We start from the raw sequence: 72089 nt of genomic DNA, 5'->3' as shown, positions 1-72089 counted from the left end.
ATATGTGCAGTATCCAGTTACACTTTTCTCTTTTATCTCTTCTATACTGCAATTCACCTGTTTCTCAAAATGCAAACTGCGTAAATAAGAAAGAGAGTCTTTTATAATTTTCTACAAAAGAGAGAAAGTTAGATTCAGTGGATCAAAAAGAACATGGGGGTAGTGTAAAATTTCACTTGTGACACTTCAGAAAAAGTAAAATGGTGGTTGGGTAAAATTACAGTACAACAAAGTGTGGGTGTCCCTGTTTTCTCAGGTCATTGATTGCTATGCGGATAAGAAGTGTAACAATGAGCCTGCTGGTCATTAGATTCCCTCACCCTTTTATCAACCAAAGACTTCACCTGTCAGAGCCCTGGTGCAGTGCACACATGCATGTGATATACTATAAAGGACCATAGTCCTCCTGTGAGAATTCAGGTTTAAGTTTGGAGTAGTGTTGAACGAGGACACGCACACTTTGTTTTTCTGTAATTTTACCCAACCACCATTTGCATTTATCTGAAGTGTCATAAGTGAAGTTTTACACCACCTTCAAGTCCTTTTTGATCCGCTGCATTTTACTCTCTTTTGGTTTCATGCAAGACCATCTCTTGATTGTCTTGGCTATCTTTGGTCTTGTCTTGGTCTCAGACTTAGTGGTCAGGTACTTATTTTAAGACAGTTCATTTTATTTTTAGACAATTGCGGGAATTAAACTTAAATGCTGGTGCATTGTTTGATTTATGTGTTAACATCATTAAATTAATTAGATAAAAAAACTTCTGGCTTTAAAAGCAATCATTGACTTATTTCTTATTTTAATTTATTTTGTTACTTTTGTCCCAGTAGATGAATGGGGGGTTGTCCAAAAAGCAAATCTGTCAACAAAATAAATACAAAGGCACACAATTCCATCCATCCATCCATCCATCCTGTTTTTTTTTGTTTGTCTTTTTTTGTTTTTTGATGGCCTTGTACATAGGTCTTGTCTTGGTATTGGCCCCTCTATGTCTTGGTCTTGTCTTGGCCTCGACACCCTCTGGTCTTGGTTGATCTAAAAATTACCCCTGTTTGTGCAAGATGTACGGTTACGTTTCAAGGATTAGCCAGCTGCTTAATACAACCTGTGGTTATGTTTTAAGGTTGTTTGTCTTATGTGTCACATTATAATAGACGCATTTAATTTTCTGCATTTGCAAAATCAGAAATGGTTTCATAAACATTTATGCTTTTAAAGATATTTTGGAGCATCTAACCTCCTCCCTAGCCTAAACCCAATCACTTTTAAACTATATAAAACACAACACACAGGTATTTGTTGCATAAATTAAGCCAATAAAAACAGTATAAAAATATTTTAAACAACTTGCATTGCAAACCTTGCTAAATGAGGCCATGAGATTATTTATATGAAGAACTTGTCATATTTGGGGGAATGGACAAACAACCTAAATAGTCATATGGGTTGGATAAGCTGGATCATTGTTCATTCTTACTATAATGTAAACACAGACAATGTTTGATTTTAAATACTAGTAAATGTTTCCATGTACTAAGATTTATTTTTGGTTCAGGCTAACTACTGTAGTTAATGTTAACAAATACAACATTATTGTAAAGCAGGGCCGGGGTCTCCAACCTTATTGTGAGCAAGGGCTAGCACAATGGATAAAATAAAGTGGAGGGCTACTTTTTGATATAGTCTACAAAAAAAAAACTATTTTACTGGTTGATATTGTTTAAAATGTTAACATACATAAACCAAGCTAATATAAAAAATATGTAATCAATAAATAATAAAATTGACACTATTAATAGAATGTGCTGTGGTTCCAATAAATATACATAACTTAAATATATGTGTACAAGTAAATGTGTACTGGCCTTTATTGCCAAATTTTTAGGAAAAGCCGACATGAAACTATCAGGAGAAAAGAAGTGAAGAACACTTTACAACAGGGGTCTCCAACGTGTTGCCCAGTATAGTGTTAGGTTGTGGGTTTGATTCCCAGGTAGCACATGTACCACATGTAAAAATGTATACGTTGAATTCACTGTTTAATCTCTGCCAAATAAATATAAATGTTGTCTGGTGTCTGTTTCAGAATGTTCTGTAGCATCCAGACAAAAACACATGCTGGCCATATTTAAGTATTTATTTGCAAATTCATAAAAATAAATATCGGTAAAATAATAATAAGAATAATGCAAACCCACAGCATTAACGTAAAGTAAAACGAGAACATTAATGTAACAATAAAAAAAATCCTTTTTTTTACTACAGCACATGTACAAGCTTTAATTCCTTGTGGAAAACTTGAGTGCACCTGTCACTTGCACCTGAGCACCAAACAGACACAAAAACATGTAATGCTGCTCCAATTGTCATCCTGCGTGAGAGGTAGCATCATTTCTGGATGTTCACTGTGCATGAAGCTTTTGAGAGCCACATTGGTGTCCATAAAACACCTGCACACTTCTCAGTACCGTTCTCAGGGGATGCTGGGAATGATAGTAGTGGAAGATGGGTGTGACGGGAATCCCACAACTCTATTCATTCTGCCGGGTGCACTGAAGTGCCTCAGGCATCTACCACATTATACAGCCTCACATTCTTCTTAATATCATGAAGAAAGAGTGGCCTATCCCTATTGTCTCTTTAAATCTGATTGTTTAGGACATGAAGTAATGGGAAGTAAATGGTCAGCCGGCATAATATACAGTAGAGACTCCAAAACAAAAGATGGCACGATCTAAGAACAATAACCTAATGGGTGCTATCTTCTATACTACCTAATTAGATACTAATGCACATCAGCTAATAAAAAAACGTTTGTACTGAGTGACCAATGAGCACTGAAGGTCCACTAGTTATTTTTTTAAGGCAATACATATGTCGGAAAACCCCCATATACTATATAGTAGGAGAAAATCAGTATGCAAAGTGAGTAGTATAAAAACTATTCAGAAACATACCCGGATGACCTGCTACTTTTGGCTAGATTTTTGATTGTGCATGGATCATTAGTAATCCTATACTATAGCCCTGTTCAATTCTATGCTTGATGATCTTTAGGCTTCACAAAACCAACTTAAGCAACAAAAGGTCACAGAACACTAATGAACTCCATTACAAAGGCAAAGGGGTGACACAATACTTTGAAACTGAGTACCTTATGTGTGTATCTTCACTTCCTTCTCATACAGAGTTTAAGAGACGCTGCAAAGAGTTAATAATTTTGAGACACAAATTATCTAAAATACATTAGTTTGAGAAGCATTAGTTGTCTCACTTTCACGGCTTCCAATTAAATTTGTAAACCAATTTCCAACTTGCATCTTAGTGAAATTTCAGGTTTGGTCATATGCTCTTGTTTCAGCCAGAGAACAGACAGAGGTTGTGGATGATGCTTACACTGGTCTGATAATCTGAATAGTATATGTACTATATAGGTATGTGCACATGTATGGTACTGTATACATACTTGGATGTTTAGGGGCACACTAAAATTATTGATGGCAGCATAATATATATTAGGTCATATGACTTAACCACAAGTATCAATCAAGCACTACTGTTATTTTTGCTATATATCCTACAGAAATGTGTCTTCCTGTTGAAAAATATGGGGAAACATCACAGTCTTTAAGTTTAATCAATAATCTAGGTAATCTAAATTATATACATATCTATATTTAGCAATATGTAATATTAGGGCTGCAATCCAGGTCCAAAAGAAGGTTAAATTGACTTGCACAATTACGTTGTTTAAACTACTAATGTTGCAATTTTTTACAGTGACAGGCAAATTTTAATATTACATGCTGGCTACTAAAATCAAATCAAACCTGGTCATATTTTGATATTTTTTCAAAGATGAATATATTTTAAAGAGCAACTATCATCTGTTTCACGATTTTACATTTCCTTTAGTGTGTATCAGTACATGTTAACGATATGCAAAAGGTACAAACTGCAAAGTAAACGATGACGCAAGTTATCATCTCCAACGTAAATCTCTTTTCTTGGACTGCAACAAACACATGAATTTTAGGCAACAGTTTACTTGACGTAGACAAGACATTATCATAAATTCTCCCACTTGGACTTCAGGACAGCCTGTAAGTTAACTCATGTCAGCATTGCATTGTGATCGAATCATTCAAACATGATAAGGAGCGTCACATTTCCGGCTGACGTCAGAGGTATTTAGGCCAATCACAACGTACAGATTGGCTGGCCAATCAGGGACACAGAGCTTTTCAAATCAATGAGTTTTGTACAAAATCAATGTGTTTGAGGAAGGCACGGATATGTGAAGCTACAAAAATGTACGGTATGTGAAAAATGAATGTGAATTTTTTTACCATAAACCACGTGAACACATACAAATACACAAAATAACTTTGTTTTTTAGCAATGAAATATGGCCCTTTAAAGTTGTTTTTTGAAACGTCGCAGGCAGATGGCGCTGTTGCTGAACAAATGAAATGCTATCATTAGGCTTAATACTTTAACTTTCACTTCTGCAGAAGGACCAGTGTTCACTTGTGTATAAATGTGTATAATACATTATCTGTACCTTTCAGTAACAAGATGACCTTAAGGTGACATGTTATAAAACATGTTATTAGTTTAAGGTTATCTTTGCAGATGTTCCAATACAAAGATTGTATATCATTTGTTGTTATCTGCATCATAAAACTGACAAGAGGTGTTGTGTCCTATAGCAAGATTTATAGGAAACAGAAAAAGTCAAGCTCATAAATATTGTTTATATAGTCAGTAATTGGTCCCAGCTACAAATATACATCAATGTAAATCTATATCAATTTGTTCTTATGGTTTAATCTGGCCCCCAGATTTTAAATAATACAAAGCTTTATTTATGCTCATACAGTTCTGTTGAAACTAAAATAACCATGAGGTCATATCAGAGATTAAAATGAAAGTGAACTCAATGAGTGAAATCATAATTTCATCCTCTTAATCTCATTATTAGATTATGATACATGCAACCTTTAAAGTGTTAAGTAAACATATGATAGATCCATAAAAATACAGGATGCTTGTGACTTTTATGAAGAACCCATCAGCAGCAGGCCTGTTCATTTTCACCCCCTTTTATCACCTTTATGCATCGGCGTGATTGACGTACAGGATTGTTAATGATTATTCAGTGTTTCCATTTATGTTCCTTTGTCAGGTAACAACACTTACAATTCCTGGAACGTGCCACAGTGGCCTATATACTGTAGGCCTGTGTGCGTCCTCAAGCTAATCCCTTCTGAAAAGAGTTCCGCTCTAAAGCAAACTGTTCGCCTGGCGCCCTCCTTCCTTCTCTCACGCGTCAGGAACAACATGAGGGAACACATCCCATTAGCCGCCCACGCTCTCTTCCCTCTGTCATGGATAAACCAGCTGTGCACCCCCAAACAATGCCCGCTTAGACGGCACATTCTCCTCTATTCGTGTATTCTGTAGCCTCATAACCAACTGTACATCATGTCTCCATTATCTACGTTATCAATCGTTAATTATCTGGGAGGCTTCCCATTCCTGGTTTCTGGATAGTTGGGATTCATCTGGATTGCTCGGGCAAACTCTGAACAAGTCCTGTCATATGATGGCTTAGGCTTATCATACACCTTCCCTCAGAATGTCATGCTTGGTGGGGCTGAGAGTTGAGCCACACACACACAAACCGTTGCCGGTAAAGCCAAGAGATCCCGGAGAAAGTAGAAGGACATTATAAATGAGCTGCAATATGATCTGTTCTGTAACGCTATCTCTCTGCAGCGATATAAGAGATTGTTGTCATCGGGGAGGCAATTAAACATAAAGAGAGAAGAAGAAAAGAAAGGAGGAGAGAAAGGGGTGAAATGAAGTACAGTATATACGCAACTTTAATGTCAGTCGTCTGAAATCGGCCGAATCAAAGCTCCCCTGGGAGGAAGCTGACTCCGCTTCAAATGCTGGTGTCGGCTGGTACTGTATATGGGACTGGCATTAGGTTCCTCTTAAAGAGAGCTGTGAGTACTATTTAAACAATAGATTCAATAGGCAATGGTAAGTGACCTTTGAAGAACAAACCTAGTCTTTGAGGTAGGCACCATGTTGATGTGGAACGTTGTGTTCTTACAGTACGTGAGCTATTACTTCAAATTAACGGGATGCAAGCTTTCACGTACTGTGGGCGCACACGTGAAACAAGTCCACATGCTCCATAGAAACCAAATGCAGGAGTCTGTTATTCAGGCCGATCCCTCCTTTGCAAAGCAATTTTCTTCGGGATTACCAAAGCCGTGGCCCGATTGAGAGAAGAATGTTGGCATGTATGGGCAGGTAGTCTGACCCCTCACTGATTTCTGGGCATACACAGGTGTGGCGATACAGGAAACTTAACTGAGGGCAAACAAAAGATCCAGATTCAACCGCAAGACTCAAATAAATAAGCATGCAAAGCTTTAAATGCGATTTTGTTTAGTGCACCGTCTGTGGTTGACGAATTATATTTCATAACTTCTTCATTAGTTGGCTATTCCCAAGTGGCCTTTCAATCCAGCAACATCACAAACAATGCAACAATGAACGGCACGTACAATTCGAACAGGATGATGACGGCACCCATAATATAAAGTAGCCTACAATTACGATTATCGTGATGGGAAACAATCAAACTTGTCGAGAGCTTGTTCTTTGTGGACGCTTCCTGCTGGTCCCCGTAAGGAGCTTGTTTGCTTAGAGCGCCACCCTTATCGGGCCCTATCTGCGAGAACTGGCCGAGCCTGGTTAGTGACAGCAGGAGCACGTACAGTTGGGGGTAGATAAAAGCAGTGCTGTTTAAATAAAGAACGGCGGCAGTAAAGTGGGCTCGGAGGAAGGCCGCATTCTACCTCCAGCACAATGGAATCATTCTTCAGACCCGGGGACAGAATAATATTGCCCTTCTGAAGCGGGTGGCACAGGAAAAGAGAGGGCCTCGAGGGAGTTACCCAAAACTCTCTGGGTTTATTTACAGCCGTCCGACCGCTGACGTACTGCTGGCACCCATGGGAGGGATGCAGAATCAAAAGCCACACATGCCAAAACAACCTGGCTTCGGAAAATCGGCCTTGACTTTGAAAAATCTTTTCTCAAGGCCTTGAAAGTGGTGTGAGCAACAATAGAATAGGTTTACTCTTTTGAAATGTTTGATGGATTTATGGTTAAACAGGAAATGTATTTGTTTAAATGGCTGATTTGAGTGCTATTGAGGTGTACAGATACAAAACAGTGAGTCTTGGTCTGTACGCATATTGCTTATGGGTGATTCTGTAATTGAAGTTAAAATTGGTCTCCGAAGTCATTATTGTTTTCTGCTTTTTCAAATGGTTAATTTTTTTATTATTTTAATTATTTAGTACTCATAGAGTGCTGCAGAGTATTTTTGTAGGCTAAACCGGAAGTTAGCGGGATGGTTCCCTTGCAAAAAGCCCATTAATTTTTCCCATAGACTTTTGAATAATCACAAAAAATAAGCTCTTACATTTTGTCCAACAAGTCTTCATTGATGAACACAACTTTTATACATTTTGAAGTCAAAATTCTTCTATTAATATTTCTAGTAAATGCATTTATTTACACTTCCAAATTCATACATTTTGTATTGATCTATAAAAAGAACTAGTTGGACAATTGTCTCTTTAAGTGTCTTTAACTTTTGTTAAACAGTTTTTGATTGATTTTTAGCAATAATCCAAAAGTCGATGGGAAAAATGAATGGACTTTTTTGCGAGGGAACCAGCATTCCAGGTTGGCCCAAAAAAATATGTCATCCTTGCTGCACTCTATAGTCAAGGATCATAAGATGTTAATACAGACCATAACAATATAATATTTTCTTTAAAAAGTGTCTTATATATTAAAGAATCATGACTTTCAGATATATAAAACATCTTTACTGAAAGTATTGTTATGGCTTGTAACATCTTGTGATCTAAAACAAATAAAATTTCAAAAAGCAATGACTTTGGATACAAAATGTACCTGAAATTATATCATCAGCCATATACTTACAGGATGTATTTATATGGCAGTTTAATACTCTGACCAATTGGTGGCGCTTATCCCTCATAAAGTACAGTAGCAGGCGCAGTACATCTCTTCAATAAAGAAGTCATATACTATATGCAATAAACTTATAGTATGCTTACTGTGTATTTTGATGTACGCCAGAATCAGGGCGTAGGCATCACATGTGTTTGTGTGTATGAGTGGTTGCGTCTGAATAACAGTTTACAGTAAGACCATCTGTGACTAATCAATTTACACAAAATGTTGACACTCATTAAACAGGAAGAAGTGTGCAACAAATAAACATAAACCATAACCACCATTGTGTAAAACTGAATTATAAAATATCATTCTAGACCAAAATGGTCTTCAACCTTTTTCAGGATAGGGACCCTTTAAATGGTAAAAAGGAGGTGCAGGGACCCCCAGTACATCAAGTCCGAGTTCTTAAAGGCGGGGTCCAAGTCGAGTCCGCCCGAGTCCAGAAAGTAATTCAATTGAAAAAAGATACAACATTTGTATTGTAAATGGTTACTTTCTATTAATACTTTAACCTTTCAACCCATTTAACCAATGGCAATATAAAAATGTAATAAAAATCCCTCTATTGCATCTTGTCATTGCCATTGAACATTTTTATTCTATGTCAACTAGTTTCCTATCAAAACTGATTTCAAAGAAAAGAAAGGGATATAAAGGTATCTTCTTTTTACCAGATGTCTTGCAAATAAATTCTCTATGATTTTCGTAAGCAAAACAAATTATTGCTGACTTTGAGGACATCGTGCTAGCCACGCATTGATGTGTGTGATTTGTCTGCAAGTATGATGCGACTGGCTGCTGCCTGCCAGTGTGTTGCAGTAAAATAACAGGAGGGGAGACGGTCCCGTACACACTGCATATTAATTCGGTTGTCACTTCACCTTTTATTGCTTAATCCTGTTCTGTACACACACACTTCAGTAATTTACGCTATTTACGTACAAAAAAGCCGAGGACCTGGCAACACTGCAAGACCGCGCGCTGTGAAGCAGCCTCACAAAAGAAGTGTACAATACACAACGCCCGGACAGAGGTTCATTGCAAAACACAATGCTGTTAGATTATTTTGGTCAAAGCTGTGAGTGATAAGCACGCGAGACGGCAGAACGTTGCTTTGGTTATCTCTGTGTCAATCATCACATTTTCCGGAGTGAGTCTTGTTCCATACAGACATGAAACGAACATTTAGGGGATTCACGCCCGCATTTAAATGCGGTGTCACTCTTGTGTGTACGAGAGACATTAATTAATTTCTCATCTCAAGTTCATGCTGTTTTTAATGTTGCACGTTAATGTTGACGTGGACTCGACTGTACTCGGGATATTTTCCGAGTCCAAAATGTCCAAGTCCGTGTCAAGTCCGAGTACAAATTCACCCGAGTGCGTGACAAGTCCGAGTTCATTCAAAATTGGACTCGAGTCCGGACTCGAGTCCAAGTTCGAGTACCCCAACTCTATTATTTTGCATTCAAACAATATTTGGAGGACCCCTAATCCCACCATTTACCCAAAGGGTCCCCGGACCCCCTGTTTTAGACCCATGTTCTATACTGTGTGTATTTTTTTGTGTTCCTTTAGCTCAGTTGGTATTGAAGCATTGATTAAAGATCATGGGTTCAATCCCCAGGGAACACACATAGTGATCAAATGTATATCTTGAATGCACTGTAAAACCTCATTTACATTAGCAGCGACTAGCAGTAGCAGAGCGATACGATCTCATTGATTTCAATGGAGGCTTGGCGACTTCTGGCGACACGAGCGACAGTGACCGATGGCAATCGGATGGGACGTGTCCACTCGCGCGACAAAGGCCTTGTCCCAAACGGCACACTCCGGACTCGTCCTCCTCAGAGTCCACACTTTGATGACATCATGTAGTGCAGACTTTAGGGACCCTTGATGCGAGTCCACATGAAGTGTGCCATTTGGGACAGGGCACAAGTTGAGAAAAGCTTAACTTTATGCAAACAATGAGCGACATTCTGGAGCGACTGCCAATGAGAGCGAAGCAGTGGAGTGTGCGTCATCTGTCTTTCGTCAGTTACTGAAGTAGACAGTATTCATTTGTTTATGACAACCAGATTTAGAAACGCCTCCTTACGACCTCTTTGAAAGAGACAAGCGACACACACACAGCGACAAAGACCCTTTTAATGTGAATGCGGCTTAAGTCACTTTGGATTAAAGCATGTGCCAAAATGCATAAAAGTATATTTTATAGTCATTTTTTTAGTTTCAGGCATTCGCATCATTCTTTTACAGTATATGACCTGACCACCCTTAATGTACAAGAAATACTGTACGTTCACTTTCTGTCTTTCTCTTTCCTTACATGTCACTTTTAAGAATAGGGTAATTTTTTGCCACTGCAGGTGTCTTGCTCTCTCCGAGCCAGAGGTGAAAATGAACGCTGATAGTTCAATGGGGGTGTGAAACTGTTTCTTCACACTGATAATGAATTCTGCCCCACAGTGATTAACAGAGCCTATGAATACCCAGATGATCTCAGCATGTGTTTTACACTTAGTTTCGATAATGATTGTGATAATCTAAATTTGCTTATTTCTCCCGGAATAAGAGTCATTAGATCCAAATGCAGAAGGAGGAGGGCTACTGTGTTATCTTTACATTTTGCATCAGCATTATACCAGATTCTGATTCAACCTGTTTTACACAATATGCAACTACTACACCACTGAGTCTTCATTTGTTGTAAATTGATGATTCCTTCTCTGAAGATCTGCATGAGTCATGTTTCATGCCATTTTAAAATGACTATAAAATTGCTATAAACACATACCTGTGACCCACTGCGTTGCCTGGCAACTGTAAATAGCCTACAGTTAGGAAAGTACATGACTTGGTGGAACTGTATATGCAAATGAATAATAAATCTAACTGTTTGTTGAACATTGGTGTCTTTTATAACATTGCATTTGCTGCTGTTTTTAAATCATTAGTATGCATGTGACTTAATGTGATATGCCCATTAAAGTGATTTTACCACAGGTAAGTTAAAGGTGCTCTAAGCGAATTGAAGCGTTTTAGACCATAAAACATTTTTTGTTACATACCGGAAACATCTCCTCACTATCTGCTTGCTGCCTGTCCGCTGATCAAACTGTAAAAAAACGCGATCTCTGTAGACAGCCCAGGCTTCACAAACAGCAATATCAACAAATGGCCAAACCTAGCAGCACAAAACAAAACAAAGTATTCCAGCCAATAAACGACAAGAAGGATTTGGGGGTGGGGGTTGGGCGCGTTCATGAAAGCACGGAAGGGAGGGGGAGGAGTTAGCTACGCTCTGTCTGTTTGAAAACAGTTCAAACATCAACAGGAAGTGACGTCGCACATTATTCGCTTAGAGCGCCTTTAAGTTCCTTTGAACAAAGTGAAATACACATTACTTTAATTCAATCCCTTAAGAAAATGAACCATAGTTTTATTAAAATAATAGAGCAGTAACTACTGTACACTGTAAAAAATACTTTGCCGCCTTAAAAATTTTTGTTGAATCAACTCGGATTTACAAGTCATTTCAACTTACTATTATTTAACTTGACTAGAGATGAGTTGTTATAACTAGAGATGAGTTGTTATAACTTATAAAATTAAGTTGACTTTTCTCAACTATATTTTATAAGTTGTGACAACTCATCTCTGTTGACATGACTTGTAAATCTTTGTTGATTTAACAAAAACATTTAAGGCAGCAAAGTGTTTTTACAGTGTATGTTTTTAAAAATGTAATTAACTTTTTTTTGTGTATTGGTTACTATTTATAAACCATGTAAAACACAATGTCAGAAAAAAGGTTCTAATAAGGCTGTCACTAGGGCCCTTTAAAGGTGCATTGTGTAACTTTTCGAAGGATCTCTTGACAGAATTGCAATATAATATACATAACTGTATTATCAGTTGTGTATAAAGACATTATGTAATGAACTGTATTGTTTTATTACCTTAGAGTGAGACGTTTTATTTACATATACGCGGGTCCCCTTACATTGTTCCTACAGTAGCCCTAAATGGACAAACTGTTCTACTCTATACGTTCTCTTTGCGTTTCAAAATTGAGGTTGGTTGCAGTTCACTATCTCACCACTAGAGTACAGGTACTTACTGGTACCTTTCAGATTCTAATTGGCACTCTTTATGTATTAATGTGTACTTTTTGAAAGGGCACCGCTCCAGTAACAGCTTTTGTTAACTTATTTCTACGAGTAGGGGAAAACCGGGGCAAAAGTAGCGCTAGACAAAAGTAACAAAGCGATTTTCTCAGAGCCCTGACTACATTTGCATCCCAAACTATGACAGCATCTTTAGCACACAACCCTTAACAGAGCTGACAAATATTGTATAATATCATCATCGTTTCGCGCGTGTAGGTCCAGAAAGCTGTTTTTGACCATGAAAAGTACATTCTTAAAGCAGTAATTTTTTTTCTCATTTCATGTGTTACAGTACTGATCCGTATACAGGTTATTTAGTGCTGTGACACTTCCTGAAATACCTTATCAGAGTTTTTCAAAATAAAAGTAAATTGGGTTTAAATGTCCTCTCGGGACGAAAGTTACACTTGTTCATTTGTTCATGTTGAAAATTTATATTATTCTAATTTGATTTAATTTTTTTAGTATTCATACTGTTTGGAAAAAATTATTATCAACAATTCAAGTTTGTATACTGTCAAGTTGCTAGAAACATTTGATGAAACTAACATTTAAAACGAAAATGTAATTTAATTATTATTTGAAAAAATAAACAACAAAACATGTTTGCAGTTACATATTAAGAAGATCATAGTCATGTTTATTTATTAAAAACAAGTGTAACACAAACATCTATTTATTTATGTTGTGTTACTTTAGACCCAGCTAACAGGGTCAAAATTATACTGAAGTCATTTTACATTTGTTCAAAATTTCACCTGGTATTTAAAGACCACTTGTGAGTTATTAGCCAGTGCAAAAGTATATCTCTGTCTAAAACATCTTTTAAAATTAAGTTTTTCTGGAAAATGGTACGTTCGCCCCTGCTCTCCTCTGTAGCAAAACCTAAATGGTTAATACCTATACTAACAATGTTTTTTTTTTTGTTTTATTTATATAAAACCATGGCCAATCTTCATAAAATATATTATTGTAAAGCTACACAACAGAAGCATGTTAGCAGGGTGTGATGTGGAAAAGGGGTAAACTATTCCCGGTAGTAACCAGGCGCTTTTGTTTAGGAGCTTTAAATCACCTCTGTCTTGTGTTTTTTAACCTAGCTCAAGTACATTAGATGCAACATCACGTATTGTTGATCTCAGCACTGCTGCTGCAGTCCCTCTCTATGCATGGAGTTTTACAAGTAGTATTATCATAGAGCATGCCATTACAGCACCACAGCCATGACAAATACAGTAATTATTATTCTTAGGCTGCGGTTAATGAACACAGCTGCAACTGGACTATTTACCATGGTGTCTAACCCTCCCATCCACCACAACTATAGTGGTACCTTTCTTCCACCCTCCCACCTATTCAATAGCCTGTGGAATTAGAGACGTAACTGACATGCCTCTGCGTTTGCACAGTTGGTTTACTGTGTCGCACACGTTGCTCTCTGTTTCTTTCTGGTCACCTTTTCCACCATATCCCCCATCACCACCATCCATAACCCCTCGCTCTGTATAAGCGGGCTGCACCTTCTGCGTCTCAGGTTTTTGAGATCGGGTTACGTGTCATTAACAGTGTCTCTGTAGGCCAATTCAAGCAAGTAATTAGCAGGGGAACGTGCATTCCCATGGTGATGCGAGTCACAAGCCATATCACAAACACACAGAGCAGAACCCTTCACCTCAGACCGAACTGCCCCACTGCATTGAGGGTGTAAAGCCTCATAAAAAACAATAGGATTTAAGTTTCGAGCCATTTAAAATAGGACCATTGCATGGGAGAGGGGGTGGTCAGCTGTCCCTTAGTAAATTGAGAGAGATCAAGGTTCAGCTGGCTTGTCAGGCCTGTGGCCCTGTAATCCCCAAAGACGGCTGCCACTTTTGTCTACTGCCATTTTACTCTACTTCTAAAAATATCTAATCGGTCCCCCACACCTCTCTATATCACTTTGCTACCACCGATCCCAAGAACATCATTCTCCCAAACTTATTGTCTATAATATAAATTGGATGTCAAATTTACTCTAAATATGGTAGCCACAAAACGCGGGAACTCTGCCTCCGTCTGGGTAACGCAACCGAGAACAATAATAGCACTGCCTGAAAATACAACAGTGGTGGATTCCATTACAAAGGCCTTGGATGGAAGAGAGGCCTACTGCTTTGAAGGACTATTCACAAGAGGCGAGTTCCACACAGATCAGGTTGCCTTAATTCAGGCCCTACCTGGAAAGGGTGGAGGGCCAAAGTCTCGTTTGATGTGACAGGCAATGGCCATTCTTATCCCACCCACAGCCACATATCTTACACCTGCCCACATGGCATAATGCACGTAACCCCTTTTATTCCAGCACATTCTTCTAACCTAATGATCCCATACATTCATTGCAATTGCTTAACTTAGCAACATACAAATGACAGAGATCTGTTTCTGTACCATCATTTAACACAGCATCACTTGACCTTTTCTATTATTCAATTCAAATTTATTTCGGATTTCTATTTTCTCAATTCACAGTATTACAGAAATGTGAAGCATGCAGGCAAATAATAGCTATATTAACTGCAAAAAAGAGCATTATATTCATCAAACACCAACATTTTTAGAATTGTTGTATTCAATGGACAATATACTGTACAACTTTTGAGAAATTGCATGTTTCAAACAAAGACGAAGCTTAATGAAGCTATGAAGGAGAGTGGAACGAAGGGAGATGTTGTTTTCACTAGCCAGAGATGTATGGAATTCACAAGCGGAATACGGATATAACGTCAATGATAGGCAACAATGACAAGGGATGCGGTATTATTTACAATTGGAATTTACACGTCCTTGGGAACTTTTGGGATAATGTAAGTACACTGTATGAAATATATCACACCGTGCAAGTGTTTTTCAAATAGTTTATCACAAAAAACAAATGCATTGTTTGTTCAAAGAACATAATGTGAGAAGAATACACATAATGCAGTAAGACTACATGATACTGAAAATATAGTGAAATGCAATAACTTGCTAAGCAATGTGATGATATGTGATTTGTTAAAGGGACACACCACTTTTTGAAAATATGCTAATTTTCCAGATCCTCTAGAGTTAAACATTTGATTTTCACAGGTTTGTAATCCATTCAGCTGATATCCGGGTCTGGCAGTAACATTTTTAGAATAGCTTAGCATAATCCATTGAATCTGATTAGACCATTAGCATCACACACAAAATAACCAAAGATTTTCGATATTTTTTCTATTTAAAACCTGACTCTTGTGTAGTTACATCGTGTACTAAGACTGACGGAAAATTAAAAGTTGTGAATTTCTAGGCAGATATGGCTAGGAACTATACTTTCAAACTGGCGTAATAATCGAGGACTTTGCTGATGTAACATGGCTGCAGGAGGCGCAATGATATTACGTAGTGCCCGAAAATTATCCTCTGCTATTGAAAGCTACTAAGGGGATTATTTTCGGCTGCTGCGTAAAATCATTGTGCCTGCTGCAGCCATGGTACGACAGCAAAGTCCTTGATTATTATGCCAGAATGAGAGTATAGTTCCTAGCCATATCTGCCTAGAAAATCGCAAATTTTCCGTCGGTCTTAGTACACTATGTACTAAAATAGGAAAAATATCGAAACTCTTCAGTTATTTTTGAGTACGATGCTAATGGTCTAATCAGATTCTATGGATTATGCTAAGCTATGCTAAAAGTGGAAGCCCCAGACCTGGAGATCAGGGTCCCTTTAAAAGTACACAATAGGAATGTACCCAGTACAGCATTGTATTATGTTTAGTATATAACAGAACCGTAGGGTACCACCCCACCTCTACCTTTTTTTGACAGTGTATAATAGAGCAGTGTTTACCAATCCAGTCCTACGTGGTACCCCTCCCAGGATGTTTAAGATCTCTCCTTATATGCAACGCCTGATTTAGCTTATCAGCTTTCTCCTACAACGTTGATCTTCCTAATTAATACACTTACAAGCTGATAAATAAAATTAGGCCTTTTATATAGGGAGACATTTAAAACATCCTGGGAGGGGTGTCACGTAAGACTGTCATTGGAAATACTGTCATAGAGGAACTGACCTTCAAGACCACAATCCGTTAGCGATGTTGGTATGGCCCAACAACTAGCACACGTGAACAGAAAGGAAGCAGCCACCTTAGCTAAGTGCATTCCCAAAGGCCTGACCTTTCTCATCAGCAGCAACAACAAATCCCTGCTTAACCTTTTCTGATAAACTTACTTCAGCTAGACTACAAGAGGAGACAGAGAGAAAGACAGTTACTAGAAAAGAAGAGTGAGACCTCCATGACCCTACCATGCTATTGAGCCATCAGTGGCCTGGCTTGTGTTGTAGCAACAGAGATTGTAATTCAGAGTGAAGGGATGGACCAAACCACAGTGACGCCTTGAGGTACACACAGGGGTGCAGGATTAGCACTCTGTTGGGACTCCCGAGCCAAAAAGATGGTCAGATAAGATACAGGGGGTCTAACGGGGGCCTCAAGTTGACTGAAGGAAGAACGGGTGATCCGGTATCCATTTTCCATTCTCCGTTAAGAGATAATGAGCCATGTCTCATCTTGAGTTATCTTGTGTTCTCAGACCCACACACGCTTATTTGGAAACATACTGTATGCAGTTCAAAACAAGGACAGTTGACACATAGTGTACAGTAGTCACCAAACTCAAGGCTCTATTTACAGTGCATTTAGCAAATGGGTACAATTGATTGTATCTTCTAAAAATATTTTAATATATATTTAAGATTAAACTTCAGTAGTGATGCATACTGTTACACCGGTTGGGTCTCCCAACAATAGGATCTTTAAACTCTCTTTGAACCTCTCTTGTCAGCTCTGAAAGTCACACTATATACCTTCAAGGCTAATGGTCCCCTCCTATGCTTATCAAGAAACACAGCCTTGTTCGATCAAACCATATCAATTGGCTGGGTGGAAAAAGGGCTGCGTTTCCACTCCAGTCGCACATTGTTTTGTCTGGCAATGTTTATTTAGATGTAAATCAGCCAGCAAAAGTGTTATATCCTGCCACTGTATGGAGGGTGGGACTCCTGGCCCTCTTAGGAGGAAACTGGCTTCAAGAGATTGGGACCCACAGAATGTCTAAGATGGAGTGCCATACTGTGGTTTTGGGATATTGCATCACCCTCTCTCCACCAGTTTAACATCAAAGTTGGGCATCCTGGGAGTTACACGCCTTTCAGTCCTTCAACACCACTTGGCTTGGGCCCGCATGGTACCTTTGTGATTGCATAGATTATTGTATTATTCTAGGCAACCGCAAACACTGTGCTGCATGCACAGTTTTAACATCTACAGTGGTTTGAAAAGGTGCACTCCCAGCGTCCATAATGAACCTGGTGAATTTCCTTACTACCTTATCAACGAACTTCCACACAGCCTTGATTAAAAGATCCAATTTAGATCAAATTAAAACTTTTATTTTTCCAGAGAAAGTTACTAAAGATTGGAAGGGTGGGAACCAAGGAGGAACCAAGGGGCGGAAACTGTTTTGTGGGAGAGTTCTGAGAACTGTGATTAGAGGTATGAGAAATATGAGTTAGCTATGATTGAAAGAACAGGGTGTGGAGAATATTGTGCATTGAATTGCACTGCACATTAATCACTGTAGTCATGTAGCGTAACTTTAACCACACGGGAATACATCATTTTAACCAGAATGATGTTAGGTTTTTTAAGTAACAAACTAAGTGGATGCTTTCTTAGTAAGATGTGTGATCACACAAGCAGATAAATTCTCACCCTGCATAGAGGTGACAATTTTTGGTCTGTCTGTGATTGTAAGTTATAAATGACATCACAAGGCAGGCTTTTAAATGTTTCATTCATTAGATTTTTAACTCTACATTGAAGTTAAAAGGCATGAACTGGACTGCTTTAAGCCTGTTTTCAGATGTTTGTCAGAGTCATTTCTTCTTTAATGCCCATTAAATTGTAGGAAGCTGCACCAAAACAAATCAATCTGTATGTCTGCAACATTCAACAGCTGTTGGACAGTCACCTTTACTATCACTAAGATCCAGCCATTAAAGGAAAATAATTGTAAGTTAAGATACTTTAAGGAAGAGCGAATGAGCTTCTTCAGCTGTTTTTGATGAGACGGTACTATAGGCCTACTGTAGTAACGCATATGGTCAGATAAGAAACCTGTACCCATCACAGCTTTGCAATTCTGAAGACATCCAGATCAAACGCTACATTCTGTTTCTTTTAAACTTTATTTAAACCACATGCTTTGACTTCAACTAACAGATCATCAATGCTGTTAAGCTATCTGATAACCAGAAATATTTACTTTGCAGTAGTGAGATCCTTTTTAGTGAAGTCATTATGATTAAATTCATATGCCGTATGATGGCACAGAGTAGGAAACAAGAACGCAAGCTTGTGCAAAGATGTTTCACTGCTTACCAAAGTTCAAGTCTGGTGAACTCTGACCTGTTAATTCGTATCATGTGAAGAAATAAGACAAACTGTATGCAGTGGTGTGACCTTTCTCTACTGAAAAAGCAAAGATGGTCGAAGCCAAATAACTTTTTGACAAAGCGTTCCATGCCCATATTCGCAGTAATGACGGAAAAAATGTGCATACTCAAAGTCTAGTGACTGCTCCTTTAGACGGTTTAAGCAGCAACATAACGCACGTGCATTAGATGAAACCGTCTATAATGTATAGTACAGAAGGTGCACATTATATAGAACTGAGGTATATTCTGTATATGTCTGGTAATCATAACAGTAGGTAAAACTAAATTTTATTTGGTCATTAAAGCTCACATAACACACGCTGTTTCTGCTTATTTTGTGTTAATCTTGAGTACCTATAGATTATAGTTTTATCAGATTTATAAAAGAAAGATCAGCTGTATCGATTCTTTCCGAATAAACCAAGCTTTTGGAGGCGTACCTCGGGCAGAGCGAGTCACCAGCAAGCAACACACACAAAACATTATCCCACTATCTCTGGATAACCTATGATTCACTACATGTTCATGTCATTTACATAAAATGCACTTATGCGCCGATTGCCAACAAAACACAAACATTTGATGCAGTTTTACTTATTGCGTGCGACTCATGACCCGGTTGAGACTGCCCCATTTCAACGAAATCCAGTGTTAAACACACATGCACCACATAAACAAACTATATCCATTATTTTCATAAGGCTGGGACTTTTTTTGAAGCTGAACAAGCTTAAAATTCCCTCAAAAAAAAAAAACAACAACAACAAACTTACGTGTCAGCTTTTGCACTCACGAAAATTAACCATGGTTTTATTGTGGTAAAAGTGTAGTAACCATGTTTTTTTTGTGTATTAATTACTATCAGCAAAGCCATGATTTTACTACACCAACCATGGTTTAACTAGGTTTTGGAAACCTAGAGTTTCTTTGATTTTAACTGTAGTAATGCCATGGTTCATTTTCGTAAGGGTTGGTTGTTGTTTGCGCTATTCCAGTTAAAGTGCCCATAAGGACTTCAACTCTACTTCCTGAACTGAAATTGCTCATAAAAGAAATATAAATCTTTCAGGTTCGTAAATTTTTCTTAGGAAACTTGTACGAACCTTGGCAAAAAAATACTCCATATGTTCAACTGCTTTTGGATACTTTGCCTATGTTAAGCAAGAAGAGTCCAACTCTTAAACAGTAATAAGTCAGAATGCATGAAATAGCTTTAGACCCCCCCCAATGTTGGTACAGTAAGTTTAAGAAATTATTGGACCACAAGACAAGTAATAAGTCGCATAAGTATGTAGCAATAGCCGTCAAAAAATATGGGTCAAAATTATAGATTTTTTAAAGATCATGTTCCATTAAGATATTTTGTAAAATTCATACAGAATAATTGATCAAAAATGTATTTATCATTAGTAATATGTGTTGCAAAAAAATTTAAAGGAGATTTTTTTTAGAGAGATTCCAGATTTTTTTATTGTTATCTTGGCCACAACCTAACAAATCATACATCAATGAAAATCTTTATTCAGATTTCAGATGATGTATAAATCACAGTTGACCCTTTTTGCTGGTTTTGTGGTCCAGAGATCATAAAATCCTCGTTTGGCGGTTTATTTAACGACTGATGCGCTGCTCACACAGGTCATGAAGGTGGCGGTTATCTGATTCTGAGGTAATGCCTGCAAGAGCACGTGCATTCCCGCGTCAAGCGCGCGCGCGGTAAAGCTAGTGAGAACAGGGGTGTGTATGAGGCGGTACACTTCGTAGTTAACCTAAAGTAAATAAGTGACTGACATAAGCTACCCACTACTACCGCTGACTAGCCTTTTCGTCTTTCACATAATCCTTTGTGTTGCTCTATGAAGCTACACATGCACACACACAAAAAAACGCCAAAGCTAAAAACGAATTAATTGTGCCCTTCATAGGCTTCCGTAGATGTTTCCCCTCACTCTCCTGTAGTCTGCGGCTGTTCCATCTGTGCTGAGAAGTACCCGTGGGCAGCTATATCAAAGCCATGGACCAGATCAATAATATTCAGGTCGTTCCCTGCACCAATTCTCATTATCTGAGACCGTTTAGGGTGCATTATAACCAGGTGAGTCGCTAGTTTACTCGTTATTGTCTGTCAGTGATGCGGTCACACCTCATCATTTTGCTGTCAGCATCAGCCCAACCCCCATACTGTCATTGCTTTTATCGACAAACATCGCGTCTCATGTTTCCAAATGAGCCTAATATGCACAGCGTCATTTATGGTGTATTTCAAATACAATTCTGATGAAATCGCGTATTTTGATCTGAGCTATAAAATGTTAACTTAAGCTACATACCGGGAAGCAGACACTTTCCTTAAGCATACGCTTTATAAGCACCACAACTGGATCAGAGGAGAATTAACAACATGATGCCCTCAATATTTTATTGAGGAATGAAACGCGTTTTTGTTCACGTGGAAAGGGACTGTGGCTATGTGTTGTCACTCTATGTATGTGTAATTCAGATTGCCTACGGGTATGATTTCACATTTGAACCTGTTGTTTAATTGTTGTGGCATTCCCCTTTTCATGTTATTGCTGTGTGTGGTGGCAATATGTCATCAACACATCCATATTCTTCCTGAGTTTACATCATTTTTCCTTCTGTTGTACTGGCATGATTGAAATCCTTTTGTTTTCTTGCAGAGCACCTGTGGGTGTTTCCTCTTTGATTGTTCTCCTCAAGCTGTGCACTGCACTTATTGCATTTTTAAGAATGGACTAATACTTCCTCTTGGTGTAGTTTGACAAGCTCCCCTAGTCTACCTCACTGTTGCCTATGATGTGTCTTAGTCATTCACATCCGTTTCTGTGTGCTGGCATGGATGGAATGCACAGTGCATTATATCCATATGCTCATGGAACTCTCATGGGATAAGTAACTTATCATAGTGGTGAGGGTTTTCCATGGTGTGCCATATGTCACAACACAAAACAACATTTATAAAACACCACTTAAATCTTACCGCATGGATTTTCAGTACAGTTGATGTTTAATCATAGCCTGGCTCCGCCCTCCTACGTGCTTCCGCTTAATTTTCATGTAGCTTCAGTACTGTCTGGGACTGCTGTAGAGTTTCGTTTTCTCCTGCAAAAATCTGCAGGTCCAATCAGCGAACAGAGGGGTGTGGCTAAGAACGATGACGTTGAGGTCGTGCGTCAGTTTGAGTTGAAGTTCAGTAATGGCAGCGGAGAAAGACGTGAGAAAAGCTATTTGGTTCGTTGTTGCAAAACTGCCGAATATACAGAAGTTAAAGCCGGAGCAAGAACCAGGTTTGCTAAGTTTTGTCGGTCTGATTATTCGGACTTGTTGTTTCCGGCCGGTTTCGGCGCATGATATACGTCACTACCATACGTGAGCAATCGCCTATGGCAGATCCTGAGTGACTCTGGGCAGATCCAATAGTTTTAAACTTCAGAGGACCCTCCTTAACGGAAGTAACGCTTTGCAATGGAGCGTGGCCAGACTCTCTGTACAAATGAAATGAATGTACGAGAGTCTGGTTGGACCAGGCTAGTTTAATCACGCCTCTGTCATAAAAATACTGTTATGTTATTTAAACATTATGTCTAAGGTGGCATAACTTCATTTTTTTGTACACATAAGGTGTGTCATGCTTAGAAAGATTTTTGGGTTAGCAGGGTTGAATTTTTATTGCCTTCGCATTTTTGAGCTCACTAACAGTATTATTTGACAATTTTAAGTGACAATTTTACTTACGATTAATTGGACCATTACGGTTAACTGGCCCATTAAAGGGACACTTCACCCATTTGCATTAAGCTTTGTATAGTTAGAACCCCAGTCATGTTTTTGAATGGTCATGCATCATTTCCTCAGTTGCCGCTAAGACAGGAGAAATACAAATTTCAGTGTTGCACTTCCTTCTTTCAATGATGTAAAAATCATCATTTTGCATCATTGAAAGAAGGAAGTGCAATGTCTTTGTTGAGGGAGTGAGACTACAAACACCCCTTTTCTCTGTCAAATAGGCACCAAATTCTAAATGTATGGTACATTTCGACTACAAATATGACACACTTTCAATAAAGATTAATGTTTCTACGGGTGAAATGCTCTTTTAAAGTAATAAAATGTGTTTAGACTAGTTTGTTGAAGGATAAAAGTCACGACAATAATTACAAATTGTTGTTTGTACGAAAAATGTTCAAAGTTCAAGGTAGTATAAAAAATTATTAGGCACTACTTTTTCATTATAAATTATAACAGAAGATAAGTTGTCCTAATGGCTTAAAAATGCAGCATTGAAGTGCAGGTCAGAAAACAGCAGACACTTTTTCAGGTGAATAGAACATAAGTTAAATCTTTGAACCCACACCTCCATACTTTGCCTTCCTAAAATTAATCAGATTTTTTTCAACCACAGCCGCATCACTGAGTCACAGCAGTTTGCCACCCACACTGTCCTGCTGGGACTGTGTAGCTGTAGATGGCTGCTGCCAATCCATTCTGCCACCACCTGTAACTTTTTTTAAGCATCAGCATCCTGTCTGATCACACAAATATGCTGCCACTTTATTTATTGTAGATCATTGCAGTAAGAAGCCATTATGTGACCATTTTTTTCTTTCCTGTTAAAGAGCCCCAGTATGAAGAACGTTGTTTTGTTTATTTGGTGTAATGCAGTGGTTTTCAAACTGGGGGCCGCGAGATGGTGCCAGGGGGGCCCCAGTTTTATGACATTTTATGAAATACATTAATTTATCATGAATTCTTTGTAATTAAACCTAAAACAAATAAGGCTACTAACACAATGTTTTTTTTTTATTAAAATGTTGAGTTTTAGAACAGTTTTTTGTCACAAATTTTCTTTGGGGGGCCACGAAGGAATGCACCGTACACAAGGGGGGCCACAAGCTGAAAACGTTTGGGAACCACTGGTGTAATGCAATGTGTGCATTAGGGGTGGCACGGTTCACAAAACCCTCGGTTCGGTTCGTATTACGGTTCTATGGTCACGGTTCACGGTTCAGTACGGTTCTTGTTGTTATTTTTTCTTTAAATTTTTAACACTCCAGAAATGTATTATCTTATTAATGTATTAATTATCCATAATTTAGGATACAGTATTAAAAAAAAGTTATATCATGTAATCATGCACAAACTGAATTTGACTTTAAGCACATTATTGGGACCATCTCTGAGGAAAGCCAGATGAGATTTTGATAGAGCAAGAGGGAAGACATTGATGATTTCAACATGCTTTTCATTTATTTGGCAAAAAAGAGAATGTGTATTGCCATCTACATAAACTTTATGTGCATTTTTAGCACACAAAGATAACTTGCATTTATTAAAATGCCAACTTCAGTGTAGCTCTTAGATTTATCACTGAGAGGCTGCTTTAATACTGAGAGTATATGTGGACGAGAGAGAAACATAACGTTTATACCTGTAATATTTAAATCTCTTTAAGTCTCTTTTGTCCACTTTTGACCACTTCTGTCCTGATTACTTTGAGGGGCAATTTCTGAAATAAGATCGCGCAACTTTCACACGCTAGCAAAATGAAACTACGTGGAAATCAGCCGCTTTAATTTTATCAATGAAAGGCTAAAAATAGCGCTGAATACGAAAAGACGTAAAACAATGTTGTCAGTACCTCAGATTAGATAAATGGTCGGAGAGAAGGCTGTTCGAGCACATTCAACCCATAGACTGCAGTTCTATCTATTGTTTTATTTCCGCTGTCATCATAAGTAACATGAAATAAAAATATGTTTCCACACACCAAACTTATACGACGCTGGCGCATCCTCCAACTGCGGGCAGACTTCCTTTTCTCTCCCACTTGCCATTTCTACACGTAACATAACCTGCAGTACTCCAAACCAGTCACCTCTTCTTTCGCGCGAAAGGGAAACACGCTATCTGAGGTCACATACAGGGCATGAGACTACATTGCGCATGCCATGAACCGTTGAACCGTGCGGTACACACGCACTCCGAACCGAGACAAGCGAACCGAACGGTTCGGATTTTTTTCATGGACCGTGCCACCCCTAGTGTGCATGATTTATGGTTAAATAAACACATTTTCCAGATACCGTGCATACATTATTGTTGCTCCTCTATGCCCTGCCTCTCTGATACATGTCAATTTTGTACAAACCTCATCGTTCTGAAAGGCGCGGTGTGCTCTGATTGGCCAGCTATCCAGTGCGTTGTGATAGGACTAAATACATCTAGCGTCAGCCTGAAATATGACACTCCTTACCATATTTGGGTCCCAATAGATTTTTTATCAGCCTGTGTGCTTACTTGGTTCGAACTATAGACTGTAAAAAAAGATGGACGATGCCGTACGGGCTCTTCCATTGGTGAAAAGTGAAGCCCCCAGTGTCCCGATACGGGGCTGACATCTTGGGTCTTGAGTCTGCTTAGAAGCGATTTCGGGACCAGTCCTGCGCAGTAGTGAGCAGGAAGTAAAGCCACGAAATCAAGGCCCCGCTCTCGCAGGATGCGCATATCACAGCTGTCAATCATGACGTCACCGTTTTTATAGCATTAAATAACTAACTAAAAACAAACTTATTTTAAAAACAAACACTTGAATTTACATCAGCGTGATACAGTAAATGACAGAATCCAGCTTTGGAAAAAGATTACTGACTGTAATTAAATTGTTTAGTTGGTCTCAAGTCCTATTGAATAACACAGGGGAGGGGGGGTTTATGACCTATACTAGGACCAGTCACTGGGGGGCGATCAAGACGTTTTGGCTTCACTTTTCAGTAAGGCTGCAGGTATCGATTCTTTTTGTAATCGATTAATCTAACACTGAATTGACCAAGTTATCGATTAATCGGATAAAAAAAATTGTGTGTGTTTTTAAACAACCAAAACAAATAATGCATACCAAAAATAACGTGGCTGACTGGCTGTAAAATGTTTAAGCATTTGGCTTTTATTTCTAAAAAAAAAACAGAGGTATTGACATTTGGCTCCAAAAAATAAGCCTATTTATTTAAATTTTTACCCATTTAGTGTTTTTAAGTGCCAGTGCCAACATTTAATATGAACAACACGTTTCATGCTGTAATCTAGCCCTAACATCAAAGTAAATATCTGGTTTATGTACATTTCTACACCTGCAGCATTTACCATTAGGTTACTAACAAATAATATATAATTTCTGGGGTGAGCCTATGGTAACAACCTGGGTGTGTGTGCGCACGTGCACCTGTGTTTGTGTGTGTGTGCACATGTGCTCTGCGTGATGATGAGTGACTCCCCAGTCAGACGTTCAGTTGCTTCATTGCAGACTGGTACGGCAGAAATACATACATTAATTTTCAATAGATCACTGGATTTGGTTTGCATCACTTGCATTGCGGTGCATATTAGGTGAAGAATCCGTTAGAAAAATCACAATATCACATCCCGCTGTATACAGTGAATGCATGCAGCTGAAAGTATTGTTGCGTGGCTACATAAACGTTTAAGCATATGTGATGCATTGCGTGATTGGTCTGACTTGTGTGAAAGAGACGAGGGTGCATGCATGTGTGTGAAGGGGTTCTTTTTTAAGCAGTACTCTCTTGCAATTGAACGTGAATACATTTACTACTTAAAAACATCAAAGCTAAACATCATATCTAGTCAAACCGTATAACGACATCGCTACAAATACAGTATGGGATTAAACGTTACCTTGTTTCAGCGATGCTTGGTGAAAAAGCAGTCGATGTTGTCGGTTCAGATGCTGAATGTAATGTAATGATAAGAATGCAATGTGCTTCCTGAACATTGAACAACGGTCCGTGTGAATCAGATCTCGGCGCGTGTAGTGTGCATCATAGGAATTTAACGAGGCTTCGAGGCAGATTTTTTGCCTCGAGGAATTTTTTGAATCGAGTTTATCGAGTAACTCGATGAATCGTTTCAGCCCTACTTTTCAGGTCTTGTGCAGCACGCTTGGTTCGAACCCATGACCTTTGTGCTGCTAACACTCTACCACTGAGCTATACAGGACAAGTTTTCCCTTTCTTTTGTAATAAATTGTATTATTATAAACAAATGCAAAGTTAAGGGAAACTAAGACGATGTTTTAACATTTCTTCCTTTGCGTTTTTCATGTACAGTCTATACCATAGTTAAAACAATCCTGTTCACCCAGGTCCACAAATTTTTTTTTACAAAAAATGCTGTATTATGCAATAGTTGGGGAAGTCACACGATCTCTGAACACGCATTAGGCATGTGCATGATTTTGCAGTTTTTAATGAATTTGCATTTTTGTAGTTTACCCAGAGACAATAAAGGTATAGCTTTTAAGCACTTTTAAACCTGAAGTGTGCATTATCAGGCCCCTAAACATTGTTGTCATTTAAATTAAAAGTGTGTTAATGGCCCCTTAAATGTGTTTAAAGTAATATTTACAGTGCATTTATAATCTGTTATGGTCTCATGTCTCAGGTACAGTCATCATCAAATCATCTCCAATTGGGGGCTTTCAGTAGATTAAGCTGTAATTAATTAGTAGAGTGGTTGAATAATAAAATTTAGCCTGAGCAGGCTCCCAGTGATGTTGTGCAGAGCTACAAGTCAGTCAGGTCCCGTGAACCAGCAGCTGAGCCAACACGGTCAACTGCTCCAGCTGCCAAGCTACTGCTTTAGCAGCAGGGGTCTTGGCTATGGAAAGGGGGTATCAAAGGAGAGTGTATTGGGGAGAGGAGGGGTGTTGGATTAAAGCAGGGTTGGTGGGCAGACAACAGTGTGCACTGGGTGGGGAAGAACAGATGAGGAACAATAGGGGCAGGAACGCTGGAGTGAGCAGAAGGTTGACGAGGCCATGGGAAACGTGTGGCGGCCATCGCCCCAGCACCAGGCCACTGGGCGCGCTCAATAGACACAGGAAATGGGATTTACGTGAGGCAGATGTGCAAGTGAGAGAGAGAGTGAAGAGAGGTAATGAATGCATTAGAGTCCAATGAGCAAGATAAAGGTAAGAGCCACCAATGTGCGCTTCCCATGAAAGTTGTTAACCCTACCCTCTGTGTAGACCATCTCTTTTTAGAAAGCTTTACAGAGACTCTCTAAAACAGTAAGAGCACATGGAGATGAGACAGAAAGACTCTTCAGCTCAGAGTACTCTTTGTCATCCAAGCCTGGCCTGTCATCTTACATTGCGTGGGTAAGTGTGCCACAGTGTAGCCTTTTACTTATCAAACTGTTTCCAAACCCACAAAATAAGTGATGAAAAGAGTGCTGTCACTTTCGCAAGATTGTGTGGCCACTGACATCCCCTCTTGCAGATGTTGGTTTTGTATGGTGAGAATCTGGAAGCGACTGCACCCAAGAATGTTTTCCCACTGCATGGCAAAGCCTCAATCTTGTGGCAGGAGGTTTCAGATGCCATTCAAAGCATTGTACTTATGTCCTGTAGAGCATTTCCCTGTGAGATTGCGGATTGTTTGTAGGAACAATCATGTGTGACGCTTTGAAAAGTTCATAAATCACTTACATTGTAAAGATTATAAAGTACAGTGCTGTCTCTATTTTACAGTTTTCTGATGCAATTTTTTTCCCTTGTGAAAGCAGAGTTGTTGCAAATAGAATGTCATCCAAATAAAGCTGCTCGGTATGTTTAACAAAAGCCTGTGATATATTACACAGCCATATAAGAACAAGATTGTTTTGCCATCCATCAACTGTCTGTGTAATTGAGGACCCTTATTTGGCTTCTGAACAGTAGGCATTTCTGTAATGGCTGTAGGAACTTGTTGCCTGGGGCACAGAGGCATGAACACTACTTAAGCCCAGCATGGAGCTTAAAGGGGGCGGAGGTACATGGAGGGGGTAATTTGGGGAGGTAAGCTCACACCTGTGGCATGGTGGGGCAGAAGGAGAGTGGGGTCGATGAGGGGTGGAGGGAGCAGAGAAAGCAGATGGAGAAACAGAGGTTGAGCTCCCTCTGTTCTCGAACTCTTTTATCCATACCCCTGTGCTCTGAAGCGCAAGAGCAGGAACAAGAAGAAGCAGCACAAAGCCTTTTCAATTGGGTTAAAGTGGGCTGACATGTCTGCCCAGCTCTTATATGTTCAATTTTTACAAGGTAAAAGAAGATGGACGAAGATAAACGAGAGTTGAAGGTAGAAACCCAAATCTAAAAATTTGCAAGCACCTCTTGCCAACAAGACTGCACATAGATTTACACCATGAATTAAAATACAAACCCTCTATTAAATATTTGATGTTTTTTTCCATGTTTTTGTTTATGGTTGTCTCTGTGAGTTGTGTGGAGAATCAGCATGTGTCCTTGTAAAAGGGTGGATGGGGCTATAATGTATACACAGAAATTTTGTTTTGTTTTGGTTGTTTGTGGGTTTAGTAACTTGCGGTCACTTTTTGGGGTAATGACAACTTGGTGTTTACCTAAGAGATCTGGATTCTTATTGATGTAGTATGGTTGAGGACTCAATTAACCTTTGCACCTATGTCAGGGTGAGGTGAGGTGCCTGTATGTAATTGTTTATGAAGACATTTTGAGCACCAATAAAAAAAGATTGGCATTAAATCATGTAGGCTGAATTTGAGTTAAAGCACATGGTTTATAAGCAGTACATTAATCTCCTACCTTGCAATGAACTCGAGAGCTCCTTTCTTACTTGGAATATCAGTAGGGATTGGCACATGACAGCCTGGTGGGAATGATGTGTGATTAGGGTTTTATATCTTGGGAAGTTGAACAGCACAAAGTGGGAATTAAAGGCATTGATTGTAAATGGCAGCGTGACAGCAATTGAATTCTCAGCAGCTGTCGAGGTCACAGCAATATAAACTGAAAGCTGATGATAATTAAACTTTAAGCATGCAAAGCAACAAGGCCTGTCCTTCCATCCCTATTCATTCATAAGCCTTTGTTGCAAAAAGGACCGAGGGGGCACTAAATTTCAAGGTCCTGCATCATCTTCCACTCCCTGTAATCTGTGTTGTAATCCATGTCGCTTGTGATTCCCAGGGTCCCAAAAGGCTTTTCTTGTTGACCTAGAGAGTGGCCCTGATAATGAAGGATCCCCACCATCTGTGTGCATGGTCAGGGATCTTGCACACATTTGGACACACAAAATAGTCCTGTAGGGGGCAAACCACTTAGGGCCATAAAAGCACCTAGAAGCTCACCAGGGTTTCTGGGGGCAATATAAAATTTGTTTGCTTATAAATTCCGCCTATACTTTTTATAATATATTGTTTATAATACTATATTGGTTTAGTTATACGGCATATTATATGGCTGTGTTTATTCAAGATAGAACCTTGTAACGGGAAGTTTAATTAAATGGGTTAGGGCTCTACACTTGGAAGCAGTTGACTGTTGATTTAGATCCTGGCCAGAACCCAAAGGGATGTTGATTTGGCATTGGGAGCTGTATGTTACAATGTACTTCCTTGTACTATGACCAAGGATAACAAGATCCTCAACCACGATAACCATGTAGTGCAACAAAGCTGCAAATTGAAGACTATTAAAGGTTTATCAAACCAGAATTTCTTGTAACTTACAAACATTTAGTCAGCAAACACACTTTAGGCCTTAAGTTTGGATTTAACAGAATATACTATATGTGCATGTTCCCAGACCGTATATATCAGCCCAGGTTTTTAATATTCTGGATTGTAGCTCCCGCAAATACATGATAAAATGACTTTGATAAAATGATAAAGTTTGATTACGAGCATATGCAGAGTCATTGTGATTAAAGTCCAATTTATAGTCGTGCGTAAGGTGCTACACCGTACGTTATCGGACCTCATCTGAGACGAAGACGTGGTTGTCCACAATCGCTCCCTGATTGGGTGTTCTGGATCATTGCGTATTTTTCCCTGATTCATCAAGCTCTTATCATATGACCATAACGTAGGGGTGGGCGATAAATCGTCTACGATTCTTGTGCAGTAAATGCCGCTTCATCTGAAAACAGATTATGGCGATTTGCTACCAATCAAAGAAATGGCTTTACTGACGAGATGCGCATGAGAGTCATAGCCGATTTGATCGCCCACCGATACTATTACGTTAACATGTGTTGTGTGGAAGGAAATTCTTTCGAAAATACCAATAGAATTGAAGAGGATTGATTTTTAAACGATTTAAACGAAAATGCTCTAATATAAACAAGACCTAGGTCTTGATAAAGAATGATCAAGAGTTTGAACGCCTTTTTATCAAGAGACCATCTTGTAATAACCTCCTAAACAAAGGTCGGTTAAAACAGAACTGCATTTTTGTGTTTTAACAGTTACAACTGTTTTTGCTGGTAGGGCTCTGTCTGGTTTTACAGGATTCATACCTGTACCTCAACATATTTAATTTCACTTATGAGTTAAACATATTCGAGAAAAGTGCAAGGTTCAATAAAATGTAGTCATGTTACAAGAAAAAAAAAACATTTTGCAGGTAAACGATTTGCAAACAACCATTAGGTATTAATGAACATGTGTGTTTTGTAGAAAAATATTTATTATGTAAAGAATGATACCATTCAGAAAGAAAAAAACTGCGTTGCCTGTTGTTAAACAGTCAGACATTGAAATTCAATACATTTTAAAAAGTCTTTATAAATGTTACACTACACATGCAAATCTTTATTTTTATGCATGTGGTTTACACTTTTGCTTATTTACATGTATGCATCTGTCAGACACTTTTATCCAAAGTGACTTAGAGTGCAGAACAGTCAGCATGTGTGTTTCCTTGATTCCTGAAATGCATATGCGCCACCTGTGTACACAAGATCATTACATGCCGTAAATGTATTCTACTAGTTGGGCTGGAAAATAGCTAAATAATATAAATAGATTATGCTGGTTTAAATGTCGTCTTTCATTTTCACAAAATGCACATGTAAAGAAAAATCCCTATGGTCACACTGATCTCTTGTCAATGATATCTGATATGTTGTTATCCTGCAAAGCTTTCCCTTTTCATGACGCTGTTGATGATACAAGATGCTGACTTTATGTGATCATGAGTTCTTGTCACATTTAATGTTGACTACTAGCTGGCCCATCAAGCTTATCCTTGGTTTTGAGGAAGTGAAAAAAAGTCCACATTTTAAGAGCTATTTGACACATCCCGGACCTGTGTGGGAATGTAACTACAACAGCAGGCACAGATTGCTTTCAAAGTGCATTTCAGCTATATAACACAACTAGGCTGTATTAATAAAAAATATAGTAAGTTATTGAATAATTTCTTTGATTATAGGCCATACTATACTGTAAGTTATGAAAAGAATCTCAGGAGTGTTCCATTAAGAATTATTAGAAATTGATTGTCAGTTCTAATGATGCATCATGAAAGCTTTTATTGCAGTTATGTCGATAAACACATTTTTTTGTGAAGTTTGATTGTGTGCATGTGACGGAGAGAAAAAAGTTGTTTAGCACCAAAACTACTTCATTGTCACTTCTGGGACGTAGAGAGGCAAACATCTCATGCATGCAGTGTGAATGCTGTAACCTGTTAATATGGGAACTGAAATAGACACATGACACAAGATGTGTAAAACAGGCCTGCAAACCTGATTGGCCTGTCATAGCATTTTGTGCTGATGATTGTTTTTGTGTAGTGTATATATGAAGAGTTTGGTTCCAAAACGCAATAAATCCATTTAGACTAATTTCGGTAAAAATTTGTTTTCTATACAAAGTGACAAGAATAAAAGCACTATTTTCTGTTACAAACTTTCACATAGCATCTTTAGGTTATAATAACATTAAAAATTCAAATCCATAAATTGATTTTCAAATATTTATTATAAAAACTGATTATTTTTTTCACAAAATGCTGTAAATCTTTTGACTAGTCATCCTTGGGACATCGTCCTTAAACTTTTTTGACAGTGACCAGCTGTAAAATGTTTCGGCCCTGCTTGATTTTAACTTGTGTTTGTTGCGGTTTGGAAAAAAAGGATAAATGATGACACAATAACACAGCGGATATCGGATTTTACATAAATGAATAATTTACTTTTTAATACTGACCTGATACAATATAGATTTTGGCTGTAACATTTTTTTTAAATGGCGTTTATCACGTTTTGGAACCAAACTCTTCATATACATGTTTCGGGTCACTATGACGGTAATTATGTAGTTGTGCAATAGACCTGGTGTTTGTGCTATGTGCATGTGCACACCTGTATGTCAGAGCCATTACCTCTAAACGGGTATCTCCTCAGTTTAAGCATTTCCTCTACCTCCTTCCATCCTGTAAAAGCTTGTGCTTGCTTTAAAGTACTTTCACTTTTCAGACTTGTCATCTTTGCACATCTGCTATGTATGAAACTGCATGGCCTCTCCCTTTCTTTGCTCTCTGAAGTTGCTGCAACAGTGATAGTGGGAAGTTTTTTTATCGAGTTCACTAAAGGCCCCTTATGGTTCGCATTTGTGGAATGTAAATCTTCATACCTCTCTGAAAAGTGCGGGTCTTCACTACAGCTTGTTGGCATCATAACATACGGTTGATGAAAAATGATTCCCAAGTTGTATAACTGCTGAAATAACAATACACATGCAGAATTCCAGATGTTTGTATATACTATATATATTGTATGTTTATAGTGGCCTGCTTTGGGACTTTTGATAAAAAAAAAACATTCCGGAAGTGTTCATTTAAACACGTTTCCCCATCTGCTTAATAAACAAAAAAACTTGTGCCTCCACAAGTATGTACTCAAGTATACACTTGCCATGGAAAGGCACTTTTATCCCCACTCTCCTTGCCCTGCGGAAGAAAATGAAGAATTTTGCGCCTACACAAATATGCTTGCATCACTGATCCAATGTTTGAAAAAATATGATGAGGAAACAGGCACACATCGCTGCCATGACCAGAACTATTCTGACTTTTTAGGTCCCTATTGTTCTTCAAGGAGTTATTATTATAAGTAAATGTAATTTTTTACAATTTCCTAACATTTTATTGTCAGTTTAAATGAGAGAAAGAATTTTATGTTTTCAAATATTAATATAGAATAATTAATGTAATAGAAGAAATTTTAATTTCCCTTATTTTTTCTCTTTTCTGAGATTTTTTTAACAGAACTCACCCAGTGTTTTGTATTAAAATAAAAGAATAAAAACCTTTATCATAGCACCATTGTTTTCAAACACTGACGTGTCTTTTCATGAAATGAAGCTCAGTATGACGACTATAGGGACCCATTCAAGCATTTAATAGGTCTTTTTGGTTTAATGGAACAACTCTGACACCATAGAGACCTATGAGACTGAAGTTTGTTCCGCTTTCTTAGTCTTCCCTCCGAAACCCTCACATTTTGGAGCCAAAAGACACAGGTCATTAGCACGAAAAGCGGCATTGCCCAAAGCAAACATGACCCCATCGGATCCGCTGACCATGCTTGGTATGCAGGTTCACTTTCCACACTCTCGTTTTACACCGGTGCCTCAGGTAACTGATGAGTGTTTCCATTAATGGAGCCTTGCTTCTTATTAACAGATTAGACCTGCAACCATGGTTAGGTAGGTTACGCTTAAACTCTTCAGCTGGAAAAAGGTGTCGATTTTTTTTAAATGGCACAATTAAAAGGTGTAACAAAGCTTTGATTATTTAATTGTCTTCACACTTACACTCCCAAAAATAATAAAGAGGTAAAATGGGTTATTTTTATCGATATCATAGAAGAGCCATTTTTAGTACCTCAATGAGGTAAATGAGTCATATCTTTTTTTTTTATCTTTTTATACCCTTCTAAAAATTACCTTTTTGGGGCGGTTTCTAGGACAGGGTTTATCCTAGTCCCAGGCTAAAATGCATGTTTTACCTGCCTTAAATTAAAAATCTTGCCCTGACATATCTTAACTTATATCAGTGCTATTGTTTTGTCTCAAGATGCTCACCTGCATTGTTTTTTTGCAATGCATATTTGTAAAAATACTTGAATGTTCTAATATAACAAAGGCCTATAGTCCGGGAAACTGCCCCTTTGTGTACTCTTGTAAAGTTTAAGGTTCTTTATCCATTACAGCTCAAAACAGAACCTTTTAAGAACCTTAAGTTGTATAAGTATACGTGTTTATTTACTTTCTTTCTTCACTCATTATTTTTTTTTCTGTTTTAAGACACTCTAAAATGTTACTTCATAAAGTGAGAAACAGACTGAACTACTAAAACTAATTTAAAATAGGCCAATACCAGGCTGTCCACCAGTCTACAATGGCAACAAAACACATAAGTTACCTCACACATACACATAACAAAAGTCTTCAGTTGCACCAACAACGCAATATTAAATAACAATACATACCAGGTAGCAATTAAACATAGATGATCTGTAGCATATTAAAGTGTACTCACCTGAAGCTAATCGCGGTGGGTCACAGGAGTTAATTCTCATAAGAACTTAATCTTTCCTCTCATGTAGATTTTGCCGCGTGAGTTTTTGCCCGTGAGCAGATGATGGCACAGAACCAACATAATTAGATTTTAAGCTTACGATGCCCAGTTGTCCCGAAGGAATGTTGAGTGATATATCCATCTTATTTTCAAACGCGGAAGTAAAAGTTTGTGACGTATTTCCCTTTTTTGTGTGAGATGTCCGTTTTAATAGCCGGCCGGTATAAAACAGTGTCGTGAGAGCACGCATAAAAATTATTTAAACAGTTATGGTAAATATTTACTACACCTGCCATGTATGACCCAGTGGGAGGATGAAATTAAAGGAGCACGCCCACATTTTGGGAATTTTTTTTATTCACCGTATCCTCCAGAGTTAGATAAGTCCATACATACCTTTCTCATCTCTGTGCGTGCTCTGACGCAGCCCCCGCTAGCTTAGCTTAGCACAAAGACTGAAAGTGAATGGCTCCTGCTAGCAAACTGCTCCCAATAAGTGACAAAATAACACAAACATTTTCCTATTTATGTGTTGTGATTTGTATAGTCACACCATGTACAAATAACTCCTGCTCTTCACCAGGGGGCTTCTCGGGTGCTGCGAGCAAATGCGAAATTCATGCGAAATTGCCCCGCTTGTCAGTGAACTACGCCTCTGTGTAGCAAATGCCGCTCCATCTGAAAGCAGGTGATAGCGTTTTACTACTAATCAAGGAACCGGGGTTACTGACGAGATGCGCATGACAATCACTTGCGATTTATCGTGCAGCCCTACTGTACACCACATCGTACAAGGCTTCATGGACAATATGTTGGCTGATGTATTATTTTCCAGCTAATTTGTTGCCTGAGGAGGACGGTTCACTTTTAACCTATATGTGCCTAAATTTTTCTGAATGGTTTCATGCATATAATTGTGTTAATAGTGTCCTCTGTAAACATGTTCTGCACTTATTTTCCCCATTTTTATTTTCTTTTTTTGAAAATCGTATTTGAATGTGCGGCAATAGTTGCCGGTGGGCAAAAAGGTTGTATGCACCCCTTCAATGTCAAATTTGAATACATTTGGCATCTTACTCAAAATAACGCCTTTCAACAGATCAACCTTTATTCATAAACACATTTATTATGTATAACAGTCAAAGAACATTAGATGCGAACCCCTAAAAAAAAAAAATGCATCTAGCTTATAATCTTTTGTTAAATTCAATTCTATTTTATTTATATAACGCTTTTCACAATTGTTCATTGTTGCAAAGCAGCTTTACATGAGTAGATGTAGGGGAGAACACAGAAAATCAATAGATAATATAAGAAGTAGAATATAGCGGCTAAGGATAAACCGTACAAGCGAGCGTATAAATAATGTAACGTATACAGTAAAGTGCTAAGTTAAGCCTAAGTTGGCTGACTCTCCCGGGGACGAAAAAAACCCCTAGGAGAAAACCCAGTGGGAAAAACTCCTAGAAGGACAAAAACCCTTGGGAGAAATTAAAATAAATGTATATATATAAACACGGTAGGGATAGAAAGCGGGTAAGCGGATTAAACTGGTTCAGCCGGTGGTCGTTGGTCGCGTATCGGCTGGGCATCACGTTGAAGGACAGCCAGTAGATCAGTGGTGTGATGACCTTCACAGCAACAGGAAATGGGTCTGTTTGTCCCATTGTCCTCGGGGTCGAGACAGGGAGAGAGAAACAGAATTCTATTAGCGTAGGGGCCGGTCGCATGAAACGCAAGTGTCATGTAGTATTGTAGTTTAAAAACGCTCGGTTCCAGACAGGCTACCTATTGCAGCAATAGTATATTACCCATATGAGGTATGTGAGTGCTTTGTTCTAGGCAAAATAACTATTGCGGAACAAGTAAAATTACTGGACATTTTATGTGAATGCTTTGCTAAAGAATAATGTCTTAAGTTTAGATTTAAGTGATATAAACTGTGACTTGTTCAGGTTTTTTTATTATTATTTTTATTTATTTATTTTCTCTGTTGCATTCAGTGCTTTCTTCCAGAAAAAATGGACCATTTGTCAGCTCCAAGTCAGTTCATATCACTTAGCTCATCGTTCGTGGCTCGATTGTTTTTCAAGATGTCTGCTGTCTGAATACGCGTAATGTGCTGTCTTTATAAAGTAGCTTCTTATTAAACACTTACAAAGTTCTCAATGCTTCAGTTTGCATGTAAGGACCCTCATTATGCTACTGTGGTAGTGTGAGGCTATTTTGAGCCTTGTTAGTGGTATTAACTAGCGATTTACTTGTACTTACTCTTTGCCCCATATACTAGCTCATTACGCTAATCTGTTTTAATTGATAAAAAACTCTTTACATTCGATTATCATGAAAACGCATCCCAGAGAACGATCTACTCTGTAACCATGTGTTAATTACCCCTAGGTTCATTTTTCACCAGAGTTGTCCTTTAATGTAAATAACATAAAAATCAATCAATAAAATATGCACCCAGTCTTTGGAAGGAGAGGAGATCTCTGTCTCCCTCTTTAAATGACCTGTATGAATGGATTTTATTCCCTATCAAATTAAGGTCTAATGGACAGTAGGGATGTTAGTTAAAGGGTTTTGGGTATGATATTATGAAAGAAAAAAGCACTAAAAAAGACCAATAACCTTGATTATTAACCTATTAACACAGTATATCCCATTTCCCCATGATATATGTACTTACAAGGCATTTGCCCACCAGCAACTATAGTTGCCGCTTGGACTTTTGACTACAGTAAGTATATAAAAAACTATAGATCTCTTATAAGATTTGTTTTGTTTGGATGACTCTAGAGCAGTGGTTTTCAATCTTGTCCTAGGGGACCCACTGCCCTGCACATTTTGCATGTCTCCCTTATCTAACACACCTGATTCAGATCATCAGCTCATTAAGGGAGAGATCCATGAACAGAACTGGGTGTGTCAGTTAAGGGAGACATACAAAATGTGCAGAGCTGTGGGTCCCCTAGGACAAGATTGAAAACCACTGCTCTAGAGAACTTCATGATTATGTAGATATATAAATGTCAAACAAAAATACTTGTCAGTAAAATGAAAATTACCTTTCTTTGGGAGGGTTTGCCTTCGCCATGTTTCTTGGAAGAAGAGGTAAGAAGTTGACAGCCTCATGTGACAGGAAGGAAATAAATACCTTTTTTTTTATCCTTTTGGTTGTTAGCCTGCATGTCATTGAGAAATAAAACATGGATAACATCTAAAAAATTCTTAAAGGAAAATGACAACTATGCACTGTGGCATATAGTTGCAGGTGGGCTGAAATGGGTTAACCTGCATGTATAGTAATGGCAAAATGTTTCAGGTACACTTCATTTTGACATTTGAAATGCATAATTCCAAACCTTTTGTAGTGTACTATACAAAGCTAGTATAATGTCAGTACCCCTCTAGAATTTGAATACAGATGTACATTGAATACATATTGTAAAACTGTCAACATAGCACAAAAACTAAAGTCTTGCTTTAGGTTTTGGCAGAAATGGCTCAAGAGTTTATCCAGCCATGTTGTATTACACCAAAACGATCAACGTATCATGACAACCTACAAGATACCCTTAAGCTTCATTTTTTTAAATACAGAGTGATGCTATAATCCACTCTTTTGTGGTGAATGAATACATTCTGTAGGCGTAAGCACAAAGAGTGCCCATGAAAAGAAAATTACTAATTTCCAAACCCTTATTAGAAACACGTTCTCGACACACAATGATGATCTGGTATCTGTTGAGACAAATATTGAGTGCGAAATCTTCAAGGTAAGCATATTTTAGATAAAAAGCTTCATTGTAATCATAGTTTCAGATAGGTAATTACTATACAGGAACTATAGAGTACAGTATGTGCGTGCATGATGGTAGGTTTGGTCGACTGTTATAAAGTTACAGTAAAGCACTGTACGTAAGAGATGAGCCTTGACTACACAGCTGCTGAGTTTTTTATCAAGCACACACAACCATAATTTTCTTTCACTGTCCTGTTTTGACAGATTTCAGAAATCTATGCTGAATTAATTGTTAATTTAACGTGAAAATTTACAATTTTACCAAATCTAGGCTAGAATGAATCCTGAAGCAGAATGTTATTTTATTTGGGAATTAAATCTTTTATCCTTACATTTCATTATCTCATTAAATACTGAAATGGTTTTAAAATGGCTTTTATTTCAGTACATCCAAGTCTGCTCATTTGTTTTTAGAAAAAATATATATTTTTGTTTTACTTTAAACAGCTGTAATCGTATCTCACAAAACTTTACATGCATGAACAGTCTGTGGCTAATTGGGTTTTGTTGTAACTTGGGGATGGGATGTATGGTTGCCTAGCAACTAGCAGTTAAATTTGCAATTTTGTAAGACTTTTGAAATAGAAACCTAAAACTGCCATGGTTTATAAGTAACATCAGAAATGCTAAAACTGGAACTTTTGAATTGGATTTTTTTTTCATTACTTGGATGCTTTTATTGTTAACACTAATAATTCATATTTTCTGCACTAGCCACTATTTTTACTTTTCTTATAATCTTGACATACTCGGCTGTAAAATATTGATGTTATTTCATACATATTTACTGTATATATTACGAGGATATACATGATATTTAATTTTGCCTTTTCTTTACAGAATGGAACAAAGAAGTCGTGGGACTTTATGCAAACCCATGATAGGTAAGCAAGTGTCTTACTGTCTATTAAAACATTCATTAACATTTAGAAAAATAATAAAATCTTACAATATACCTGATATACAGTGTGTGGGCAATATGACCAAAATCTTATATAGTGATAGGATTCATTTTATATCATGATAACGATATGTATCACGGTAGTTTTTTATCTTTTAAAAAGGTTTTTGTGTTTTTAAAATATTTAATGCCATAGAATTTTCCTAATTCTCAAAAAATAAATAAATATACAAGCATAAAAAGAAGACAAAAAACTAACTCAAGATCATTGAAGATAAACAATAAATAAATATTATTAATTATGAGTGACAGGAGCAAAATTAGGTAACTTTCCCTTTAAGACCAAAGTCAGAATCCAATATACTGTTAAACATGTGTTTACTCTTTTAGCTGTTTACCTAAATGGTCATGTGTATGAGGATACTTGCTAACATGAGAATTTTTACGCATATGTGTATTTAAGACCAATAAAGCACCAAAAATGCTCAAAAGCTTAATGAACAGCAGATACGCAACTTGCGCCCTCCACTTACACAGAAACAGCGAGCGCATATAGATCTTTCATTTGTGTTTCAATGGCTTAAAATCATTTGTTTTAAACTGCGGTGCTTGAATACATGTACAAACGTAACCTGCACAGCAATGTGACGTGGGCGCGTAACTCCGATAGAGACGATAGTCCAAAATCTCTACCAGTTGACAATTTTCTATGGTTTATTGTACTTACTGGTTTATTGCCCACCTCTAATTTTGAATGTATGTCTCTCTACTTTCCTACTCTATTTCTCTTTATTTACAGTGTGAATTTTGTTTTGGTTCAGGTAATTGAGAAAGTTTTGCCCTCATACTGCCCTTTAACTGTTTGTTGTACTTTTTGTTATACATTTCAACTTTCTTGACTAGTGAGGAGTTGTTATAAATAAAAAAATATATTGTTCTCTTAAAACTTTAAAAAGATGGCCAACCCTGCTGAATTAATCAGACAGGTTTCACCGTCATATTTAAGGACTTTTGAAGACATTAAGACCATTATGAATGAAATTGAAGACTTATGACGACATGTGTCCATGTGGGTTTTTTTTAAGACCTTATATTATATAGCAGTTATAGCAGTCAGGGCTTTAAGCGATATTTCAACGAAAAATGAAAATTACCCCTTAACATGATTTTATCACCCTCAAGCCATCCTGAATGTACATGATTGTCTTTTCTCAGATAAACGCAAAGTTATTTTAGAAAATGTCCTTGGTCTTCAAAGTTTTATAATGATAAACAGGGATCAGAAAACAGCTTCTGATTTTAAAGCCCAAAAAAGTGCATCCATCCTTCAGAGATGTAATCCACACGGCTCCAGGGAGTTAATAAAGGCCTTCTAAGGGTAATTTTTTTTAAAACAATCCATATATACAACTTTTCATCTCATTCTCGTGAACCTAATCGTGTGTCTCGTCTTTTCACACCCCTGGAAAAAACATATTTTTTGTCATTAAAGATAAAAGGTCTTAAAAAACACATGGACACACTGAATGATAAAATTGGACTTCATTGTCATGATATTGGTTTTCCATTTCATTCATAAAGGTCTTAAAAAGTCTTAAATTTCACTTTGTGAAACCTGCAGAAACCCTGTCTCATGAATTAAGCAGGCTTGGCTACATTTTTAAAGCTTTTAGCGAGCAATAGAGATGAGGATATATCTCAGCCTTATTCTCAGAGAGATGTCTGCTGTATTGTTCTGAGTGTAAATCAATTGGTGACTATAAACCTGGGAGAAATAGAAGCCTGTGGGTCTGGAATGTCTCACCATGGTGTGATGAAAGGAAGTTGTTATTATCTCTTCTCCGTTCTCATGTACAGATCTGCATAGAGCTTTGTCAGTTTTTCTTTCTCTGCTTTATCTCAACTTCTCCCTTGATGCCCACTGTAGAGTTTTATATCCTCTTGTTATTTTACTTTAAAAGGCAGTCCCTTTTTGATATAAAACCTTACTTAGTTATTTTGCAGTCCTCCACATGTTTCTATTGTAGTCCTGACCTGGCTAAAGGTGGATGCAAGTGAAACTTTACTCCAGTTTCCCACACTACCTCTTCCCACCCGACCCAAATGGTTCTTTGGGTCATTACTCTTAAGAGGAGCTTCTTTGTACCTCTACAGTTTTCTGCCCCTACCCTGAGATCAGGACTGACCTTTCATACAGGGTTCATTAAAGCTATTTGCACAAATCTTTGTGGATCAAGTACCTCTGTGGACAATGTGTCAACACTGCCAGACTTTAATTTTCTCAAGAAGCTGTCTGGAGATTCAGTCATTTTCAACAAGAAAGGCTGGTGGAACCAGATTGAAGTGCCTTTAAAGTAATAATACAGAAAGAATTAAGTAGCATGTGGAACGTGTCGGAAAATGGTCCACAAAACACAGTTTCTGTTTGTTTCTAACATTCTAACAATTCACGAATTGAGAAGGGTGGAGTGTTAAGTCATATTTCCATCACCATTTGACTTTGACTTATTGTTTTGTTGCACTGTTTGGTGTAGTAATGAATGAGACGAGTTGTTTTCAAGTGAAGTGTGTATCTGTTTAGTTGGGCCAGGGGGGGTTAGAAGTTAAAAGGTAAAGCTATTAAGAGGAGCATCTGTTGAAGACATTAATGCAACTATTGCAGTCTTTTGTGAACTAATAGTCTTTATGTGAGGAGTGAGACGTCAGTTTTCCCTTTTGTGAGGACTTTCGGGCTCAGTAAAATGTTTTATGGATTGCTTTGCATCTATATGTATGTGCACCTCGATTTCTCAGGAAAAAAGAAGTTTGGAATTTTGCATGAATTTGTACGAAGTGAATCGTCCAAAAACGTATGCTATTATAAAAAGCATGAGGGAAACCCCGTCCCTAAACCCAACCTTAATGGAATGAAAACAGATCATATTAAAATGTACGAATGAGATTGTACAAATGCATACAGATTAGCCATTTTGTAACGTATTGCCATGAGATTGTGTTATTATGTGTGTTTCTCTGTGCACTTTGCATCTATATGTTGGGTAATTTGATAGTGTTCCTGTAGCTCATTGGTAGGGCATCAAGAAGTTGTGGGTTCGATCCAAGGATTTCTCAATGTCAAGGAAGGATCCTCAGAATCCGGAATTTCAAAATGGATGCTACGTCATTGACGTCCGTCGAAGACTGTTCCAATTTCGAGGATCCTCGGAATTTCAGCCAAGGACTGAGTCCTTCGTTCGAGAAATATCCCATATACAGGAAAGGATGCATATGTGTATCTTCCGCGCTCTTCGCGCGCTGAAATCACCCACAATCCTTTGCATGCAGTGCCGAAAGCACACCTTTCTTTGACAAAATGATGCAATGACGTGCACTTACTAGCCTGTTCCATTTACGTTTTCTCCGAATGCTTAAGAGGAGCCTCGCCTAGCCTCTGAAGGAAGTGACTTGTAAGGGCTAGTCCTGCCAAAGTATCCTTAACATTGAGAAACGGCCACTGATCCACTTTCCCCACCTTGAAATGTTCTGGAAGTCGCTTTGGATGAAATCGTCTGCCAAATGGATAAATGAACATGTAAATACGGGTTGTTAGGGATGTGCAAAACTACAATGTTGTTGTGTTTGGCAGCAGTCTATACAAATTACCAGCCAAAGCGCTGGACGCTCTCAGCATGCTCATTAATACACCACTGCTAAAATATAAGCAAAGACTATATTAAATGAACAAGCTATATAAACAAGTCAACCTCACTGTAACACTGCACCTCCGCTCATTTCGTATTGCTTTGCATCTCACAGTGAGAACGAAACAGCATAGCAGGGTTAACAGCATGTGATACGTTCTGCATGACTTTGGCGGTATTTTCAGGTTGAAGATGTGAAGCTGCGAAGAGACTTAAACATGCCTAGGCTTGCTGGTGCTCTGACCCATCAGATATTTCCAAAGGTTGACCCAGACTATTCTCTAATTGCAACAGTCTGTACTCCACAGCTCATCAACAGTGAAGAAAGAGGGAATGGCAGAGATTGACAGACAACACAACGCGTATGTCCCCTGAAAGCTTCTTCACACTGATGAAAGGGTGGAGAGGATAGAAGGAGAACACAGAGTGAGATGGGAGTGCTCAAATAAGGGCTCTTAAACTGGAGCATGACCCTCTTAATCAGGCCTTGGACCCATACAAATCATGTCTCAAGATGACAGGCTTTTTTAGCAAATGTTTGCATATGTTTAATTTAAAGGTGCAATGCAATTTCTTGACAGAAATGCAAAAATAATATACATAACTATATTATCAGTGGCATATAAAGACCTTACAAAATAAATTGTATGTTTTTATTACTTTAGAATTAGCCGTTTTTATCTACATCCACATGGAAGTTGACATTTTGTGCCGTCATGTTTCTACAGTAACCCTAAACAGACAAACAGTTCTATTCATGAATATCAGCTAACATCACTCACAAACTTGTCTTCCGCCATTTTGAGTATCTGAAGTGGTCGCAAAAGAACTAGAAGCTATGCCTTCAATATGTTGTGAGCATCAAAATTGCTATTTTACAACACTAAGAAGGCTCGACACAACATGATACTTTGCTCAAAGTATCACCTGTGTCTCTACACGTGAACTCGAGCATTGAGAACATTGTTTGTGTGCACAGAGTTTACTAAAAAGAAGGTTTTGAACAACTGACTTTGGCAGTTTTGTTGCCCACTCACCGCCATCTTGCCAGTCAAGATGTATCGATCTCCGAATGCAAAGTTAGGATGGAGGAGAGTAAAGATGGATAGCTCCTAAAGCATAGTTCCATATAAATGCAAGGATAATCAGTTGATTTGTCGCAAGTGAAAAACAATAGTGACCTTCTAGTTGAAAAAGGAGCCTCATATAAGATTCATTCATTCGGAAATCGATTCTTTATGTCTGGCAAAGACTGTGAGCGGACACCATAACAGCCAAAGTCAGTTGTTCAAAACCTTTCTTTTAAGTAAACTCTGTGTACACAAACAATGTTCTCAATGCTCGCGTTCATGTGTAGAGATCCAGGTGATACTTTGAGAAAAGTTTCATGTTGTGTCGCGCTTTCTTAGTGTTGTAAAAATATTTGTAGTTCGGTAGCAGCGGACAGCGGCTAGAAGAACGCATCAGGGATCGAGTAGGCATCACACCCTAACAAAGAAATTTTTTTTAAAGTAGCGTTTCTTTTCAGGTGCAAAATGTTGTCTTTCGTAGCCATTTACTGTATCCGTATGAATCATAGACAGTAAAAGATAAGAAATCTGTAAATCGTAGCAAGCCACCCATGCTTGTCAGTAACCTACTGGTACTCGGTGGGTACTCAAGATGGCGGCAGTAAGCTGGAAAAAGACAGAGGACGTAAAAGGTCACATGACTGATAATCATGAATAGAGCGTGTTTTGTTAATACGTTATCTCAGACAATGACGTTTTTGCCCTGTCGCGGCTATCATAGCTTTACTATGCTTTTCGAAAGTCTCACCGCTAGATGCTGCTTACTGTACTGTACGTTTACACGCAGACAAGAGTGTCAAAAAATGCTCCGGCTGCCCTGCCAACGACGTTGTAGAAAAGAGTAGTGGACGCTCTGACCCTCAAATGCTTTCTTTGAAATCCTTTTCCACCTTCTGATTGGTTGCCGCCAACGTTTTCGCCTTCCGATTAGTTGCTGCCGAACCGCGTCATAGCTCATTACCATAAAGTTAAGTTGATTTCAACACTCCTCGACACTATCCAAGATGCGCCGCCGCTCGTCTGAGCTCGCCGCTGGCTCTCATTGAAAATTAATGACTTTCGGCCACTTTGATGCTCTCGCCGGTGGCGGCGTGAACGGACTTTTAAAGTCCCACATTTCACCTTTAAGGTCACAAAGAATAAAAACCTTATTTTTGCATGCATGTAATTCTTAAAATAAGATGCGCCTTGGGCATCAGACAGTTTCTTGGGACACAGTGTTTGTGTGTGAGTGAATGGCCAGACTGTGTGGTAGACTGTAGCACGCTTTCACCATGGGAAAGATGGGCAGGGCTTCCTGCTTCTACAGACATATCCGCTTTCCCCACTTTAAAGAACAGTCTCCATCTCTTGCTATCAAAACAATCGCACATATTCTCTTACATTGCAAAACTCAATGTGAGAGTTGCAGTTGACAAACATTGCACTTTGTGACTACTTTTACACCTGGTATTAACTTCCAATTACTTAACATTTGGCATTGACATGCCGCCTATGACAGAAACAATGGTATATTTGAAAAATGTGAAAAAAGTCACTTGTATACTAGCACGAGACTTCAAAAGTGTTTGGTACGATAGAAGCATTTGAGACATATTATAATACCAGTTAATCTGTCCTGCCTGGCCACTTTTAAATGCATCACCCAAGACAGATGTCAATACAAGGTGTAAACAGGGACATGCTTCTGTGAGTTGGAAAAGGATGTTCCTTGTGGAAATGTACAAGTCCATGACAGAGGTCCTCGGACCTCCTGTCATGCGGAGCGATTAGCCTGCCTTCAGTCCACTGATGTCTGGATTTCCCAGTGCGCTTCAGTCGATAAATCCTATTATACTGAGATCCTAAAGACACAGGGTTTTAGGCCATGTTTACATTAGAGCATTTGCGTTTTAAAACGGCAATTTAAAATGAAAACGATCCTCGTTTATACTGGCATTTTAAAAAGAATCTTCATCCACACTAAACACCACCATAAACGCATGAAACATGACCAATCATGTAACTGGGCATGCGCATAAAAGTGTAAAATAACTTATTACTCTAATAATAGCTTACCTGCACGTTTACGCAGCCTAGGGGTGTGCGATATTGACAAAAATTCATACCTGGGTCCTTTGCTGGCAACTATAACAGACACTATTTTTTAACCTATAAAAATGTGTTTGGGAAAGTCTTATACTGTTCTATCTACCCCCTACAACATATTAATATGATTAATAGGTTAAATTTTATTTTATAACTAAACAGAAAGGTCTTTATGATTTAAAAAGAAAGCATTCAAGTGAACAGTACTAAACAGTAGCGAACTTGAAGCAAAAAATAAATTTTAGCAAATGCAAACTTCAATCAAACATAGTAAGAGGTGAAGTATTAATTTAGCCTACCAGAAATGCTTATTGCATTAATTTTTAAAAGTGTGCGAGGTCCGTGCACGTCCTCCGCTAGCAACACACAAATAGCTAAAAGCGCAACGCCAAAAAGAGCATTACATATTAATGACGATGAGTTTATTGTTTTTATTAATTTATATTCACAAAACTTATCAACAAAACATCGATTCAAATTAAGAGACAAATTATCTGAAACGAAATTCATTTTAAAGTAGCAAACAAAACTTACATTAAACTGGAAAATAATTTCTGACCTATTACAATTCTCCCTTCATATTAGCCTTTAAAACGCCTATATGGCATTTAAAATTACAGTCTATCTTTCGTAAGCTTACTAAATTTAAACAGAACATAAACACTTATACTGTTCTAGCTCCCCCCTACAACATATTAATATGATTAATAGGTTAATTTTTATTTTATAACTAAACAGAAAGGTCTTTATGATTTAAAAAGAAAGCATTCAAGTGAACAGTACTGAACAGTAGCGAACTTGAAGCAAAAATAAATCAGCAAATTCAAACTTCAATCAAACATAGTAAGAGGTGAAGTATTAATTTAGCCTACCAGAAATGCTTATTGCATTAATTTTTAAAAGTGTGCGAGGTCCGTGCACGTCCTCCGCTAGCAACACACAAATAGCTAAAAGCCAAGCGCCTAAACGAGCATTATATTAATGACGTTGAGTTTATTGTTTTTATTAATTTATATTCACAAAACTTATCAACAAAACATCGATTAAAATTAAGAGACAAATTATCTGAAACGAAATTCATTTTAAAGTAGCAAACAAAACTTACATTAAACTGGAAAATAATGTCTGACCCATTACAATTCTCCCTTCATATTGGCCTTTGCAACGCCTAAATGGCATTTAAAATTACAGTCTATCTTTCATAAGCTAACTACATTTAAACAAAACATAAACACATTAAACCCAACAATACTCAAACATTCATATAAAACAGACATTATCTATAAGGATACATGTTAAAACTATCCGATATAGCGTTTATAATAGCTGGTTGGTAGATGTTTACTATTTTTGGCAAAACCTCCGTAACAAACCAACATTTACATGAATAAAATAATTTTTACGTTGAAAATGATGCGCTGTCACGTTAACATCAGCTGTTCGTTTACATAAGACTCCGTCTATGTTCATTTACACTCAGAGCAACGTCTGAGTTCTCAAACTAAAACAGGGTCTTCAGCGTTTGCGAACGAATCCGTTTATGAGGGTCGAAAACGGTGATGTAGTGTAGATGAAAGGCGTAAACGTAGCAAAAGTAACGCGTTTTAAAGGATAAACGCATTAATGTAAACATAGCCTTAGTCTCCTCATCTTAAAGCATTAGGCTCAGTCTCAGACCAAGATAAAGCCAACGCAACAGCCAAGGTGTTAATCCATAAGGCTTGATAGGGTGAGGGTGTTCATGCGTTCTCTCTCTCATTCTTGCTCTCTCTCTCTCCACCACAGCACATACACACAAACACAAGTTCGCATTCACTTTTCAAGAAAATCCAGTACAAGTACAGTTGTAGGATCAGTTTTATATGTTGTTACTCTGGCAGGACTGGATGGATTAACAGAAAAATGAGATTCCATTGTAGTAGTGATCGAACTGGAACGGCATCTTTAAATGTCAATTCAGCTTTTAATTCATTTCTTTGCCCTCTCTTTCCTCTCTTCAGTGTCTCCGTTCTGATTTTCAACACCACATCACACTGTTTCATCCTGGTCAAGCAGTTTCGCCCAGGTAACGTTCTTCAGTCCTTCTTAAGGTTCACCACATATAACTCTTTGTTTATAATTTATCTCATAATTTACTCCCCTTCATGCCATCCCAAATATACGATTCAATTTCTTCAGTTGAACACAAACACATAATTTTTGTATTTAAATGTTGCACATACTGACCAATATAATAAACTGTATAGTTTACTCAAAAATGTAAATGATGTCATCATTTACTTACGATCATGTTGTTACAAATCTATATACATTTATTTGTTCTGCTAAACACAAAGGGAGATATTTTGGGCAATGTTTGTAACCAAGTCGGCGGCGCAGAACATTTGATGTACCCAGAAGTAAAACTAAACGCCATGAACTTTCCTTTATTCCTCGTGCTCTAAAATTGCTGAATGGATGACTTATCTGTGTATTTGTGTTATTTATATATATATATATATATATATATATATATATATATATATATATATATATATATATATATATATATATATATATATATATATATACAATTTTAGATTTTTTTTTCCTTTTTTTTCTTGGAGTATGTGTATGTTTGACACATTTCAGGGTTTTGTTCTGCAATGTCCTGTCTTGTCAAATTTTAAATAAAACTAAACTAAACTAAACTAAACTAAACTAAACTAACCAAACAATTTTGGAGCACCATTGACTCACCATAGTATTTTGTTTTCCTACTATGGAAGGTAATGGTGCTCCTGCATCCTGCTTGCTTACAAATACCTTCCTTTTGTGTTTAGCAGAACAAAGAAATGTATACAGGTTTGAAACAACTTGAGGGCGATTAAATGATGACAGTGTTTTCATTTGTGCGTGAACTAGCAATTTAAACAACTCCAAAGAGGTTTGCTCAACTGGGCAAATATCTACCTAGTTTAATGTACTAAATGAGATCATTACTGACGTTACCATGGTTACTTAACTGATAATAAAGCCCTTGATTAAAGATTTCTGTGACGGGCTTTAAAGCACAAGCATCACTTTTCCTTTTAAATATATGCTGTACTTGTCCCCAAAAGACATTAGTCAACAGTTTGTTGTTGTCTCCACCCAGAAAGACTAAAGTCAGGCTACTGCGTAAGGTTTGCCACACCCCATGCTACATTTTGCATCTGTCAGAACTGTCCTAAGCTTTTAGATCAGTTAAGCCCCCATTTCATCTCACCTCAAGGTCCAGATACATTTGAAGCTTCTCTAAACCCTTCTTTATTCTCGTGTACATTTACTAGCATTACTTGACAGCTTAACAACATATTAACTCACAATGCAATGATTTTACATCGGCTGACACGCACAAGCGCCAACAAGTATGTATGTAGTCTATTTCTGCCTTATTTTTCTGCAGATTGTATGGTGCTGGCTTTAAAAATGGTGTCTTCTGACCACCAGGTGATACCTAACAGATATCATATGCCATTTAATAATGGCTGGAAGGATGGTGGTGTTATGTTGAAATGTTTGCATGAGCATTGTTGATAGACTAGAACAACTTGTGTCTCTTCCTTAAATGAGCACATTACTTTCCTGTTATAAAACAGTTTAGAAGTGTATGACCATACCTCCTCATGCTTCTGCATGCTGTCTAAGCAATTTCATTTTTATTACATAAGGTCTCTCATGCTGTATATTTTGCACTTCACTTTTTTTAGAGTTTAACAGCAAGCATAGCCAGAACATTTTAAATGAATAAATACAATTTTGGAAATCTATATCGTAGATCCACTAGAAGAGCAAGGGGATTGCAACACAGATGTTGTAGGTTCGATCTTAGGGAGCACACATCCTTGTAAAAAAGAGAAATTTATACCTTCAATACTGTATACAGTTAGTTGGATTGGATATATGTTTCTAAAAATAAAGATAACAAAAGTATTCAGAAACTGAAGTCAGTGGGTTCAATTGGGTTATTGTTATGCCCTCCTTTTAAAGCTGTTTCTCACGTAATGGTTTTAGGAGCAATGTACTGACCTTGTATCATCATAGAGCAGCTCCACCCGTTTCTCATTTCTAAGTGAATTGGCCAATGTTTAGATCACATGTCAAGGAAATAATGCATATCTTGACCTCAGTGTAGATCGCTCGCCATATCACATAGTTTCTAAAACAATCACTTTTCTTATAATAGAGCATTTTTCATGTTAATGGTCATCGTGCAAGCAGGACATTTTTCAGCGCTCTCAATGTAGCTACACTGTTACACTATTGTTCTATACATGCTCACCAGGGACATTACCCTGCCTTTCAGAATGCAAGGAAAGCCTTGTATTGAAAAAGAGGTGGCTTTCTCTTTTACATTGTTGTTTTTCTTTCTTTTAACAATGCTAGATTCTAGCATTGTGCAGAAAAACGTCACTGTTAGGAAAAATTGTCAAAAAATGGTCCCTAGCTATCACCGTGTAGGTACATACATGTCTATATCTTGTTCCAATATATACCTCTGAGGTACTAATATGAACTCTTTAAGTGCAAAGGTATACTTTTTTTAAAGGGTACCGCCCCAGTGACAGCTAGAGGCCAGGTAACCATAAAAAATTCTTGAAAACGCAATGTATGTGTTCATAGTGTTATGCCCTTCAGCTAAGTGATGCGTTGTGAGTGCAATAACGTGCAAACAGAAAGATTCTGTTCACACACCACTTAACCATTGACTGTTTAGGGGGTGGCACACCGGACGAGAAGTGCCACGTCGCGTCTAGGACAACTTGGAGGTATCGTACATTAAATATCACAAGCTTAGTCCGATAGAGTCTACTTCAAAATGCAAAATATACGTTAGCAGCCAATGTTAATCGCTTACAATTTGGGACAAATATGATGTTTTTTTAATGTTAAACTATGTGAGTGGTGCTCTGTGGCCCACAGGGATTGTTCAGAGTCACAGCGGGCAGCCCCGCTGTGCATACATTCATAGAAAATAATGTGTTGAGTTTTTATAATCATGGCGGGACGCAGCGCTGCACTTCTCGTCCGGTGTGCGACCCCCTTTAGTTGTGACCTTGCATGTGAAATGTATGCTAAAGTCTTATAAGCAAGGTTTCCATCACCCCAATTTTATGCACATTTTGAAGTATCGCATTAAAAACGATTAATGGAAGCACTGATAAAAATCTCTTAGGGGGTGTGCACACCAAAACTTTTACGCCCGTGGCCGGCTCATGTTTTCAATTCCTTTCAATGGAAGCTCTGCTTTTTTCAAATAAGCCAGCAGCTAGCAGTTTTCTTCTGTGCTGAAAACCGGCGCTGAACGTTTTTTCCGTACTCGGCGCTGAGCGTCGAGAGTTGAAAGAGATTCAACTTTGGGTGAAAAGCTACGCTTGTTAATGTCAGTTATCTCACGGCCGTCCAATCACAGTGAAGGAGGGGCAGGATATTACCACAGCAACCAACCGGCTCACAGCTGAAATATAATGCTGCGTTCAGACCAGCCGCGGTAGAGGCGTCAAGCCAACTGATTTCAATGTTATGTCAATGTAAAGATGTGTTGACGCGTGTCTGGAGGTCTGGCGGTGCGGATGAGGCGTTTAGTGCGTCAGACGCGATTCCGCCTCATTCGTGCGTCTAGTTTGCACGAATGGCGCGAATTAAACGTTGCCGCGGAAACCAGCGAGTTGAAATTGTTTAAATTTGGCGGAAAAACGGCCCGCGTTAACCAATCAAGAGCTTGCTGTAGTAGTGACGTGATTACAGCGTAGTCACAAAAGCCCCTCCCATGATGCGAATTTCCGCATGAATGTCTCTGACTAGAATTTCACATGCGGCTTTCACGCCAAAAGAAGCGACTTAACTCACAATGTTCAAGCGGCAAAATAGACGAGGTCAACGTGAATTTGATGCCTCAAATGTGGCTGGTGTGAACCCACGGTCAGAGCTACCAAAGCAACCAGCTAAAGAAAGCTGGCACTCAGCTGAAAAACAGCGCACAACCCCTTAGGGGCGTCCACGGCAAAGCTTTTACGCCCACGGCTGCTGCATGTTTTCAACTGTTTCCAATGGAAGCACAGTATTTTTAAAACAGCCAGCAGCTGGCGTTTTTTTTCCACACAGAAAGCTCAGCGCTGAGCGTCGAGAGTTGAAAGAGATCCAACTTTGGGTGAAAAGCTCAGCTCATCAATGTCAGTTCTCACACTGCCGTCCAATCACAGTGGAGGAGGTGCGGGACATGTATCACAACAACCAACCGGCTCACAGCTCAAGTATCACAGCTACCAAAGTGCTCAACTGAGGAAAGTTGGCACTCAGCTAAAAAAAGGCTATCATTCAGTGTCCTCCAGGCGTTTTCAGCTGCGTAAAAAAGCTTTGGTGTTTCCTGCCCCTTAATTCGCAAAAAGTTTATATGCTCGCTTGACGTTGTTTTTGACTTTTGCGAATAAGTGTAAATGGGAATAATGTGAAACTGAAACGCATTTGCTGAAAAAAATTCTGATGTAGCGCACATTAAACCCTTGTGACTGACTATCTAGTTGTATCAGCTGACATTATCTTTACCATATATGGGGCTCGACATCGTCGTTATGCCCTTCTGCATTTTTTTTCTGTGCAGAGCTTTCAGTTTGGAAATTACAAGCTGCACTGCTAGTTAATTTATAACTTGATCAATTGTATCGCTGGTTACGAATGTAACCGTGGTTCTATGAATAGTGGAAGACCGCCAGAGGCATAAACAGAGTGGAAATATCATGCGCTCGCGCATTGGTTACGAGAACTTATTGATTGGTTGTCATCCTATGACCTCATGACCCATATAAAAACCTATCACAACGTCATGAACTTTCTCAATGGTCATTCTCGCCAAACCGAGTGACCAAAGACTCTGGCGGTCTTCCACTATTCATAGAACCACGGTTACATTCGTAACCAGCGTTCTATTTCATAGCTCCAGACCGCCAGAGGCATAAACAGAGTGGAAGACTGATACCACCAAGTCACGAGGAATGTAATAAAGACATTAGACAGAATAAACTCAACATCTTTATTAACAAGCATACAACAAAAATCACATCACACTGAACCAGGCAGTATGGCAGAAGAGACAGGCGGTAGTGAAACCACATTTAGTCTGTAAAACCTTGAAAAAGTGCACGGCGACGACCAAGTTGCCGCGGAACAAATGTCAGCAATAGAGATCCCCTTCAACGCAGCCCAAGAAGTTGCAACACCGCGCGTTGAATGACATCTCACAGAATTTGGAGCAGACTTGCCCATCGCACTGTAAGCACCACTAATGGCCTCTGTGACCCAGTGTGCCAATCTTTGTCTCGACAGGGCCGCCCCCTTCCGACACGCACCAAAACGAACAAACAGCTGATCTGTTGTGCGCCACGGAGCGGTCACTTCAACATAGCGCCGCAAAGAACGTACCGGGCATAGCATCCGTCGAGAAGCGTCCGTAGGTTGAAACGCTGATAGAGACAATGGTTGGTTGATGAACTGAGGAGTCAACACTTTAGGCAGAAAGACAGGATTAGGCCAAAGTGTGACCAGGTTAAAGTCAGGGCCCCATCTCAAACAATGAGCACTCACAGAAAGGGCATGTAGTTCACTGACCCTTTTTGCAGAAGTTATGGCCAACAAGAAAGCGGTCTTAACCGAAAGCCACTTAAGCTCGGCATGTTCCAAAGGTTCAAACGGTGGTAAGCATAGGCCATCCAAAACGATATTTAAGTCCCAAGGGGCAAAGTCTAGCCGCGCACGGGGATGTAGACGCCGTGCGCCTTTGAGAAAAGCCACCACTAAAGCGTGCGCGCCCAAGGAAACACCATCCACTGGAGTCCGATAAGCTGAAAGTGCAGCAACATAAACTCTCAGCGTAGCTGGGGAACGCCCATCGTCTAAGAGCGTTTGTAGGAACTCAAGAATGGCAGAGATAGAACAGCCATAGGGGTCCAGCGCTCTTTCCGTACACCAAGTGACAAACAGCTTCCATCTGTTGTCGTACATCGTCCTAGTGGATAATGCACGAGCATTCAGGACAGTGTGTTTGACCCTGTCTGAACAGGCCAAGACTTCCCGACTCCTCCCAGCGGCCAAACCCAGAGTTTCAGCCTCTCCGGGCAGGGGTGCCACAAGGAGCCCTCCATCTGGGACAGCAAGTCCCTCCTCGGGGGCAGCGGTCTGGTCTGTCCCGTCGTGAGAGCCAGAAGCAGATGAAACCATGGCATGCTCGGCCATTTGGGAGCAATCAGAAGTACCCTGTGTCTTTTCTCCCGGACCCGACTGAGTACCGCCCAGATCAAAGCTGTCGGTGGAAAAGCATACAGCACTGAGTCCGGCCATTCGTGAGCCAATGCGTCTCTGCCCAACGATCCGTGCTCCGTCCGTTCCGAGAACCACAGAGGACAATGAGTCGTGTCTCTGGAGGCGAACAGATCCACTGTCGCCTCGCCGTATGTATTCCAAATCCTTTCCACAACCTCTTTGTGCAGTTGCCAGTCCGTCGGCCTCGGTCCCCCCCGAGACAGCGAATCTGCTGCAATGTTGAGGCGGCCGGGGACGTGCGTCGCCCGCAGGGAAAGAAGACGCGGCTCCGCCCAAGTCAGGAGTTTCTGTGTCAGGCGCAGAGAAGGCAGTGATCTCGTGCCGCCCTGGTGATTTATATGGAACACTACCGACGTGTTGTCCGTCCTGACCAGAACATGCTTTCCCATCAGAACAGTTTCGAAGTGCTTGAGTGTCAGGAGAACCGCTTGTAGCTCTAGAACATTGATGTGACACCTCAGTAGATGCGGCTCCCACAGGCCGTTCACACCTTGATGTTGCCACACGCCGCCCCAGCCTGAAAGGGAGGCGTCCGTCGTGACCACCTCTCTGCGTGACGGGGGTGGACCCATCCGGACACCCGACCGTAGAAAATCGTCCTGACGCCACCGAGCAAGGGAAAGATGACCGGACCCCGAGATTCGTACAAGGGTTCGACGGTTGCGGACTGCTGATAGGCGGAGAGCGATCAGCCATCGCTGAAAAGGGCGTAGGTGAAGCAGACCCAGGCGGATCACTGTGGACGCTGCAGTGAGCAGACCCGCCAGTCTCAGCAGACGAATGTAAGGTATCCGGCGTCCCAAGCGGACACCCTGTAAGTTGTGGTGTATCACCGACCTCCTGGCATCGGTAAGAGAGGCTCGCATCGTCCGTGAGTCCAGATGCATGCCTAAGAAGTGCACTGACTGTGTAGGAGTGAGGTGGCATTTCTCCCAGTTGACACTGAAGCCCAGTGCTTCGATATGTCTCAGCAGGCGGTCGGTGTCGGCCACAGCCTGCTCCGGTGTGGCTGCACACAATAGCCAGTCGTCCAAGTAGGGAAGTACAAACACACCGTTCTGTTGCAGGGGCTCTAAGGCAATCTGCACACATTTTGTGAAAACACGGGGGGCCAGAGAGAGCCCGAATGGAAGGACCTTGAACTGGTAGGTCTTGTGCAGAAAGCTGAACCTTAGGAACTGCCTGTGCTCCATTGCAATGGGCACATGAAAATAGGCATCTTTCAGGTCCACGGTAACAAACCACACACCTGGAACAACGGCTCGAATTACATCGGCCGTGCGCAACATGCGGAACGGTAGGCGTTTTAAGAACCTGTTTAGGCGCCTTAAATCCAGGATGGGTCTGAACCCTCCATCCTTTTTGGGAACTAGAAAGTAGCGGGAATAGAACCCTCCCGAACACAGCAGAGGGTTTACCTCATCTATGGCGATAAGGGTGAGGCGTTGTCGTTCGTCTGAAAACCGACGTGTGACAAACTCGGGTGTAAGAGGGAGGCCGACGGCGAAACTGTAGTCTGTAACCCTTCTCGAGAGTCTCGAGAAGCCAGGCGTTGGATGTTATGTCTCTCCAGCACCGCATTTGAGATGCGGAAAAGCCCGTCGCCGTCGACCCGAGTCCGTCAGCGGCGCCTAGCCGGGAATTCTGTAGGCTTGGGGGGCGCTGATATGGCGGTTGTCTCATCGGCATAGGGTGTGAGCGTGTACCCGCAGCACTACGGTGTAGCGGAGGGGCAGGGCGACTGTGTCGACCACGGGAGAAGCGGTTGGAAGACCCAACAGGTCCACGTTGCGAAGTGGGGGCCAGACGAGGCGGACGTATGGCCGGTTGCGGATCCTTAAATTGTGTGCGTCGTTCCACATGATGCGAACGGGACTCCGACACACGCACCCGTCGTTCTAGAGCTTCCTGAGCAGCCGGTCCGAACAAATGCCCCGGTGTCAAGGGTAGCTGCCGTAGATTATTACGACAGACCTCCGGTAAGGGAGATTGGGCTAACCAAACTTGGCGTCGCGCGTAAGCGAGTAGGCCCAGGGCTCTCCCGCAGTCACCGGCTATAGCGCCAAGAGCCTGGAGAGAGGCGTCCATTAAGCTAGCCACTGTGTCATCATGGTTAGCGAAATCCAGGGACGAGTGTAATGCCAAAAGCAAATGCCCCATTGAGTTGCCAATACGCCCCAGTCTGGCCACTGTGTTATATGTTTTGACCAGTACGTCGTCCGTACGTCTGCACTCTTTGTTAGGACAGCGTACATCCTGTCGCAGGGCTTCGTCTGGCGAGACGATGAGAGAAGCCACACAGGGCTCCAAAGACGGCATCGAACCGAGGCCTACTGTGTCAGGTGCGGACATGTCTGCCAGCATGCGGGTAACACGGTCAGGTCGAAACGACAACGCTGATTGAAAAGCAGCTGATACTACCTCCGTAAAATCTTTGCAGTGTGGCAGACGTGCATCCTTTACCCCGGGTACCGAGCGGCACAACATGTTGGTTGGACCTGCGGACGCCGCTGGGACATCCAGCTCCAGTTTCGCCAACGCACTCTTTAAGGTGTCACGTAACGAGAGTGCTGCGGAGGACGCCTCACTTCCTGTCCCCGGTTCGCTGCCACTGGCCGAGGGGAGCGGAGAAGACTGGGCAGGTGGCAACATAGCGTCGGACATAGGCTGACTAAAAGACTCACTGAAGAGCGAATCCGTTGCTGCCACAGATACGGCGTCGCACCCATCAACATCCGTTGACAGAAAATGTGAGTGATCAGTAGCGTCGGCTTGAGCGGTACATTCCCTCACCTCCGTGTGGCATTCGTTAACCGCTGAAGCAGCTGATCCGGCCAACAATGACTGTATCTGTTGCACCGTAGCAGTCAGCTCGTCCATGCGTTTCGCCAGCGTAGATGACGACTTTTTCTTTAGTTTCGGTTGTCCGCCGCCGTCATCGTGGTGCTTGCGTTTACGTTTACTTTGGTCCGTCGGAGCACATGTGACCCGATTTCCCGATGCAGGCGGACAAACGTTAAACAGACGTTGTTGGCGCAGCTCGACAGGCATAATACTGCATTCCGGGCAGGGGTTAGACAGCGCGTCCTGCAGATGTTCTTTACCCAGGCACGACGGGCAGCGGTCATGTCCGTCCAGCATGTCCATCGCGGTGAGGCACTGCGAGCAAGACGCATGCTCCATGGTAACCGTTCCACGAGCGATCCGCCGACCGCGTGATACAGGTGCGTCGAGCAAAGCTATCAAGCGGGCGTAGTAACGTCGCACGAGGGAACCCGGGGAAACCGCGGGTACTCGATGCGAGAGGTTAGATGTTAGGCGAGGGAACCCTGGTAAAACCAATAGGTACTCGCCGTCAGAACAACCGTAAGAAGATCAACACGGCTTACCTGTCCGGTGTCAAATATCCTGTCGTGTGGCCCGCGCGAGAGAACCTTGTAAAACCAAGGGGTACTCGCTGGAAGACGCGACTCCGTTAGCGATCCAACAATAGAGTAATGCAATAATCCAAATCCAAAGAATCCAACTCAAAACCAATCCAGTTGCTAACAGCTAAGTGGGGAGCGAATCACCAGCCCAATAAGCTGCACACAGAACGAAGTTCTCACCAAGCGAGAATGACAAAGAGAAAGTTCATGACGTTGTGATAGGTTTTTATATGGGTCATGAGGTCATAGGATGACAACCAATCAATAAGTTCTCGTAACCAATGCGCGAGCGCATGATATTTCCACTCTGTTTATGCCTCTGGCGGTCTGGAGCTATGAAATAGAACTAAATGCAGTCCTGTCTCCAATTTCTAAGTGTGCCTTGTTTTATTTACTGTTGGTTACTAGGTTACCTATACCACCGTTATTCGCTGGAACAAATTGATGGGAGCGCACCTGATTCGCAATTTATTTGTTTTTCTGTTTTTGCACATTTTGAAAAGATTCACTTTACGTTTGAATGGAAACAAATTTACAACACTGTCCGTTTAAAGGAAGAATAATTCATTATTATTTGTAGCACAACAATTGTGTGTGTACTATCAAAACAGATAAAAATGATTTAAATTTATGTAATCTTTTGCCAAGTTCAGTTTAAACTCCGTGATCTGTTCTCACACACACACTTGTACCTTCAAGATCAAACACTGTGCATGAGGCCCTCAGTATGTTTACATTATGTTTCCTCATTCATCAAATAACCATGTACTCAGATGATTTCTCATTTATCCTTTTATTTGACAGCACTCTGAGTGACACTTTTTACTCCTCCACAGCTGTATACATGAGTGAATGGGAGCGGAGCAAACCGAAGCCCCCGCAACCTGCAGAAGAAGGATCTGCAGAAGCCACAACAGCAGAACCCAAAGTCCCAGAGGAAAACCAAGCAGGGGAGACAAGCGAAGACACGTCAAGCCATCCTGACCAACCTCCGGCTTCGGCAGGTGTGACCTACGAGCTGTGTGCTGGCTTGGTGGACAAACCTAATCTCTCTTTGGAGGAGATTGCCAGGCAGGAGATACTGGAAGAGTGCGGCTTTGATGTGCCGGTCACCAAGCTGAAAAAGATCACGTCATACAGGTGGGAGGCCATGGGAACATGCGGTCACATTTCAAATCTTATCGTCTCAGTATTAACTGCACCGGTCTTGTAGCTCAACTGGTAACATGTTAGCAATGCCAAGGCTGTCGGTTTGATTCCCAGGAAACCAATCATGATACAGTGCATTAAGGTAGAAGTCGGTTCAGAAGTGTCTGCACCAAAAAGTCCCCATGAAATCAAAAATTAAGTTTTGTATATATATATGAATATGTAAGCCTTAAAGGTGCTCTAAGCGAATTGACACGTTTTAGACTATAAAATTTTTTTGTTACATACAGCAAACATCTCCTCACTATCTGCTTGCTGCCTGTCCGCTGATCAAACTGTAAAAAACCGCGATCTCTGTAGACAGCCCCGGCTTCACAAACAACAATAACAACATAGTGGCCAAACCTACAAACAGAAACCATAACAAAGTGTTTCAACCAATAAACGACAAGAAGGATTTGGGGGTAGGGGTTGGGCGCATTCATAAAAGCACGGAAGGGAGGGGGAGGAGTTAGCTACGCTCCGTCTGTTTGAAAACAATTCAAACGTCAACAAAAACTAACGTCTCGCAGATTCGCTTAGAACGCCTTTAAGGCTACTCCATACCATTTATGTAGATTACAATCTTTTTACCTCGAAATTTGCAATTATTCCACATATATTTTAGATATACTTTTTTCACATCTTCATTGAGACAATGCATGATTGTAAAAAAGCGCTATATAAATAAATTTGATTTCACATTATAACATCAAATGTAATTCAATTACTAAAGATAATTTTCTTACAAATCATATCAGAATGCTTTAGTGTTATTTTGGTGGTTGCAGTGTGTATATTAAATGTTCAGGGTTCCCACGGGTCCTTGAAATCCTTGAATGAAATAATTCTAGGCCCTGGGAAGTTTTTCAAAATATACATACAGGTCATACTGCTTATACTTCCTGGCTCCCGCGTCAACCTATCTTTGTCTTTATGCCTCACCATTGGTTGAATTTGATATACATATTCAGACACACTTACCCCTGGAGGCGTCACCAAAGTGTCATCACATTGACGCAGCACGAGTTCCCTCGAAAGGGAACTGTAACAATGTATCTTAAAAGGTAACTCGATGTAACCTTGCTCCCCACATTAAGTCCTTGAATGTGAGAGTATTGGATCTGGAAAGTCCTTGAAAGTGTGGGAACCTGCATGTTGTATGCGTGAATAACAGTGGATAACATGAAAGCATTTTAACAGGTTTTCTGTGTGAAAGTTGCTTAAAATAACAGTAAGTGTTTTGTCACTAATAAGAAACTGATAATGAGAAACTTTTAATGGTTTGTTTTACATTTAAGGGACCACATAACAGGTGCAGATTATAGTCATTTTATCTGTGACATACATTTTTATCTCAACGGCTTCTTCCCAACAGATTCTCTCAATTTAATATTTAACTCTCGCAGTAATCCTCCATCATTACTAAAGAACCTTAGATTAAGTATTCAAAGTGTCCCAATCTCATCTGTAAAGGAATAAACAGTGCTGCATTATGCTCTTATCAGTCTTAAATGAGGAGAGTTGTAAACGCCTGCCATCTCACACCTGCCAGAGTCTCTGTTTGTGTCTGACAGCATGCAACATCTGCTTACTGCTGTTGGTCGTGACCTGGACCACATCCATCCCTGATTTGCTAAGATACTACAGGGAGTCACAAACCACCTTCTTCCCAAATGCATACAGACACAGCAGGACACACCTGTGCACTGTGCCATCATACACACCTGTGCACCTCATGTTGCACCTGCCGCTTTTATTGGCTGGGTGGGACACACAGGAATGCAGAGTAAAGGGATGGCCTACTTCTAGCTGATTGTAATAGACATTGGAATTATAACAGAATTTCTGTCCACTTTTTTATAATTGGGTGCTGCAGTCATGGAAGCAATCTTGTTTTTTGAATGGGTGTAGGGGTGACCAAAATTTTATTTCACGATAGGGTTCATTTTATATAATGATAACAATATGTATCATGTTTTTATCTTTTAATAAGGTTTTTATGTTATTAAAATATTTAATGGTATGGAATTCTCATAAATCTCACAAAAAAAACGTATGCATGCATAAAAAAGAAGATATAAACAAACAAAATGTAAGCGCACTGAAGATAAAATATCTTATTAAAGGTAGAAAAGTGATTTGTTCATGAGCAAAATTAGGTAACTTCGCCTTTAAGACCAAAATCCAGATCCAATATACTGTTACTGTACACATGTTTTTTTCTTTCAACTGTTTACTTTATCTTAAGCCCTTAATGGTTGTGTTTATGAGGATACTTGCAAAGTATAAGGTGTGTGCCTAACCCAAGATAATTTTATGCTTTATAGACATGAAACACGCTTGTGATGTTTTACTCATGATTTTACGTACGCTTTTACATATTTAAAAAAAATTTAGTTGATGATAAGTTGCTAAATGGGATTACATCTATTTTTGATGGGCACAATTCCCAGATAACATGTGAATGGAGATTTACCCAGGAACAGGAGAAAATTCTTTGTTACATTTATTCATTTTGCAGACACTTTTATCCAAAGCAACTTACAATGTATAGATTTTATCAGTATAGGGCTGCTAACCCTTGGGTTACTTTTGTTCTAAACCCCGCTTTTAACCCCTTTTCAAGGAGCATTTCACACTTGTAATTTAGAAGCGGGGTTATCTCCGAAGTTAACCTAGGGTTATGAAACCTTGTTCTGAAGCATGGTTACCCCTGCTTTTGCAGGGTTAACTCCACATTGTGGTGCCCAATGCATGCAGTGTGACATGAAGTGTGGTAAGAATGTTATGACTCAATGCTTGGCAACGGACAGCCAATCAGAAACTGAAGAGCACGTACCTCTCTACACAATCTGTATAATGAAAACATCTAAATTGAAGTAAAAATTACATCCCGGGAGGCTTAAAACAGCGAAGAGAGATTTATGTTATTCAGTCACAGATGTGGAAGCGCGAAACAAGCGTTTATTTAAAGTGGCAGCACGTTATTTTAACTTGTCAGTTTGACATTGCATCCGATCATGACTATTGATACTGCATATAAAAACGTTAAAGGGGGGGGGTTCAATGGTATTTCATGCATTCTGACTTATTAACACAGTTTAAGAGTTTTTTCCTCATGCTAAACAAATGCAAAGTGCAAACGAAGCAGTTGGACGTGTTACAGAGTATTTTTGTGCTGAATGCACTTCGCCAGGGTTCGTACAAGTTTTGGAAAGTTTTATTGAATACGGGTCCAGCTGACGTTTCAGTGGTAAGCTATACGTATTACTTCTTTTTATGGGCACTTCCCCTGGAAAACCATGCCACATGTCAATCAGCGGGAAAGCGAGAACCGAGGACGCTATCACAGGCATTACTTCACGCAACAGGTTTGTTTTATATCAAAACTCAACAATGGCACGGAAGTAGTTGTGTGTTTTTGCATATAAGAAGAAGAAAGCCAGCATTATGGAAGCAATGGATATAGTTTGTTTATGCGGGGTAGCAGCGGAGTTGCGTATGTGTTTGTTTAACGCTGGATTTCATTGAAAATTGAAAGAAGTCGCATGCGATAAGTACGACTTCTGTGTTATGTTGGAAATCGGCACGTAAGTGCAATTTATATAAACGTCACGAACATGTAGTAAATCATACACTGTAAAAAAAATCCGTAGAAATTGCAGCTGAGTTGCCGGTAACTTACCGTCGATTTAAATTCATGTTATTTACTGGCAACATTTTGTTCAAAGTTAAATGAACATTTAACATTTACAAGTCTTTGTCTTTACAAAGTAAAACTAAAAAAACAGCATCAAGCAAAACATTTTGGGAAACAAAATCTGAAGCAAAAAACAGAAAAAGGTTGATGATGATTTCTGGTTCCCAGAATGCTTTGCATGAGGCTGTTATTTTATAGTTTTATTCTGTAAAGACTAAAACTATAAAGACTTGTTAATATTTAAAATTTATTTAACTTTGAACAAACTCTTGCCAGTAAATAACATCAATTTAAATCTACGGTAAATTACCGGCAACCCAGCTGCAATAACATTGTAATTTCTATGGAATTTTTTTACAGTGTAAGTTATCCATCAGTGTTGTATAAAGTGTTGGATGGCTTATGTCTCGCTCCTCCTGCAGCTAGTAACTCCTCCTTCTGAATTTTTGGTACGTTATCTGAAAGAATCGGTAAAGCTGATCTGTCTTTTATAAATCTGACTAAACTAAAGACTCTTTGGATATATGAAGGATGTAATACTACTCCATAGATACTGCAGATTAACATCAGATACACAGAAACAGCTTGTGTTATGGGAGCTTTAACCTAGCATTTAGGAATGGACAGTGTGAAACGTCAAATTATGAATGCCCAGGGTTATCTCTTAAATCCTGGGATACACTGCACGATTATTGGCTGTCCCAGACGAAAGATTGCCATCGTGAAACAATCGTCACGATTTCTGTGATCGTGGCTCTTCATCGTTGGTCCTATATCGTACAATGAGAGAGATTCAAAGATTGCTGTTTTCCCGGTCTTGTGTCCAAAGATAGCCTATGATAGTTTTTTGACAGTGTCAGAAATTCAGCATGATCACCGCACAGTGTGTTTACTGCTACGACCTGCGTACTGGTATTTGTTTACCACTAGCGCATGCTTGTGACGTTGCGCTAACGTGTGACGCAGCCACCGAAGCTTCCATGTCATCATCCTACGGTCTACATGCTTGTCGTACCCAAGTTTAAACGATCCATGTCGCACAGTGTGATAAGGTAATGATCTTATAGAAGTGCAAAAATCCTGCAGTGTATTCCGTAGGGCTGTGCAAAAAATCGCCTGCGATTCTCATGCGTGTTTCATCAGTAAAGCCGGTTCCGTGATTAGAAGTAAATCGCCATCAGCTGCTTTCAGATGGAGCGGCATTTATTACACAGACCCGTAGTTCACCGAGAAGCCAGGCAAAATCGGGTTCAAAATCGAGGAAAATCGACTCCGATAATCTATGCGATTTTGCCTAGCTTCTCAGTGAACTACGGGATTTACTTCTAATCACGGAACTGGCTTAACTGATGAAACACGCATGAGAATCGCAGGCGATTTTTTGCACAGCCCTAGTATTCCGGCTTAACACCTGGTTAAGCATGAACAGTGTGAAACCGATAACTCAGGATTCCGTTAACCTGGGGTTTAGAATAACCCCGGGGTTAGCTATTTCAAGTGTGAACGCCCTATTGTGGGTTCCCTTGGATCAAATCCATGACCTTTTTAAGCTAAAGAAACACATGTTGCCAGAATCCACTGTCTACTAAGCATGTCTGTCACTCGTCAAGAGAGTACGGCTTGTAACCCAATGGTTGCTGGTTTGATTCTCACAGCCGGCAGGAAGCAACTGTGGTTAGTACAGTACCTTTCCCCAGCTGCTATCTAAACCTGGCTCTCAACATGAACAAAGCCACTGAAACTGGCATGGCATTACAAAAGTAAAGAAAAGAAAACTCTGTGGAACAGAAACTGTCATCCTTCCAAAACTTTAATTGAAATCCTTATCTTCTGGCCTCCGAAGCGCCTCGGGAAGACATTAATTGTTGTTCATATGCCATCCATCTTGTCTGCTCCATTTATGAGTGAGTGCCAGTTGAGATCTCATTCTTCATCGATGACAGATACAGTGGATTCTTTTGGCAATTCAGACTCTCAGATGTACCCACTGTGGTTGATTTAAACTTCTTCTTGAAACCGATTGCCATGGCTTGTTTCATTTTTGCCTCCTCGGGCCATCATCCATCACTTTGATGTTGAGCGTGCATTAGGGCCTTGTAATTTTCTTCCATCTTTTATGAACTCATTTCAGAAATTCATTTCAGAATACTGAATATTACAACAAGGGGCTTATGGAAACTTCCCCTCTCTGTAATTCACTCTTGGTGTCAGAAGAGATTTCCATGGTGATATCTCCATGGCGGTGTCTCAGGTGAGGTGACACCTCAGTCACATTGGTACGTAGCAGATGCTGCCATGTCATCATTAAGGTACGAGAGGTTTCTATGTGCCTTCAAGAGATCCAGGCAGCTGCGTAAATAATGGTCATTATAGAAATGCGTTATGTAGTATGTAGCACTGCTACATTTATGCATTTAGCCGACACTTTTATTCCAAGCGACTCACAGTGCATTACAAAGTTAACTTTTTATTAGTACGTGTGTTCTCTGGGGGTCAACCCCTTGACTTATTGTTCTGCTAATGCATTCTCAACCAGCTTGAGCTGCAGGAACACTGTTTGCTCAATTATAAACACTACAGCCATACATAGGAATTGTTTTATGTTTTAAATATATGGAGTCATAATGGACTGACCCATATCCCTCCCCCCACAGGTCGGGTGTTGGAGTGACTGGATCCAAGCAGACCATGTTCTACGCGGAGGTGTCAGATGAAAATCGTGTAGGAGAAGGAGGGGGTAAACCAGAGGAGGGAGAATTGATCGAGGTGGTCAAAGTTCCCCTTCATGAAGCAATGACCTTCGCCTTTGACGAGAGTATCCCAAAAACAATGGGCGTAATTTTTAGCTTCATATGGTTCCACAACAACATGTCACAAAAGTATAAGATCTCCACCAATGTGTAATAACAATTTCAAGCCCCCTTCTCCGTTATTATGTACTTTTTTATATATTGTATTCAAAAGTGTTCATTTGTTTTAGTTGTTTCTTACACTGTTTGTTGTGGTTCTGGTTATTGTCTTATTTTAAACTATGGTTTATCAACACTTGTGCTATCCACACATCCCCACAGGTTAACATAGAACTGAGTGGAGGATCATTGTGAGTTTGTTTTGTGTAATTGAATGCTTTGTTTTGAATACGTCAGGAATTCCAACCAACCATTTGATGCATCTTTTTGACATCACACCCTGGCCCTTAAAGACTTTGTAATGGTGATCTACTCCTCTTTAACTTGAGAAGGCAATATTTAAAAGGCCTTGTTGATACCATCTCACTTGGAGAGGATTAGGGAGAAGATCTCCGTCCCGGATCATTTACAAACAAAGCTGTGCGATGTGGCCAGAAAGTGAGCCCGCTAGCCGTTTTCCCATCAGTTTGCCGAAATACCAATAGGAGAAAAATTGCACAGAAAAATGGCGAATAAATAATTCGTTAATGTGATTATATGTAGACAACATACAGGCAGCTACCCAACTTGAGAGAACTTGATAGCCGCTACTGTAAACAATCGCTTGCTGAAAATTAAAAAATGAAGCTCTAGCGTACAGTATATTGTATCTCAGGTCCAGAGCTAACATGTTTTGTGACATTCAGGTTAGTTAGAATGCTGAAAAATATCCATTGAGTGTATAAAATACATGGTAGATGTACCATTATAGTCCTACAAGTTAAAGCTGCTGTACCATAATCGACAAAACACTTTTAGGGGACTTTTAGAAAAACGCAAAGTGATATTTTCACAATATGATACATGGGGCAGTTTCTGGGACATGGTCTAGATTAATCCAGGACTACGCCTAAGTTATATTTGGAAATGTAAGTTGTTTTTACAAGCAAACCTTACAAAAAACATTACAGGTGTGCATCTTGACACAAAACCAAAGCACTGATATATGTTTAGATATGTCAATGCAAGGTGTTTGTAAAATTAAGGCTCAATCATGCATTTTAGGCTGGGACTAGGATAAGCCTTGTCCACCAGGATACCACTCCATTAGCACTTTTGGTGCGCATCCGAGTCCATTTCACATCAGAGTTTGGTTTGTTTGGATGATACGAAGCCCGGTGTGCACCCGCGAACTGCACCCAAGTCCGCCTAAAAAAGGTGGTCTGGGGTACGGTAAGGTTTGCTGCTGATATGAACACAATCTTACTAATTTGTGTAAGTGAACCGCTATTAATGCGTGTGGTTGGTGGACAGCCCACTTTATTTTGTACAGTTTAAATACTTTTGCAGTTTAAATACTTTTTATTTATTCTTTGAAAACAAAACCAAATGTTTAAATAAAGGTCAATGAGGACACGAACAACTCTGTCCATTTGGCGCTTTCTCTTTTATAGCCGCTGCCTTAGCAACATCAGTAAATGGCTGCAGCTTGATGACGCAAGTGTACCGCGGTTCAGAACAAAATATTACAATGTGAACAGAGACCAGCGGGGGAAGAGGGGACCAGGCAATCAAACCTAATATGAAACCACCCTTAGTGTCAGAAAGAGTGGCTGATAACCTCCTGAAGTCATAAGTACTTCTAAAATCTTATGAATTTCTTACTTGAAAATCATTTGTATTTTGGTCTGGTTCAGAAAAAAATCTAAATAATTATTTTAATTAAACTTTTTTATGACTAAGTGTTAATACATCACTGTAATATTGTGTCTAACTTCAACTGAAATATCTGCATTAGTTTCTTTAAAACAATATAACTCAATATAATTAGGTTGACAGCTTTTTTTTCACAGAAGTTTTAAATTTCCAGCTGGCCTTCATGTGATTGGATAATGAGAGCAATTGTAAACATAAAGTCTTATTTTGTGCATTTCTAATCAAGATGAGAACAGGAGAAGACTTACTCATGTTAAGTATTTGAGGAGTTTGGTTCCAAAATGAGATGATTGATAAAATTTTGGTCAAAACATGTATATTATTATGTTATCATGTTTGTATTGTGGGGTTTTTTTGTGCTACTTAGCTGTATTTTTTAGTTATGAAGGCTTAAAGGGACACTCCACTTTTTTGAAAATAGGCTCATTTTCCAGCTCCCCTAGAGTTAAACATTTGATTTTTACCATTTTGGAATCCATTCAGGCGATCTCCAGGTCTGGCGGTACCAATTTTAGCATAGCTTAGCACAATCCATTGAATCTGATTAGACCATTAGCATCACTCTAAAAATAACCAAAGAGTTTCAATATTTTTCCTATTTAAAACTTGACTCTTCTGTAGTTACATTGTGTACTAAGACGGACAGAAAATTAAAAGTTGCAATTTTCTAGGCAGATATGGCTAGGAACTATACTCTCATTCCGGTGTAATAATCAAGGACTTTGCTGCCATACCATGGCTGCAGCGAGCGCAATGATATTACGCAGTTCCCAAAAATAGTCCCCTGCTATTGAAAGTTACCAAGGGGTGTTTTTTTTGCGCACTGCGTAATATCGCTGCGCCTGCCGGAGCCATGGTTCGGCAGCAAAGTCCTTGATTATTACACCGGAATGAGAGTATAGTTTCTAGCCATATCGCCTAGAAAATCAAAACTTTAATTTTCCCTTTGTCTTAGTACACTATTTTCAAAAAAAAGTGGTGTCCCTTTAAATCAAAACAAACCAAGTGCAGTTTGATTGATAATAATTGGAATGCACAATCAAAAAACGAGAGTTATCTTAACCAAACTCCTCACTTTTGTACAAAGAGTTTCTGTTCTGTTGAAGGGTTTTACAAGGATAACGTTGTGCTGAAAAGTTGAGCATTTGTTTTCGGTTGAGAACAGACTCGATGAGCATCACAGTATCTTACATGTTGGTATAATCAGAATTTTGACATTTTTATTGAAATTCTGGAGACTTGATCATCATCCGCTTTAACCTGACATTGAGTATTGTTTAATAAAAAGGTGTTTTGTGTAACCAGTGTCTATAACTGATTCAAGCTTAAATATTAAAATAGCAAAGCAAAACAGAAAAGAACAGCTTAATTTTATGCGTATTCAACTTATTCTGTGTACACACCAGAAGCTAATTAAATATTACAAAGATTACATACAAAGTCAATGCAAAGATGCAATAGACACACGTTCGTGCAGGGCAATGCAGATGACGCAAATTGAGCAGCGCAACTGCAGCCAACATAACCTATTTGCCTCTGTGCAAGTTTAAAATAATCAACTCAGGCAAAAAAATTCACATTACACGAAGTTAAATCTTGCGAGTAATCTTGGAACGGCATTGGTGTGTTCACAGCATTAAATTTTTTTGCATTAAATGCTTTTTTTAAGTATTTGTAACTCAATGTAGTTTGTTGGATGAACTTAATATCAAGAAAAGTTGTCTTAACTTAAACTTCTGCATTTTTTTTATATCACTTATATGAAAACTGGAAGAATTGAGAAGTTGCTTTACCCAAGACGAATAATTTTAGCACGAGTCTTGACAGTAATATTGATGAACAAATATTTTTTTGTACAAGCCGCCTAAGGACATATAAGCCATCTGAGCAATCTATTGTAGTTTAGTTTAGATTCTCTTGCACAATTTTACTCTACACTTGTTGCACTCATTATTTCATAATTCGTGTGGTATTGACTTTTTTAGTGAAGGATATTGAAGTACGCAAATACATTGTTAACGCAATTTCTTCTGTTCTTGCCATGACAACTTATCACCACCACATAAAAATAAAATCTCTATTCAAAGAGTATCTTTTTGTAAGACATTCTCTCTTTCTTGTGACTGTACTCTAGTCTATATTCTGTTGTTACAACTTTGATGATCAATACAGATGGTCAGTATGCTAATTCACAACGGTCATTTTCATATAAGCATAATTAAAGTGTTGTGTAGAGGTGTTGGTCAAAAATTGTGTTTTTGCGAGTGTCCCGTCAGATTATGAGACTATGGAAAGAAAATTTGGAAGTTGGTTGAGGTATGGGGAAAACATTTTTTTCTTGCTTTTCCATCTTTGGAGTTTTATTTAAAGTATGCAAATGAGAATTAGGCAGTGGTTTTGTTAGTTGTTATTCTCTCAAGAGCATATTTAATTTCATAATGCCTCAGATATCATCTCTCATCTTCTTACTAATCTCTTATAAAATCATGTTTCTGAACTTTGAACTTGTTTGAGTGTTTTGTACATTATCTCAGGATAGGGCTTTGGTTGTTCGAAATAATAAATTATTGTTTGATAATAATTGTTTAATATTTATTGTAAAACTTATCGTTGATTTATTGTCATGTGCCACTGTTACTAATGCTTGGTTTTTAGACTCAGTATTTCTACAGAGGTGTTGTTTTAATCACTAATGTCTTTATATCTTTTATTTTATATCTCACAGCCTTTGTTTACAGATTTTTTTAATGGCACCTCAAGCAAATATATATTTCAAATACGTAATATATATATGCAAAAATGTATCTTTTGAATATAAAAAATGTAAATGATTATTTCAGAAATGAAGTATTGCATGTGCATCTGTATTATATTAATCTGCATTCAGTTTCAATGAATAAAAAGGTCTGATGCCTTAGATTATTGAGTCTCTACTTTCGTTGTTCTGTCAGAAGTCAAGCTCGTATTGTAACACTAATGCAATATTGTAAAGTGTTGTAAGAAAACATCTGTTGGAGAATGTTTTATGATAATGAAAAATTCTAAATCCATTTGGGTGATTCTCGCGAAATTACACTTATGAGGTGTTGTGAAACATTTTGATAAAAACAAAGTAAATGCAAAGTAAGAGTATCAAAATAAGAAGCATACAGTTACAAACATCTCTGCACATGATTTCAAATAACTTCAAACAAACCAATTTTGTTGTTTTTTCCACATTTAAGGGGAAAATTTTCATTACCACAACGTGTCCATGACACATGATTTGGGTTGTTTGACATGGAAATATTTATTATTAAAAAATCTAAAAAATGAAAAGCTTCAGTTCATGTTATACTATAAACATTTACAGTAAGGAAACGTGGTATTTAGTGATCATTGGTAAATGTAGAGACAATAATAAGGGATATAAATGTGTCCAAGACCAATTTTCTCATCCTCCGCAACAATTTTCAATCATTGTTTAAGCCCTCAATGAACTATCATTTTCAAAAACATAATTGTGACACTCCAGATGGCTACCAGGTTAGCAGTTCTTATTTTTTCTCTCCAAAAGTTGACATTTTGTTTGTCATAGTACCTAGACAACTTTTTAGTTCTCATTACCGAAACATGAGTTTGTAAATGCATATATTTAATGTAATATCATGTTGCGGTAATGATCATTTTTGATAATGATAATCTAAAAAAAATTAAATAATTCTATAGCAAATGTTTTTTAAATCCTTTAAAAATAATGGTTTTAGTAAATTCAGACTTTAATCTTATATGTGCAAAAAAAAATTTCAAGTGCTTTTTAAAAATTCTGATGCTGGACACCTTCTAAATCTGGATTTCGTGAGAATCACCCATTTGCCTCCTCTGCAATTGCAACACCTTTTGGTTACAGGCTGGCATTCATCATGAGCCAAACAACCAAATGTTTTCATTTAAGATGAGGGACAATTCGTCAAGGCCTTCTCTAGGGGTCGAAGAGAGCTCTTCGCTGTAGGCGTCCCTAGAAGAGAGTTGAAAGGAGTTGAGCTGTCAAGGTAATGTTTGTTTTCTTTTTTTTAGGCACATTGGTAATCATTAGACAGCCTTATTGATGGATGTTC

At 39.2% G+C, this 72089-nt stretch overlaps 1 protein-coding gene across 2 annotated transcripts; it reads left to right on the top strand.

The window, feature by feature from the left end:
- Positions 1-20711: 20711 nt before the first annotated feature.
- nudt14 (nudix (nucleoside diphosphate linked moiety X)-type motif 14) lies at positions 20712-70911 on the top strand. Of its 2 annotated transcripts, XM_065257177.1 has the most exons (5): positions 20712-20863; positions 39834-39877; positions 48733-48797; positions 59334-59637; positions 66043-70911. In XM_065257177.1, the coding sequence occupies exons 1-5, from the start codon at positions 20783-20785 to the stop codon at positions 66290-66292; spliced, it is 744 nt and encodes a 247-aa protein (XP_065113249.1). In that variant the 5' UTR covers positions 20712-20782; the 3' UTR covers positions 66293-70911. The 2 variants fall into 2 exon arrangements, with proteins under 2 accessions (XP_065113249.1, XP_065113250.1); XM_065257178.1 differs by lacking the exon at positions 48733-48797 and having other exon boundaries at positions 20727-20863.
- Positions 70912-72089: the final 1178 nt, after the last annotated feature.

The sequence above is a fragment of the Paramisgurnus dabryanus genome, chromosome 12 (genome assembly GCF_030506205.2).
Source record: "Paramisgurnus dabryanus chromosome 12, PD_genome_1.1, whole genome shotgun sequence".
Taxonomy (NCBI): Eukaryota; Metazoa; Chordata; class Actinopteri; order Cypriniformes; family Cobitidae; genus Paramisgurnus; species Paramisgurnus dabryanus.
The sequence above is the reverse complement of the archived record's forward strand: the minus strand, read 5'-3'. Positions and strand labels throughout refer to the sequence as shown.

Bases quoted from the DNA above. Each gene is read 5' to 3' on its own strand.
- nudt14 (XM_065257177.1), top strand. From the start codon at position 20,783: ATGGACCAGATCAATAATATTCAGGTCGTTCCCTGCACCAATTCTCAT. The intron at 20,864-39,833 runs GTGAGTCGCTAG...TTTTCTTTACAG, and splicing joins TTAGGGTGCATTATAACCAG to AATGGAACAAAGAAGTCGTG. The intron at 59,638-66,042 runs GTGGGAGGCCAT...CTCCCCCCACAG, and splicing joins AAAAAGATCACGTCATACAG to GTCGGGTGTTGGAGTGACTG.